General features: G+C 38.5%; 10 protein-coding genes across 13 annotated transcripts; 6 read left to right on the top strand and 4 right to left on the bottom strand.

The window, feature by feature from the left end:
* The first annotated feature begins 4,226 nt into the window (after window positions 1-4,226).
* LOC126599850 (WRKY transcription factor 72A-like) lies at window positions 4,227-7,852 on the top strand. Its single transcript, XM_050266301.1, has 5 exons — window positions 4,227-4,494; window positions 5,627-5,710; window positions 5,824-6,393; window positions 6,519-6,632; window positions 6,752-7,852. The coding sequence occupies exons 1-5, from the start codon at window positions 4,363-4,365 to the stop codon at window positions 7,604-7,606; spliced, it is 1,755 nt and encodes a 584-aa protein (XP_050122258.1). The 5' UTR covers window positions 4,227-4,362; the 3' UTR covers window positions 7,607-7,852.
* A 5,456-nt stretch (window positions 7,853-13,308) lies between these two features.
* On the top strand, window positions 13,309-15,781 carry LOC126599862 (ubiquitin-conjugating enzyme E2 2). Its single transcript, XM_050266315.1, has 6 exons — window positions 13,309-13,511; window positions 14,101-14,242; window positions 14,384-14,409; window positions 14,831-14,920; window positions 15,027-15,115; window positions 15,367-15,781. The coding sequence occupies exons 2-6, from the start codon at window positions 14,118-14,120 to the stop codon at window positions 15,493-15,495; spliced, it is 459 nt and encodes a 152-aa protein (XP_050122272.1). The 5' UTR covers window positions 13,309-13,511; window positions 14,101-14,117; the 3' UTR covers window positions 15,496-15,781.
* A 1,264-nt stretch (window positions 15,782-17,045) lies between these two features.
* LOC126599857 (F-box protein SKIP23-like) lies at window positions 17,046-18,263 on the top strand. Its single transcript, XM_050266311.1, has one exon. It carries the CDS (start codon window positions 17,156-17,158, stop codon window positions 18,179-18,181), a length of 1,026 nt encoding a protein of 341 aa, XP_050122268.1. The 5' UTR covers window positions 17,046-17,155; the 3' UTR covers window positions 18,182-18,263.
* A 64-nt stretch (window positions 18,264-18,327) lies between these two features.
* Window positions 18,328-21,028, bottom strand: LOC126599856 (uncharacterized). Its single transcript, XM_050266310.1, has 6 exons — window positions 20,869-21,028; window positions 20,681-20,783; window positions 19,555-19,903; window positions 18,944-19,418; window positions 18,809-18,858; window positions 18,328-18,695 (listed from the first exon to the last, which is right to left on the bottom strand). Exons 1-6 carry the CDS (start codon window positions 20,903-20,905, stop codon window positions 18,660-18,662), a joined length of 1,050 nt encoding a protein of 349 aa, XP_050122267.1. The 5' UTR covers window positions 20,906-21,028; the 3' UTR covers window positions 18,328-18,659.
* A 2,660-nt stretch (window positions 21,029-23,688) lies between these two features.
* LOC126599849 (protein IQ-DOMAIN 31-like) lies at window positions 23,689-27,894 on the top strand. Of its 3 annotated transcripts, none has more exons than XM_050266298.1 (8): window positions 23,689-23,948; window positions 24,200-24,239; window positions 24,824-24,935; window positions 25,134-25,418; window positions 25,523-25,723; window positions 25,959-26,051; window positions 26,167-27,250; window positions 27,496-27,894. In XM_050266298.1, the coding sequence occupies exons 3-8, from the start codon at window positions 24,852-24,854 to the stop codon at window positions 27,525-27,527; spliced, it is 1,779 nt and encodes a 592-aa protein (XP_050122255.1). In that variant the 5' UTR covers window positions 23,689-23,948; window positions 24,200-24,239; window positions 24,824-24,851; the 3' UTR covers window positions 27,528-27,894. The 3 variants fall into 3 exon arrangements, with proteins under 3 accessions (XP_050122255.1, XP_050122256.1, XP_050122257.1); XM_050266299.1 differs by having other exon boundaries at window positions 23,946-24,045; XM_050266300.1 differs by lacking the exon at window positions 23,689-23,948 and adding an exon at window positions 23,955-24,045 and having other exon boundaries at window positions 25,971-26,051.
* A 10,851-nt stretch (window positions 27,895-38,745) lies between these two features.
* On the top strand, window positions 38,746-44,783 carry LOC126599846 (ABC transporter A family member 7-like). 2 transcript variants are annotated; one of them, XM_050266296.1, is made up of 19 exons: window positions 38,746-39,020; window positions 39,549-39,930; window positions 40,095-40,171; window positions 40,319-40,463; window positions 40,627-40,746; window positions 40,841-40,965; window positions 41,046-41,204; window positions 41,460-41,622; window positions 41,700-41,825; window positions 41,935-42,018; window positions 42,163-42,314; window positions 42,391-42,524; window positions 42,781-42,979; window positions 43,109-43,218; window positions 43,312-43,396; window positions 43,486-43,614; window positions 43,719-43,824; window positions 43,980-44,068; window positions 44,165-44,783. In XM_050266296.1, exons 1-19 carry the CDS (start codon window positions 38,943-38,945, stop codon window positions 44,462-44,464), a joined length of 2,763 nt encoding a protein of 920 aa, XP_050122253.1. In that variant the 5' UTR covers window positions 38,746-38,942; the 3' UTR covers window positions 44,465-44,783. The 2 variants fall into 2 exon arrangements, with proteins under 2 accessions (XP_050122253.1, XP_050122252.1); XM_050266295.1 differs by having other exon boundaries at window positions 42,163-42,524; window positions 42,779-42,979.
* A 1,023-nt stretch (window positions 44,784-45,806) lies between these two features.
* Window positions 45,807-47,706, top strand: LOC126599855 (uncharacterized). Its single transcript, XM_050266309.1, has 5 exons — window positions 45,807-46,104; window positions 46,186-46,235; window positions 46,330-46,453; window positions 46,637-46,735; window positions 46,908-47,706. The coding sequence occupies exons 1-5, from the start codon at window positions 45,936-45,938 to the stop codon at window positions 47,525-47,527; spliced, it is 1,062 nt and encodes a 353-aa protein (XP_050122266.1). The 5' UTR covers window positions 45,807-45,935; the 3' UTR covers window positions 47,528-47,706.
* Window positions 47,707-47,832: 126 nt separating this feature from the next.
* Window positions 47,833-48,713, bottom strand: LOC126599858 (uncharacterized). The gene has a single exon (XM_050266312.1). The coding sequence runs from the start codon at window positions 48,525-48,527 to the stop codon at window positions 47,925-47,927; it is 603 nt and encodes a 200-aa protein (XP_050122269.1). The 5' UTR covers window positions 48,528-48,713; the 3' UTR covers window positions 47,833-47,924.
* Window positions 48,714-49,621: 908 nt separating this feature from the next.
* LOC126599153 (pentatricopeptide repeat-containing protein At1g08070, chloroplastic-like) lies at window positions 49,622-51,331 on the bottom strand. Its single transcript, XM_050265492.1, has one exon. It carries the CDS (start codon window positions 51,329-51,331, stop codon window positions 49,622-49,624), a length of 1,710 nt encoding a protein of 569 aa, XP_050121449.1.
* Window positions 51,332-51,986: 655 nt separating this feature from the next.
* LOC126599859 (vacuolar protein sorting-associated protein 29) lies at window positions 51,987-54,396 on the bottom strand. Its single transcript, XM_050266313.1, has 4 exons — window positions 54,269-54,396; window positions 53,923-54,097; window positions 53,147-53,284; window positions 51,987-52,404 (listed from the first exon to the last, which is right to left on the bottom strand). The coding sequence occupies exons 2-4, from the start codon at window positions 54,052-54,054 to the stop codon at window positions 52,099-52,101; spliced, it is 576 nt and encodes a 191-aa protein (XP_050122270.1). The 5' UTR covers window positions 54,055-54,097; window positions 54,269-54,396; the 3' UTR covers window positions 51,987-52,098.
* Window positions 54,397-69,205: the final 14,809 nt, after the last annotated feature.

Raw genomic sequence — 69,205 nt, forward strand, 5'->3', positions numbered from 1 at the left:
AAAACCTGAGAACTTGAATCTTGAAAATATACCAAATCACAGAGAAGCACCATAAATCTTCAACAATGTCAGCGGAAGAACAAAAAACTTACTGCAGCAATTCATCAAACACCAACGATGCAACTTGATTCTGGACTGCAGCGAACAAGAAGCACAAGATTCTGAGGAAAACCATGAATCTGGCGAAGAAGCACCAACTTCTGAGGAGAACTCCGATTCCGGCGAATCAGCAACAACTTCTAAGGAAACCTCCAGGTCCAGCGAAGTAGCGTCAACTTCTAAGGAAAACACCGATTCCGATGAAAACCCAATGTCAGTGATCGGTTCCAATGAAGTTGAAGGAACCATTTATGGGAATATCTCTGATTCCGGCGAAGCAGCACCAATTTCTGGGGAAATGTCAATGACCGAAGCACCAATTTCTGGGAAAATCTCCGGTTCCGAGCAAGAATATCGGCCAATTTCTCCGAAAATGTCGGATCCATGGAAACAAGAGGAAATACCAAATTGTGATGATTATGTTCCATGGTTGATCGATAACACTGAATTTGTACAGGAACTCGTTGAGGAGCTGATGATTGGAGATCCACCTTTGCTCGATTACTCTAACGAGAGCGCTGCGCTTCCTCCTTCTGGGCAAGTTTCCGATTCCGTTGAAGGAAAGTATGATGATTATGTTCCATCCACAATAACTGAGTAAGAAATTGATTCTGCTTCCGTCTCCGATTCGGGGATCAGAGAAAAGAAGAAAACACCAAAGAACGTAGACGAAAAATTCAAGAAAATCTGAAGAGAAAATAAAACTAGACAAAGAAATCTAAAAGAAAATACGGAACCACCAGAATCAATGGCGTAAGCCTGGTGGCTCTGATACCATGTTAACTACATTGTAGTGTTTGGGAATTGAAAGGAAAATCAAGAAGGAAGATTAAGAGAAATGGATGAACAGAGAGTTTGAGAGAGAGAGAGAGTTTAGAGAGAGAAACAATTGATTGTATTGATACTGAATTAATCTCTTTACAACTATGAGACTACAGTTTATATAGCCACATTCTCAACTGTCTAACTAACTATTTTAGAATGATATATTCAACAAATAAGAGGTAAAATTATACATTATGAGGATCAATTCTAGTAATCTGAACAGATTAAAAGTTACTTAAGTACTTGCTCTAAACTTTTAAACCCTAATATTTTCTCCGGTTCGAGTCGTGGAAACAGTCTCTTCGCAAAGTAAAGGTAAAACTATGTATGATAGATGTTCTTCCCAACCCTTACAAAGCAGAGAGCCTTACTGTGTTGGGGTTGACCTTTGTAATGGTAAAAGAGATATTAAGTTGGAATTCAACTTACACGGAAATGTGCATGTAATTGCATGAACAACTAGGAAGCAAAACTCACCTTTAGTTTTAATTATATATAGATATGAATATACTTCATCATATAAATGGGAAAAGATATTGAACGGCATTACTTACTATTTGATTAATCCCGCGTCTGTATATTAATACTATCTTGTTAACAAGTAATAAGAAGATTTCATGTCTCCAGTCTGATATGGCAATTATCTGACCTGAGATAGCTTGATTTTAAATTCTCTTCTCTTCTCTCACTTTAAGTGTACTTATTCTTATTTAGTTGCATGTATAGTATATATTACAAATCTGTGTTTTTCTATTTCAGAGATTATTTGTATGCTTGCTCTCTATCAATGGAACGATTTAAACTTCTAATTTCTATTCTCGTATTTACATTGAACAAAGATGTAAGGTCCTCAGCGTCCCACTCGGCAGAATAATTTGATTTTGAATTTAGTTTTTTTTTTTTTTTTGAATAAACGATATTATCTACACTAACGGGAAGGGGTGGGCGCAGCCTCACAATAGGCTAGCAATAATGTGGTTCAAATTCCTCTTTGACGATAATCAAACTTAAGACCTCTCACTTACTAGTGAAGAGGAATATTACTAGACCATAGTGTTTAGGATAGTAATCCAATGACTATAGAGTGTGCCACCTGTCAAAGATCAGCTGAGTTAGTTAGGGAATGTTGTTAGAGTTAGTTACAATAACTTGCTGAGTAAGAAATGAATATATTGCAGCTGTATAAAATCATATATTAGCTTAATGAAAAATATAATCTTCTTAGCTAAATCTCTCTCTCTTCTCTCTTCTATCTCTCTCTCTCTCTCTCTAGCATCTGATACACAATGGTTTACGCATAGTACTAAGTGGCTGATTTTAAATTTAGTTAAATACGCAACTACACTCACACATACTAACACAATTCCTTGTCTGTTGGCAACACAGTTTCTCTCAAAACTCAGTTTGACAAATCACACAGGGTAAAACAATTTATAAAGGCGGGTTAAGTTTAACCAATCTAATTGAAACACCAAGGGAACAGCATATGCAACACGGCCCTTGTATGGTAACTAATAAGGTGGTATTGATAATTAAGTACAATTGTTGTGGTATTATTGAGAGTTTCATAACTTAATCAATAACAAATTAGGTTTAAATTTATGTGTGTGTGTGTATTTTTCTTGCGCTTACAAGTGGACTGCTTGCATATTAATATTCAATATTTTATGGAATAATGCTTGCATTCACCCTTAGAAGATGAGTTCATTCATCCACTTATTTATAACATATCTCACCGTAAACTTTCATAATGGGAATGTTCAATCTTCTGATTTCCATTTGAAGATCATCTCTATAAACAAATCATTGAATCATTTAGTAATCTAAATGTATGAAATAAATCAACGGTTTATCATAAATGTTACTTGGTATCTACACCATTCATTTATTTGATACATTGCGATGGTATGATATCCAGTTCGAATGATTTTTGTAGCAAAGATCTTCAAATGAAGATTAAGATATTAAACGGTTCTGATTATAAAATTTATACAGTAAAAATACGTTATTTGTAAGTGGAGAATAGTCCATCCCCTATAGAGGGAATGCACGTAGTATCCTATTTAATTTTGGCAAAATGGGGTTGAAGACCTGCTTCATATTGCTTTGCCAAGTAATTTAATGGGTTTCGACGGATTTGCTATGATATGTAGAAAATGTAGTATATTCTTCGATCGTTCTATTCATTTAATCCCCCGGAAGGGTGGTGAACACTAGCTGGTCCCTTTTTTGTAAAATAATAAAAATAAAAATAAAAAATCCCATAATTTGTCAAAGTTTTGAAACACCAAATTTCCCATTTTATTTACTAATTTGTAGAATTGTTATCCAAATAAAATACTAGCATAATTTGTCAAATGACAATGCACCAAAAGTAATCCTAGTTTTATTTAATCCTTTGAAAATTGTACACAAACATTGACTTATTCAAGGCATAATATCAATCTCTGATCACCTCTAGTCATCCTTCATCATATGACTTTGGAGAGCTACATCTAATTCCAATTCCAACATGAATTAATCACATGGTATTTACGTTAAGGTCAAATGCATAGACAAATGAATCCAAGAAGAAAAATTCTTGAACTGACCATAATACTTGTAATTAACACCCATAGTTGACCTAAATCTTAACTTTTCTCAGTAGATACAAAACCCTAATACCGCACCCCTGAATTAAATCTATAGACAATTAAAGTTTGACCATGAACCGATCTCCATGTGACTTTTGTAACATACGAAACTTCAAAGCCTTCAAACTATTCAAAGTTTTGTCTCTAGCTACTGCTTGGGAGATTAAATTGGTAAATTAAATGACATAAAAGTTGATTATGATTGGATTACTTAAGTGTTGATGTACTTATTGCTTATTGGTGATACGTTATTTAGTTTACAAATTTAGTCTACAAATTCCCTAGCTTACCCTTTGTCTCGTAGCATGTATCTCAAACGTTGATGTTGAATTCTTCTTCTTTGTTTTCTTCCTTTTTAACAAGATTATAATGAAATTGTTTGTAGTATCACTTAGCATTACAGTTTAGTAATATTCATCTCGACTTTTAAGTAAAGAGGTTTTTGGTTTCACTCTCGTATGTGATGAGAAAACAGGAATCAAATTATAACTGACTCGACGTATAGCATAGTCCAAATTTTCGTCTCAGTGTAAATATATCGTTGTAGTGTGTATTTCTTTTGCTGCAATTGGAGAACGGGTGCAGTTGACATTTTGTGTGCCGTGGTCATTTAAGTTATTAGCTTATTTTATAATAGTTATATAAGCTATCTCATCTGATATATGATTTAATAATTTCAAACTTTTAAAGGGTTGAGTCAAATACTGCACGCTGTCTATATAAGCAGAGTAGAGATTGAGGAGGCCCTCAGAATATCGAATTAGCGAAAAGAGGATAGCAAAAGGAGAGAAAACTGAAGAAAACAATGGAGGCTGCTTCCGGAAAGTCTAATAGCCATGGAGGATCAGAAATGGAAGAGGAAAGAATAGTACTTGAATCTAGTAGTATCGCTGATGATCAAGAAGCTGGTTACAAAGAAGACATAATTGTTCTCAAAGTAAGTGAAATTAATAAATAATAATAGTAATAATAATAATATTGCATCTAAAATTTGTTTCTGTTTTCTTTCCATATCTATCAGAAATTCAAGAAATCTTGTATATATATATATATATATGTATGTATGTATGTATATGTATGTATGTATATGTATCTATGTGTGTGTGTGTGTGTGTGTATGGAGATTGAGCTTGTGATTTTGGGAGAATTAATTATGCAATTTTTGAAGGATTACAAGCTATTTTTATCTTGTTCCTACACAAAGAAAAAGATTATGGTATGAGTTTAGATCTATAACAAAGGTTTACATGGCCATTATTTGTTATGGATTTTAACTTTATATATGTTAAGTACCTTTGAACTTGAAGGAAATATTATCCCTTTTTTCTTGAAATCAATTGTTTTTTTTCCAAAGAAATCAATAAAGTTTTTAATGTTAGCATGATTTCTTGTATTATCTTTTTTTTTTCTAGTTCTTTTGAATTTCAAGTAAATAAAACGTGTATAATTAAATATCTCTCGTCATATATATCCATTGGATTTAAATCCATCTCTCACTGATCTGAATTCTCCCCAAGTTTTTGGATTTACATGCTTGCGCAACTTAATTGATTAACTATATTTGAAAGGTAATTAAATCGTGAGCAGATAAATATTTTTCATTATTAGAGGTCCTGAAATTAGGGTACATGCACCATCAATCAACATCCACAATTTTCTTTCATTATTTAATAGTGAAGTATTGGAATGGGCGGTGCATAAACCAGAGCTAATTTGGCCATCTAGCGGTTTGAAGTCAGGGATGTATGACTTATGGATGCCTAGAGTTGCATGCTTTTGTTTGTTTTAAGTATAAAACCTTTGATTCAGTTTAGGAATGATCATGTAATAAGAAGAAAGCAACAATGTTAATAGGGTTAGCCTAGTGGTGGCTAAATTTAGAGTTCGAAACCGCCTTTGATGTAACAAAAAAGAAAAAGAAAAAAGGAAGCAACGGTGTCCGGTTATTATTAACTATTACAATTTAACATGTAACGAACATTGCAGGTTTAATTATTCTTCAATCTTTCAATTGAACTTAAATATCATCAATGAATTTTAATAAACTATGTATGATACTAATTGAACAGATGTCGACCACAAGTAATATAAAGGGGTCCTCGGCGGAACCTGATCATTCAGTGGCATCTACTTCATCAAGCCTAAAGGAACAGGTACTTATGTTCACTTTGTTTATTATCATATATATATATATATATATAAAGAAAATCAATTAAAGGCTAGAGAGAACTAAATTTTCCGAGTTTATTTCTCAAATATTTTATAGGATTATCAGCTTGAATCTGCTAGAGCGGAAATGGGTGAAGTTAGAGAAGAAAACCAAAGGCTGAAGAAGTACTTGGACCGGATAACGGTGGACTACCAGACACTTCAAATGCAGTTCTATGACATTCAACAAAAAGCAAACAAGTCCAAGGACATTGCAATTCCAAGTACTATTAAGAAATATAACCAAGACGAGGAATCCGAGCTTGTGTCACTCAGCCTCGGATCATTTTCTGGAAAACCTAAATGGAATCAAAAGAATGATAAAAACCCTAGCACTAGTCAAGGGAATGTAGAAAATGAGTCAGATGGAGAGAGCTTGTCATTGGGGCTAGACTGCAAATATGAATTAGCAGCTAAATCAAGTGCTACAACTGATCAAGTGCCCTTGGCAAATCCAAGCCCTGGAAGCAGCCTTGAAGAAGTGCCCAAGGAAGAAGCTGGTAAGACTTGGCAACCAAAAAAAGTTCTCAAGACAATAAGATCAAGTGCTATAGAAGATGAAGTTGCGCAACAGAGCCCAGCCAAGAAAGCTAGGGTTTCAGTGAGAGCCAGATGTGACACCCCAACGGTTAGTTTACACACATATTAATGAAATTAAGTAGTTCATATGCATGCAAAAATGGAATTTACTAAAGATTGGTTAATTGTAACCATGAGATTTTATTTACTAAGCATAATTGTACTTGGACGCAGATGAATGATGGATGCCAATGGAGGAAATATGGGCAAAAGATTGCAAAAGGAAATCCATGCCCTCGTGCTTACTACCGTTGCACCATTGCACCTTCGTGTCCAGTAAGAAAACAGGTAAATGCATGCACCTATCTGTGTCGGTGTTTGACACATCACCTGTCACATAATATGATTCACTATATGGTATCTAAAAATATATTGTACGCTAATTTCTTGATTTGTAATTAATTTAGGTACAAAGGTTTGCAGAGGACATATCCATCTTAATCACCACCTATGAAGGAACACACAATCACCCACTTCCGATGTCAGCCACAGCTATGGCTTCCACTACCTCTGCCGCTGCTTCCATGCTATTATCCGGTTCATCATCTTCAAGCTCTGGCAGCCTGAACCCATCAACTACCGCTGCGCACGATCTTCATGGTTACAATTTCTACCTTTCTGATAACTCAAAATCCAGATTCTACACACCCAACTCTTCACTCTCATCTTCTCTCCCAACAATCACCTTAGACCTCACTTCAAACCCTTCATCAACATCCAATTCCTTGTCCCATCTCAACAAATTCTCTTCTTCATCAAGTTCTTCCCGTCAACTTTACCCTTCCACCAGCCACAACTTTGGATCAAATTCTGAGTCCAACACCAACATTTCTTGGAGGACCCCCTTACCTCCATATAATATCAGTAACAAGAATCAAATTGCACCACTAAGTAGTCTTGGAATCAGGCAGCAGCCCCTGCAAAACAGCATGTACCAAAACTACATGCAGAAGAATATTAACCCTAACCCTAATCCCCATCAAGGAGTTCCGCATCAGTTTCGACCAGACTCTATTGCAGCTGCAACCAAGGCAATCACAGCTGACCCTAGTTTCCAATCCGCCTTAGCCGCCGCCCTTACATCAATCATTGGCAACAACAGTACTGTTGGGACAACTGGCATTACTGGAACCCTAGGTCATCTTAAGCAAGCAGATGGTGGAGACAGTAGTATCAGTTTGGCTCAGAAATTCAAATGGAGTGACCACTTTCCAGTAAGTACTACTGCTTTCTCCATTCCTTCAGTCACAGATAGGGAATAACAGTAGCATTGGATGTGCATCAAGCTATTTGAACAAAACAACTCCCAGCGAATTCGCAGCTCGGGAGCTTGATGTTTCTGCCACCTTCATTGCCATTTTCAAGTGCCCCCAAGTGTGCATCTACATGATACTAGAGACCACAAGAGTTTATAGTTTTTTAATTGAATAATAATGTTTAATAATTTGTAAACAGTTAATTAATTTGATTAATCTCAGTTTACTACCCTAAATTTTTTTTATTTTCAACATTTACCACATGAAATTTTTTTCATCCCAATTTAGTACCTAAAATCATATTTCTGGAATACTTTCATACATTCGTTAAGTTTTCCATCAAAACATCTATTATCTGATGACGTGGTACTTATATAGATAATGACTGGGCACGTATCACTATGGGCCCACATGGTAATTAAAAAAAAATAGTTTTTTTCGGGGCTGTCTCCTCACCCCCAACCCTTTCCATCCCTTCTCTTTTCTACACCCAAACCATCTGCACCCACCCACCCTCTTCACCTCCGCTGAGACCTGCGAAGCTGCCGCAGCAGACCACAAGGCGGATGACAACATATCGTTACCTCGCTCCGTCGCCATTTTCTGCTGCTTCTTGGGCGGTGGTCTTGTGGCTTGAATGAACATGCTGATGACGTCGGTGTCGATGGAGATGATGACTTGAAATGGAATTGGAGCTCCTCCAATCCAACAAACGGCAAGCGCCCATTGGGGTTTGACGGCGGCGAAGATGACGAAGAGCATCGAGAGAGGAAGTTGTTTAAGCTTTTGGATTTGTTACGACAAGGTGGAGACGATGATGAATTAATTTTCGTGCGAGCAATTGGGGATTAGGGGTTTTGCAAAGGATGGAGGTGAAGAAGGTGGAGGTGGGTCGGGTATACATGGTTGGGTGGGCGCAGTTGAGAGAAGGGAGAGAGCGGGGGGTGACGTGAGGTAGGAGAGGTGGGTGTGCGGGGAGAGTGGGTGCAGATGGTTTGGGTGCAAAGCAGAGAAGGGATGGAAGGGGTTGGGGTGAGGAGGTAGCCTAGAAAAAAAAATTATAATTACCACGTGGGCCCATAGTAACACGTGGCCTTCATTCATTGTCCATATAGACACTGATAGGATTTTTACTACTCATGTGTTTAAATCTCCTATTTTACTTGCAAGAATCACAAGGTTATTGTAGTATAAACGGATTTCGCAAGGTCATCTCCACAGGAATTATTAAATAATTCGAACTAATCAGATTCCATTTAATTATTGTAAAATAGAAATTGAAGTGATTGATTTTATAACCTAATTAAAATAAAAACGAATTTAATGAATTAAAATAAACAATCTGCAATATTAGGACTAGAGAGAAGAAAACAGTTTTGAGAAAATCAAATTAAGAAAGCACTAGGGTTCCACCATCACCTAGCAATCCTATGAATTTTTACTAATTACTTATGATCTACACATGCCACTTTGAAGGTTATATTTTCCTAATTCATATTCTACTTGGAACCTCCAACATAGAACGTATATCTAACATGCAACCCGTCCGGACGTTCGGATCAAATCTAAACATGAAAGACTCATTATGCTTTATGAAAATCCTTTGAAAAACCATGCAATCCTTAAAACGTGATATTCATCCTAAGAGAAATTACAATTATTAATCACAAGAAGCCAGCGTCAATTTCAGGGAACCTTCCGATCAAAATTGCATCAAATTACTTTTCTAAAGATCCTAATGGTGATCAGGCATTAAGACAATTAGATAGTTTTTATCCCGGTGATTAACAATTCAAAGTACGCATGCAATCAATCATAAGCAATTAAATAAAAACCACATATTCATGCTAAGGCTCAAGGCTTCGCCCTAGCAATAGAAATTAGTTCCGCATATTCATAATTGAAATCATAGAAATATCTATTAAGAAAAGGATTGAAAACACCTTCAAGTAGAAAATCTTCAAAACCCTAGCACTTCTCTCTGTCTCCCCTATTGCATAAAATAAAGCGTAGTCTCAAACTGTAGACGGCTAAGCAATATATTTGCCAAGCCACTCCCTAAAACCCTAGGAAACATAACCCTAAATTAAATAATAAAAAATTCGTCTAAAATCTGAACAGCCACGTTTTGGCCCATAAGCTGCTCCAAAACTGGCCCAATATAGCTGGATTTAATGTTTGGAATATTCTGAACACTTTTCCAGAAGGCCACGAACCTATCCGAGGTCATCTTGGGCTCCAAAAACGCAATTTAAGCCAAAAAACGTCATTTTCCAGCACTGCGCACTGCTTCTTTATTTTATCGCCAGAAAATCACCGCTTGGTGGAAAAATCCCAAATTTTGGTACGATCAAGCTAAGTGACTCACAAACGTCCTTCAACTGGAATTACTCCAAAATTCGTCCATTTGGTCCTGTTTGCTCCAGAGGAAGTCGAAAGTCCTATATTGAAAATACAATTCAAAGTATCAAAATTCTTCCAAAATATTAACCAAAATATATTAAGATTAGGGTAAAATATATAATATAAAATCTACTCATCAGACACCACGTCATCAGTTAACGGATGTTTGGATGGAAAACTTAATGGATATATGAAAGTGTTCCATAAATATGACTATGACTTTAGGTACTAGACTGAGACAAAAAAAAATTCATGTACTAAATGTTGAAAACCAAGAAATTTTAGGGTAGTAAATTGAGATTAACCCTAATTAATTCAAACAAGGTAATTAAATTGAGTTTGAATTTTTGTGTATTAGTCTGTTTTTTTTAAGATACATAGTGGTGATTGTATGACGGTAAATTGTCTTTATTCCTGGACGTGGATATACATGAGAAGGATTGAAAACGGGATTAGCTGACTTAAGCTTTGATATTTTTTTTTAAAAGGGGACAACTTGTGGTAAGCCATGGTTATCCACCCTTTCTGGGGGCTGGGAAGACTCACAGAGGCATTTTCAGCCTCCCTCTGGCCACAAGTCTGGTTTCCAAACCAGCAGCAGATTTTAAACCTGAGACCTCCAGTTTTTAGTTTTAAGGAAGTCTCGTAATCCGCGCTTTACCAATAGGGCACCAGCTCGTGGTTATATTCATTTGCGTGACCAAATACATCTCTATCACTTTGGTGTACGTTTTGTTTGTTTTTTTTTTTTTTTTTTACAAGAATTAGTAGCAATTTTTCATTGAGATGATAACTGTTTGGGTTAATATTTGAATATTGGGTTTGAATGAAGGAATGCCCAAGGATGCCAAATTAAATGAGGACTTGCCCGAAGCCCAGCATCGAGCCCAGAGACAAACTAAAGCCCTCTCAGCCAAGGCATAGGCCATGTGCCTATGACTGAAGTGACAACTGATAGAGACCAGCTCACTACCAACCAAAAAGCACTTTCTAATGGCATAAAGGTGTAAATACATGATGACTCACTGCCCCTAGGAGCCCTTGGGCAAGAGCAAAGCTCTAACAATCGAGCCAAATCGCTTATAAAAGGAAGGAAAGACAATAGAGATAAGGACACTCAACCAATCAAATAAACAACATACAAACTCTGCTCTCAAGCCAAATTTGCATCCAAAAAGCTGAAATCAACCTAGATTCAGTCATTTTAGCAATAGTTCCCTTATAAAAGCTATCTTTTGTCTAGTTTAAAAGCTCTGCTACCTTCCCTAGTGTCATAGTATCGATTCCCTCTTGTAAAACCTGCTTACCATCCATCCCTTTTAGCATACAACCCCTGTAAACTCAAAGAGAAGTGGCTGTAAGAGGTTCAACCTTACCCGACAAGGTGAAATCTTGCTCGAGTCTCTTTGCCTGCACCTTAAATTAATGGATCTGTTGCTTAATGTACTTTTCAGCATGTATTAAAGTTATTTCCATATGTTTTCCACTTAAGAGTCTCATTTGCATCAAGATCTGGTTAACTTAATAAACCTACTTTCATTAAGAACAAACTGGATTTGAGGAAATGGTTTAAAGAGCTCTGAACTCCCTTCGTTTCGAACATACAAGATTATGAACTAAAAATCTTTGTTTACAAGGCAAGAAAAAGAACTTAATACAGACTTAACCCATCTGTGACAATCCTTTGATAACAAGAAGTTTGAGTAACTTGGGCCGCAAGTAATCGCTCAAAGCACATCTATTTCAACATTTGTTACACTGAGATAATAGTGGCATGCCTAGCACTTTGTTAATCTTGATTGTGACCCTCAAGGCCTACACCAAAAACCTCATAAATGCACCTTTCAAACTAACTACTAACTTATATTGCAGCACACCAAGCAACAAGAGCCTGTCAGACAACATCACCAAAAGTGCCATTCACCCCTGGAGAGCTATGCGAGGGGCCATCCACCTTTTGCCTCAAACAATAACAGTTACAAAAATTGTTATATGGATATATTCTTTAGTTACGCTAGATAAAAGCTCTGCGGCGCTTAATGTGAAAGTGGCATAATGAAAACGAGGTGAAAAGAAAAATTGGCGAAAGGTGAAATTAAAACCCAACCAAGCCCCACCGTAAGTTCTTTGCCTGATATGATCTGCATCCATTTTCAGCTAGCTCATGACTTGTAAGGGAGACAATAAAGGAGCAAGAGGAAATGACAACATTTTTAGCTACGCATGGTTGGTGTGTCATGAATACAGTGTGATTATAATTTGTAAAGAGCAAACCATACATTGTATTCCTGGTTCATGAATACAATGTCTTTCTATGAATATCATGCACGTCGGTGAGACTGTTGTTTATGTACAAGTATGATATTTGATAATGAATTGTCAATTAATACTTGTCTTTCCTTAATACGAATGTAATGCACATCGATCGAGGGTTGATAGTTGTGTAAGAATAAGCATCAGTATCAGAATGGAGAATCGGTTATTGGTTTCAAGTTTGGATAGGAAGACTTGATAAGAATGGATTATTAATCCATGTTGTTCTAGGATTAAAAGAACAAGAAACTGAATTTATTATGGAAACGAATTTAGTTTCGTAGGATTGTGTTTTATATATATTGGCCTACGTTCTCACAAATATAACGCTCAATTTTGAACTAAGACCTATTATTAGTTTGAGTCATTTGTTTTTTTAGGGAGAGGATGAAGGTTTGTTGTTCTTTGTTGCTGGTATTGATCATGGCATCATCATGAACTGAAGCATCTATATGTATGTTCTCCATATATAAGGGTTGTGAATTATGGTTTGTGTTATGGTTGTGACTCATATTACATGATGCTGGATTCTATGTTTGTTCTAATAAGTTATTCATATAAATCATGTGTCAGTGTTACCGTTAATGTTACGCTGTTAAAATGTGTCTTATTTTATAATGAACTTTACATGCATTAATGGTTGACAATTGTCCATACACTAGTATCATCATCAAAATTCAAACTCAGAACTTTACGTGCAAGAACAAATGCTCCTCTGACTCGAATGCAAGGTTTGATATTTATAGCCAAATCATATGACAACCCAAAGATGGATTATGATATGAGAATGGTAGCTCTTGAGCCTCTCAGAGAATTAGAAACACCACAAAAATGAAAAAGAAAAAGGGTAGGGAGACAATATTCCTCCTTTCACAATTTGAGGAGAAAAGCTGATAAAGAAAGAGAAGGGCAGCTAGCATGTAGGGACAGTGCTGAGTAGACCGACCCCAACCGCACCACAAAATTCCCAAATTCTTATTCACTTGATATTTGATATAATAAAGCTAATTACAAAACAAAACTCCACCCTCTCTCTCTCTCACAGTAGCTCTGTGTTCCTCTCCCCACCAAACCTAATGGCTTCGGCTTCGATCTGATCAAACCCGCCTCGGAAACCCCTTCTTTGATTACCATCTTCAGCAACCCAATTCGGAGCCTGCTCGGATCGGGACCTCTTGGAGATTCGGAGCTCCAGGTGAGATAATCTTCCTCTAAGTTTCCCCAAATTGTGTTCAATTTCTGTTGTTTTAATTTATTTTCCATTTTACTGTAATATTTGATTGATATTTTAGGCGGGTAGCGCATGTATAAACAGAAAGATTCAATTTTTGCGTTGGATTGGGGTCAAATTGTCTAGCTTTATTGGCTTTTTGGTACCCTGAGTATTTGTAACCTGAATATGAATTTACGGTGTTTTTGTTGGTGTTGAATTAGTGAAGAAAGGATGCTTCTTTTTGTTGTCATGCATATTTATAAACATCTGAATAGCTGCTTAATTGAAGTGAAATTTCCAGTTTTTGAGCTTGATTTCAGGTCTTGAGCTATGAATTTGTCTATACTTAGCTCAGCTGAGCTATCTATGGCGTAATTTAAAGTATTTGTGTTGGTAATTATGTATTTCCGTTGCGCAAATGGAGTTGCCCCAATATCTGTTGTCTGCAATGCGGTGTAGAAAAGTGGTTTTTGATGTTTTGGCAGGCGTTGGAAAACAAGATGAAATTGGTTTCATTCAATGCATAGTTAATCTAAAATACGGTTTTTTAAAATGGGTTGATGATATGTAGGTGGTAGCAAATTAGCGATGTCAACTCCTGCAAGGAAGAGGCTGATGAGAGACTTCAAGAGGCTGCAACAGGACCCGCCTGCAGGGATTAGTGGGGCTCCCCATGATAACAATATAATGCTGTGGAATGCTGTTATATTTGGGTAAGTTGGAAAAATGCAATGCATATAAGAAATCTACTGTTGTTTCCTCTTCTATTATGCAACATTAATATTCATTTTTTCGGTATGTTTAAGTACGGTTGGATAAGCAATTTCTCGTTTCTTGTCTGGTTTGGATTGCAGTCCCGATGATACTCCTTGGGATGGAGGTCAGTTAATCCTTGCACTGAACTTTTGATTATGTTCTTATGGGATATTTTATTCACCATTTTATATTCAGGGTTGGAGACAAACAACCTGTACAGAACCTATGTTATGCTCTAGTTAAATAGCGGGGAATCACTATTTCTGTTTCTTTTGTTTTTAATGAGTTTATGCTTTCATCTCGATGAATTATTTAGTTGCAGTCGGATGTATTATTTATTTCACCAAGTTCTTAAAATTTTTTACTTTCCAATAATAAAAGCTGAAAACTAGAACCGGAATAAAAGATATAACTAATAAATTTCCTCCTTTGTTTGTGTAGTGTGCCGTTTTTCTCATTGACGTGACAATTATATGCATATTTCTGCTAAATAAGCTTAATTATGTTGATATATACATCAAATAACTTTGCTTGGAGCTATGCAGGCACGTTTAAGTTGACTCTTCAGTTTACCGAGGATTATCCGAACAAACCACCAACAGTCCGATTTGTTTCTAGAATGTTTCATCCAAATAGTAAGTTGGAGCACACATATATTTGACATGAGCATTTGCTTTGTGTTAATTGTTAAACATTTCTCCTGTGGTTTCTAAATTCAAATTTTCTTTCAAATTTGGTCAGTTTACGCGGATGGAAGTATTTGTTTGGATATTTTACAGAATCAGTGGAGTCCTATATATGACGTGGCAGCTATCCTCACGTCTATCCAGGTATGTTTGATTGTGTGCATAGCATTGTTGTTTCCTTGGTTATATTTATGAATTCAAAAAGCACGTAGCCAGGTATACATGTGGCAAGAAGCGTCTATATAGCTTATAACTAAAATGAGATCGTCTTTGGGATGTTAAAATTTTGTTTCTGCACCTTAGTGTCTCAAGGAAGGATATAGTAGTACCCTACAAATATAAACAGCGGTGTATACGTTGAGAAGATCCTAACTGTTTGCATATGCTTATTGCAGTCACTACTATGTGATCCGAACCCAAACTCTCCTGCAAATTCAGAAGCTGCTCGCATGTTTAGCGAGAACAAGCGTGAGTACAACCGAAGAGTGAGGGAAATCGTGGAACAGAGTTGGACAGCAGACTAACTCCATCATGGGAGAGCTTGTAGGACAGTCCGAATTTGTTCGAAGGTATCTTATGAGTAGCATTGTTACTCTGAGCATCATTGTGCAAACTTATCAACATTTATCCTGTATTTTCAATGTTTTCTTCCCTAATCATGACGCTTTAGGATTTGCTGTGTCTTTTAAGAACATGTCTTGCTAGTTACCACTGGTGAAGCTCATGTAATATAGTGTTGTGTATCATTTGCATTGGTTTGTTATGAACTTGGGTCGGAATTTGAAATGAAAAAATAGTGGTTTACTGCAATACCAGCAATTATTTTTCTTCGTTGGGTCGGATTGGAACAAGCATTCCAATTCCAATTTAAAGACTTTCGGAATCATCTGTCATGCACGAACATGAAGCGTTAGCGTTGCCTGGCATGATCGTTTATCTTTTAGCTCAAGCAAAGTTTGTCATTTATTTTTATCTGAAGCGTTTGTGAATTTTTTTTTTTTCTGCACCATAGTCTGTGATTTGTGTTATGGATTGGTTTGCAGAAGAGAATATCATGATTCAGAAGAAATTAAGAAGCGACTAAAAGAAAATTAATTTATAAACAGAAGAAAGAAAGAAAAGAAAATTAATCAGCTAGGTTAATTAAGTTTTAACTATATGTTTAGAAAATTTAATTTCTCATATAATCAGTATAAATTAGGGCTCAGTTGACGGGAAGTCCAAGTTTTCTTTGTTTTATTTCTATTTTTTTGAATTAAGTGCATTTTTACACCCTCCACCTTTGGAAAGAGATCCTCTCCGGATTTCTTTCACCAAATCCACCTAATCAATTAGTCCGGATCTTTGAAATTTGATCAAACTGTTAAAAACATGGAGTCCATTTAAAAGTTATAATAACTTTAGCCGTTTGATCAAATTTTAAAGACTCGGATTAAGTGATTAGGTGGATTTGGTGGAAGGAATTCAGAGACCTTTACTCCACCCTTAAGTTTACGTGATTTTAATTGAGGACACAAATTTTCGAATCTTTTACATTGTATTTTGAAATTATAAATATTATACAAAAAACAGTTCAATAGCTAGATTGGACAAAAAAGTTAAAGAGTTTTAAAGATAACGGCTGCGGTCCACCACCAATAGCATCGAATTGTGCCCGCTTAATCTGATGTGTGACAGTGCAATCAATAGATGTAGGGCTTTTATGCAAAAAAAACCCTGATGCAATTAAAAGCGAAACTATTTAATATAAGTTGTGATTTATTTTCTAAAAAGCGAAATTATTTATTCAAATGGAGAAAACCTCTTCTACCCACCCGCTCTAGTGGATTATTGATTGTAAAAATCTTTTTATGTCGGTCTATAATTACAAAGAATATTTAGGACTATATTGTAAAAATCTACGATTCACTATAAAAGTATATTTTGGACTTTCCAAACTTATAGAGTAAGTTCTACTGTTAATATCTGATGAACTTCCCAAACAAGTAATCAAAACTTAATAGAGCGGTCACTTACTCTCCTAGTCCAAGCTATTTGGGAACTCCACTGTGTGTGTGTGTCTATATATATATATATATATATCTTCAGACTCGTTCCATCATTATTCAGAACTTCCATTACGTAGCTTGTACGTAGCTGTGTCATCTCCAGAAATCAAACCCTAATATTCATTCACGACCCAACATGTTGGTCGACCTTGCCCACAATCCTCTCCCTCTCGACTTCCCATGGCTCATGCTGCCCGACCACCACCGTCACCACCACCACGGCGTTCATGACGGCGCTGAAGCTTACGAAAACCAAAACCTGAAGTGTTTCTTCAGCCTTTACACCCACCAAACCCACTGTCTCGTACTGCCCGAGGCTTTCGAAAAGACTGTGTGTGGCTCGTCATCGGGGTGGCTAATCTTGCGCGATGAAACCACGTCGTCTGTCGCCCTCCTCAACCCTCTCAACCGCGCCCAAATCGCTCTCCCACAGCTCTGCTCCTCTCCGTTTTACGATCAAGACCCTTCACGTGTTCTTCACAAAGCTGTGCTATCCGCAGACCCTTCCCGCTATCCGTTTGATTACAAAGTGTTGGCGATTTTCGGAGAGAAGCGAAGGCTCGTATGCTACAAAGCGAGGGACAAGACATGGACAGTGCTACAAGATGCAGGGAATAACTATGAAGACATTATTTTGTTTAAGGGGGAGGAGTTGCTTGCCACTACTGAGATTGGAAAGCTCGTTGTGTGCGATCTTGATGACGATGGCTGTTTTTCGTCGGTCGTTGATGAAATCGCTCCCCCTTTTACCTTCAAAGGAGGCAAAGTTTATCTTGTCGGCATTGGTGGAGAGCTCGTGATGCTGATAAGATTTGTGCAGGACAACCCTCGTTACGGCCATGAGACTTATGACTTCGAGGCTTACAGGTATGATCAGTTTGAAAGCGAATGGGAACCCATCAATGGCTTAGGGGAGTGGACAATTTTCGTGGGGCATAACCACACTTCTGCCATTAAAGCTCAAGATTTCAAGGGGCTAATAAAACCCAACAGCATCTATTTCACTGACGATAGTTTGGACATGGAAGATAGCTTGATGGTTGGCCACGATTTGGGAGTCTTTAGCATGGAAGACAGAAAAGTTGAGCCGCTCGGATGTGATTTGAGTGGATTCATGTATGTTTGGCCGCGTCCGGTCTGGTTTATGCCAAGCATGGCTTGAAACCTGAATTAATTGTACTGTTTTATGCATGATTACACGTTGATAATCAGTAATAAAAGAAGAAGACGCGATTTTGTAACAACTTTTGTTTTTCTGAGCTTCATTTCTTCAGTTTTTTAATTTAATTTTCTTAAAATCGGTTCTAATTTCTTTTGAATCATGACATTCTCATTTGCAATTCAATCCAGAACATAAATCACAGACTATACCTAAGCTAAAAAATATAAGATTATGCCAGAAAATAGTACAGACTTGACCAACAAATACTTTGGTTCAGCACAAGACATCACCTGCAAACTGTATCGCAATAACCAAACAAAGCCCGGTTTTAATCCAACGGCAGACAAATACTACTGTTTAGCTTGTAGACCGAAAAACTTTGAGCCTCCGAAATCTTTACACAGGAAACCCTCACAATGAACAAAATGAATACAAACCCAACAAGAAAATGAGAATGACATCGACATTTTCTGTATGTTTACACTTCAGTCGCAGCTTCCGTCGAGGGGGCATCCTACAGCAGACAGATAAAGATACTGTCAGTGTTAGAGCAAATCAAATCGTAGTGTAACAAACAAGGCTAACTGATTATGCGAAATCGTAGTGAAAAAACAAAATTAAATTCACCTGGTTTTCTTTGTTCTCCTGAAGTCCTTCTGCGGCAGGGTTAATTGAGTCTGCGGCAACGTTGAACCATCAAATAATGCACACCAAAGTAACAAGGAAAGATGATTACACATAGGACACACTCGAAGCACTAACCTTGTTCACAAGCAGTTTGATTCCCCTGCTTCTTCTTCCTGTCCTTTACTTTGTTAGAATCTTGCACGTTTGGCTTCTGGGGTTTCTTCACAGTAGACACGCGAGCTCCATTGTCAGATACAGGTCCTGAATTCGAAGTACTCTTCACCGAAGATGACCTGGTCCTGGCTGCCGGAGTGCTTTTTGAGGCAATCTCCTTCTTGGCTGTGGCCTTCTCTGGAGAAACTTGAGCAGCTTTAATGTTCAATGACTTGGGTTTCAGTTTCCCACTTGCCATTGTAGAAGAGCAGCTCTTGGCATCATCATCAGAAGATCGAGTCCCCTCTTCGAGCACCTGAGAACAGGTTTCGGAGACCTGAGCCTGCTCATTTACTGCAACACTTTTGCTCTCCAGTAATTCCTTCAGAGGGTCTTCAAGGTCACTAAGCTCGTAGCGATCAACATAAGATTTGAGCTCATAACGCAGTTGAAGAGACTGAAAATTTTTAAAAACGACAACAAAGTCAGTTCATCTCACATTGACATATAATTTATAGTGGATAAGAAGTCAAATGTTCAACCCAAAAGCAGGTGAAATGGGAAATTGAAACAATGGGACACACAAGTTGTACCTCACATTCAGCCTCCAAGGCTAGTTTGAAAAACCCGAGTGAAATCAAGTGCTTGCCAGCAGCCTCAGACAGCTTAATCTGCTGCAGCCAGTAAGATGGTGAGGCCAGAACATTAAACTTCTTCCGGCTTGTTGGTCTAGAAACATCAGAAGAAGCAGGGGAGTCACTTCTCACAGACCTCCTTGATCTAGCCTCGGAAATCTGAGTGATGTTGCCACCAAGTTTCGGAGCCGGAGTAGTGGGCGGCTTGGAAGGAATTGAAAACCTTCGGGTCGGCTTGGCAGGCTTGTCTTTGCCAGAGAGATCAAGAACCCCCACACTTTTACTCATATTTGATGCAGGCCTTTCCCTAAAACATAGTTAACATCTCACATAAACCTCAACCAATTATCGGACGTGTGTTTCTAAGCAAAACCAGTCTGCTTATGCAGAAAATACACAACCATGGTGAAAAATCACAAGGGAATTGGGACTAATCTATAGCTTAACAAGTGACTTTTGTAACCCCAAAACCCGAAAAACATAACTCGTAACTCTTTTCTCAAGTGACAAAACCTATCAGCAATTTCGCAGAGATAGACTGCCAAAGATTGCAAAACACAGTATAAACTCAGCAGTACCACCAATTATCGGCAACAAAAGTTTGATTCTGTTTCCCTAAAATCAATTAACATTTGCTAATATACCATCAAAATTTTCAATTTATGTGAATTGGGGACACCTTACATGCCTAAAATTCCCCCCAAAATTTGATTTTTCACCCCCAAATTGATCAATTAAATGACTTTGCTTACTGCTATCCTCGAAAATTGCAAAACACAGTACAAACTCAGCATTGCTCAAGCAGTACCACCAATTCTCCGCAACAAAAGTTTGCTTCTGTTTCCCCTAAAAAATCAATTACCATTTGCTAATATACCATCAAATTGTTCAATTTATGTGAATTAGGACATCTTACATGCCTCCAATTTCCCCCAAAATTTGATTTTTCACCTCCAATTCGATCAATTCGCTTACTGCTATCCTCAAAACATGTACTCGAAACCATCCCCATTACCAGATTCAAAATTACAAGTGGAATCATATAAAACATCAGCCCTATCACATCGCCATCATCAAATCATACCTCTTGGCGGCAGAATTGTTAGGGGAGGGTTCAGCGGCCGCCACCGGCGGCTTCTCCTCCTTCGATTTAGTCCCCGAACGGAGAGCATACCGAAGAAGCTTTCCTGAAACAACCAACACCCACACCCCAATTTCACAACAATTTTCATAAAATCCACAAAACAAACCCCCAAAGATTTTGAATTTTACCAGACTGGGCAGATTGAGCAGATTGGGGCTCCTCCATTCGATCGATTAATCGATTGATTTCTCGAAATTCTTCTTCTTTCCTTCACTTGTGTAAGCAGCAATGAATCAGACACCGGCTTTTATATTCAATTTCCCTTTTTTTTCCTTTTTATTTTTTGAGTTAATTGTTTGGGCGGGAAAACTGTAGGAATACCCACAAGGCAAACTCAAATTCTGCCACACGCGCCTTAACGACGGAATCTCCACTACTCGCGTTCTTATGCGCCCATGTCCTGAACATTCTCCACGTCAGAATATTGTTTGGTCAGCGGACTTCGGAGCGGATGGGATCTACGATCTGATGTGGACGCGTGGACGACTCACGCGTGTGATGATGAAGGTAACGGCCGGCGCCGCACGGGGCCCGTTGATTTTATAATTTTAGGAGATAAAATTCGAAATTTCGAATTTCAAATCGCGAGCCGTTAAAACTGCTTTTGCGGTTGAGAATTTGGAAGAGATAGACGGAGGGCGTTTTTTCAACTTTTTCCTTTTGTCTCCCGGTCAAAAAATAAATAAATAAATGTTGTTTTCCTTGGGTTGATTCGGAGGATCCTGTGATTTTATCCGTTCATTACATCGTACGGTCAGAAATTATTTAAAATTTAAAATTTAAAATTAAATATAAATAGTACCTAATGAATGAAAACTGACCATATAATATACGATGAACAGACATAATCACGAGATCTCATAGATCGTTTTTAGTTTTCCTTGTCTTTTGGGTCGGACTTGCTTTTGGAATGGGCTTGGACATGCATGATGGCGCGAGACTCTCCGGCCCATTGGGCCAAACACGAAATAGGTGTGATCACGCACGAATCCCCTTTGATTGGTCCATCCCCACTTAGACCAACTCCAATGGCTTGCTTAAAAATCAAAATTTAAGTTTCAAACCCCTCAAAGCTTCTCCAATAATTGAGTTAAAAGATGTTTAGAGTTATTTTTGGGCCAAATTTAGCCTAGAAAATGAGTCAAGGATAGTAGCTAGGACCTAAATGTGGGACTCATAAGTTCACAATATTGGCCACTTGCAAAAAGACCAATGACTATTTTTTTATCCGATGTCCCACTTGGTTGGATAATTGATTGATTCAACTGTCTAGATTTAAATCAAATTTATAAATACATTAAATTCGATGAATGAGATCAAATATGAATTTTATGAGCTAAAAATTCAAGCTTTAACCCAATCATAAGAGTTGGTCCTATTGGAAGATCCTACAAGTCTGACAACATGAAGTTTTTACTGAAAAAATTTATCTACATAAAAATTCAATTGTTATTGAAACTTAAAAACAATAAAATATGTGTCAGCATTATTAATGATCATGGATAAGAACATGAAATTGTAACCAATCAGTGATCCTGGTTATTTACTATTTATGTTTGTTGGTTGGATTGACAACTTGGTCATAACCATATACATGATTTGGTAGGGCATTGCCTTTACCATTGTGGTAGCGATGGCATTCAATTTCATGGTTGGGTTGGTGGATGACATGTCCTATACATGTATATCTTGTGGTATGCGATTGTAAATAGTACACCCCAAAGGCCACAAAAAAAAAATTAATATTTCAACAAACCTATTAGATGTAAATGATTTCTATAGTACTATGGTTTAGTGTATTTTTGTACATTTGTAAGCGAATGTTTCATATTCGCTCAGTGTTTAAAATATTTACGAAATTGATACTTAGTATTATGGTTTAGTAGTATTTATCTTTACTTGTAAGTAAAAGGTCTTAGATTCGATTTTTATCCAAAGGCGAATTTGAATCACATTATTGCTAGCTCATTGTAAGGCTAAGCCAATTCTCTACCATTTAATGTAAATAATATCGCTTGTTAAAAAAAAATTTAAAAAAAAAACACTACGAAATTGTTGATATTTTTGTAGAGATATCCGAAAAATAAAAAATCAATATGAAAATAGTGGTTAAAATGCGAACTTCACCTTGTATCGGCGAGATATAGGAAAATCAATGAACATCGACAATATTTACCGTTTTACTACAGAAGTTTTGCTGGAACCCACTGCAGACTTCAAACTTTTGATTTGATTTGATTTTTTATTTTTTGAGAAATTTTCTCTGATTTCGACTAAATCTGAATGAGTTAATATACCAATCCATTGCAAATTTTCATAATTTTCGTCGAAAGCAACTGATATCGATATTTTAGACACTGTATTCGACTTATCTAGATAGCAAGTTTGATATATACTTATGACTGTCTAATTGTGGTCTAAGCCAAATATTTTTCTCTCCAATTATCATTGCATGCTAAATAAAGGAAATGACTTTTGCAGTCTCTTTTCTTGTTTGTACGCCTCTGCTAAAAAGATACACATACGGAAAAAAAACAGCGTGTAAAAATCACCGTCATAAGATTGTTTCAAAGCGAGATATGCCCTTGGTATGGATCTATCTATTAGTTACAACAAACATGTATAAAACAAGGTAGGAGGAAAACAATCGAAGGTGAAAGAGATTTCTGGTCTAATTTTCCCTTCTTTATAGTTTTTATTTTTATTTTTTACTTATATTTTCTCGTTGTTGGTGACCGCAATGAAAAATGGAAAGGGTTGTCTTGCAACAGAGGGGAGAGCAGCAAGTCATCACACTCCTGACTCCGTTTGACCTCCGCCGCCTAATCTAACGGACGCTATTAAATCACGCGCGCAACCGCGCCTCCGATTCGATTTACTTGGAAGGACAAAATCGTCATTTCACCATTCTTGGGAATATATAACGACTCTGGCACCCTTGTTTTCGAAGCAACTGTGTAACTGCACACTCGGGACTGGCAACGCTTCGTCTTTCATTCCTACCCTATAATCCTCTACAACCATCCCCATGGTAATCTTACATTTGTGACTGTCGGATTACAATGCAACTCCAAATCCAACCATCATGCAAAAGCAATCTGAAAATATCCGGTTCAATTGGCCAATCATAAACGATCTCATTTTGTTATCCTGGACCTAACCGCAGTTGATTTTTGTTTTGGTAGTCACCCAATTTTTGAACTACAAGGTACAGAGAGTAGAAAGCAGAGGTTGAAGCTTTTTCGTATTTTTTTATACTTTACACATTTTTTTCTGGGTTTTCTGCACACTCTCTCTCACTCATGGTACATTTTTTTTTTCCTTCCTTGTTCTATCTATTTCTGTGCAAATCTTCAATCTTTTTTGCATTCTGTTGCAGAAAGCTCAAATCTTTTTTTCTGGGTTTTGCTTATTTAGCCTGAAAAATATTGGGTTTCTGTTTTTTTTTTTTTCCTTCAGGAATTGTAGATTTGGGGTTTTGAAGGTCCACATTTGTGAGGTAAGTTTCAGATCTGGTTTAACTCAGCCTTATACAATTAGCAAGTTAATTGAGTTGTAACATCTTGTGGGTTGTTGGAGTTTTTAGTTAGATTTAAGTGAAAGTGGTGTGATTTGCTTAGTGGTGTTGTCTGGAGTTTTTGGTTAATGATAATTGTTGTGGAGATGTTATCTTGATTAATGTAGGTTAATGGAGCTTTAGATTTCCTGTAATCTCAATTGACTTTAAGTGATTGCATTGATGCTGCCATTAATGGATGTTGAGTGTAACGTTTAGTGCATTAGTTGAAGATCTCAATGAGGAATGGGACGTTGGGGATTGTCTTTCTTCAAGGTTTTATTGAATTTCAGTTTGAAGGTTGGGGGTGTCGGTTGAGATCGTAAGCGAAATGTTTTGAGGATCTGTCCGTGTGTTGCTCTTGTGGTGTGTATTTTGATTCATATGGAAGAACTGGGCAGATATTGAAATCATGTTTGGTTTTTGGAAACTGCGAGATTGCGTTGCTTCGTTATTTGTATTCTTTTTGTCGTCGGAGTGAATGACATCAATTCGGTTTGATTTCGTTTACTCAATTTGCAATTCAGGATTTTTCCGGCTCTTGGCCTTCGCGAGATGGGCAAATCACCGGCCAAATGGATCAAAACGGTGCTGTTTGGAAAGAAATCTTCGAAAGCTGGCATTCCTAAAGGAAGAGAGGTAAAACAATTGTTATTGAGCTGACACATTATTCTCAAACGTTTCCTTTAACATTGACATAAGGCATACTTCACCTTAATTTTCATAGGTTGCCCTTTGCATCTAAGCTATCTCTTCAATTTCATAAGTTTCGCTTTATGTAATTAACGTAATAACTTACACAGATTCTATATTTATGTCTTTCGCCGTTGTGTATAGAAAATTACAAATCAGAAAGAGGTGGTGATTGCTGCCAGGGCAACCGGAGCTGATTATTCTTCAGATCCACCTGTGGCTTTTCATGAAACCACCAACACCATAGATAACAACCGAGACTTAGAATTGGAGAACAAGGAAACTCCGAGTGTATTAAGTGATGGAGGTCCAGGAATTCAAAGTACAGAAACACAAGGATCCGCGCCACAAGATGTGGCGCATGATCCTGAGAGAATCAGGCAAGAGCAAGCTGCAACAAAGGCGCAGGCTGCCTTTAGGGGTTATCTAGTAAGTCAGTGAATTAAATTTGTTTGTTTTGTCTAATGCTTATTGTATCAATTTTTTTTAGTTGAGATCGCAAATTACTGAATGAATTGGTATATTATCTGAAGGCACGCCGAGCATTTTGGGCCCTCAAAGGAATAATAAGGTTACAGGCACTTATCCGGGGGCACCTGGTTCGGAGACAAGCTGTTACTACTCTGTTCAGTGTGGCGGGCATTGTCAAGTGTCAGGCACTTGCTCGTGGAAAACGGGTGAGACAGTCTGATGTTGGGCTGGAAGTGCAAAAGATATGCAGTGTGATGCCTCTGGTAAAATGCCTCAAATACTTGGTCGTTTATCAATTACAATTTGTTACTGTCATCTTTGAACAAGGGATGTCACAGTCCCCTTCTTTTCTCCATCCCCAAATAGCTTTGGAACTGCTATTGGATAATATGCGAAGACATCTAGGTTCATTCACCCGCCACGTTGTTGCTAATATCATTAGGCTAGATATTTTTTTAGATTCCTTAGCGCCACTTTTTAATTATATTCCTCATATAGATTGTCTATCAGGAGGGCAAGCTAGTGAATCCTGTTGGAGTTAATACTTCAGTTCAAATGGCAAAGCTGTCAGCAAATGTTTTCATTCTCAAGGTAAGTTCAACATTGTAACAATGGTCTAGATTTGAATCATAATTTGTCATATCGGTTTCTGTGTCCCTATCCGGTTTGTATGAGATGTTCTAACAGTTTGGTTTTCTCTTTTCAGCTTCTTGCTTTCTCACCTACTGTGATGCCTCTGAGTTTGCAATATGAACCCGGGAATCCAAATTCAGTTTCAAACTGGTTGGAACGATGGTCAGCAACCCATTTTTGGAAACCAGTTCCCCAACCAAGGAAAGTTCTAGATTCAAAATCTCAGAGAAAGCACCCGGAGGCTCAAACAGGCAGGGTAAAGCGCAACAGCCGGAGGCTTTCTTCCGCAAATGTTGAAAGTGTCTCAGTGCAAGCAACCTCTGAATTTGAGAAACCCAAGCGTAACCTTAGGAAAGTTCCTAGCCATCCTACAGATGCAGTGCAGGAAAACCCACAAGTTGAGCTTGAAAAGGTTAAGCGTAATTTGAGGAAGGTTCATAGTCCCATTGTAGAGAACTCTGTGCAGGCAGAAAGTGAAGCTGAGGGTATCAAACAGAGTTTGGAAAAGGCATCAAGCACTTTGGTTCCTGATGTTCTTGAAGGCACCGGTAACTCTGTCGGGAAGTTTAAGAAAGAGCTAACCTGGATTTCATCCAGTCGGCCTGATACAGAAATAACTCCTGAACCATCGGCACCAAAAGAGGTATTTAACCTATCATCTATTGATCAAGCTGCAGAAGATCTGAAGCCTTTGACAGATAGCACTAGTAAAGATGTGAATACACCTAGCGCTGAAGCTCCAATTGAGTCGAAGATTTTAACAGAGAGCAATGGTCAGGATGAAAATATCTCATCCTCAAACGGGGTTTTGAGCCACAAGGAAGATTTAACAACCAATGACAACCAGAAATCTATCAGGAAAGTTTCTACTCCAGCAAAACAAGAACGTTCGGAGAATGGGTTGCAAAGCAGTCCAACAGTACCAAGTTATATGGCTGCAACTGAATCTGCAAAGGCAAAGCTGAGAGCACAAGGCTCCCCTAGGTTGGCACAAGACGTGACTGAGAAAAATAACTCTACTCGTCGTCATTCTCTGCCATCAGCAACTAATACCAACATCAGCTCACAATCGCCAAGGATGCATCGACTTGTTCAAACAGGTGGCAAAGGAGGAAACAAAAGTGACAAACCTCGGGCAACTTCAAGAGATGGAATTGGTATGCTTTCGCATCCTTAATAGACTGATTCTTGCTTTCCAATTCTACATTGATCTGGAAGATGGGGCATAATCTTTCAAACCCGTCGATACATATGCATTGATGCATTGCTTTATTGTTCTTCACAAGGAAGTTCATCTTTTTAATTCTCTATTAGAGTTCTCAACGTGCACGATGATTTACCTTATAAAGGGTTGAATTTTGTTTCTAGTACCAATCACCTTGGTTCTTGTTTGACTTTGCAGGAAAGGTAACCCAAACGGAGTGGAGGAGGTGATCTATAAGGTGATTTTCAATATAAAGTGTCAGTCATTCTTCTCAGTTCTTTATTTTACGCATTTTGTGATTCGAAGTGTTGTTAAACTGTAACGTCGTCTGTAGTTTAGAAGGCTGTGGTCATCAGCCAAGAGCCTCTCGTGATTTGTCCGCGTTTGTGATATTTGATGAGTGAATGTACATCATAGGTTTCATGCATTAAGTCTCGGACATGGTTGGTTTATTCAGTCTTACGACGCGATTTCTGGCCATTCGTAACGTGTATTGTATAGAGGATTATCGGTTTATCTGCACCTTTCGTGTATGCTCTGCTCCATGCTGCGAACTTGATCATTTGTAATGCTTGCAAGTGACTGACTGATTCTGTATTTTGTTGTGCCTTTGAGTTTCTTGCACAGCTTGTACACTCAAAAAATGCCAGGGAACACTTGTACACATCCGCGTTTAATTATGGTTGTTGATTCCGTTTGATTTACTAATCTGATGACCATAAATATTGGAGAGTATTTGTGGAGTTAAAAAGGGTGCGTAAAAATCACTTCTTGAGAAATATTGGGGAACTTTTATGTGGTTTTTTACTAACTTCTTTTCGAACGACTCCACTCAAAGTTGTTTGGGAGCATATGCTCCTATCAACTTTACCCGGGACACACAAAAGAAGTACTTTGATCCTATTAGACGGGGGAGGGTGAAGAAGCTAGGACAGAAGGGTAGAGTTCAAGAGAGCAAAATGCGTTTAGGAACGTGGAATATAGGAACCTTAACGGGAAAATCTATGGAAGTAGTGGAAGTTATGGTGAGGAGAAGGATAAATATTATGTGCCTACAAGAAACTAAGTGGGTTGGTAGTAAGGCAAAGGATCTAGAAAACTCAGGGTTTAAACTTTGGTATTCGGGCACAAATAGAACGAGAAACGGTGTTGGCATCATCGTGGACAAGACCTTGGTACAAGATGTTGTAGATGTCAAGAGGGTAGGAGATAGAATCATGGCAATCAAGATTGTAATAGGACAAGAACTTATCAATGTGATTAGTGCGTACGCACCTCAAGTAGGGTTGGATACGAGTTCGAAGGAGAAATTTTGGGAAGATCTTGGAGACTTGGTGCAAGGAATTGCTCAGACGGAGAAGTTATTTATAGGAGGAGATTTAAATGGACACGTGGGCAGGGAGACAGGCAACTATGGAGGTTTTCATGGTGGCCATGGTTTTGGGGAGAGAAACGAGGATGGGGAAGCTATCTTGGATTTTGCAATGGCATATGATCTCTTCTTAGCCAACACCTTCTTTAAGAAGAGAGAAGAACATGTGATCACCTACAAGAGTGGGTCGTCAAAAACACAAATAGATTTTCTTCTAATGAGGAAAGGGGATCGTATAACTTGTAAGGATTGCAAAGTTATACCAGGAGAGAGCGTGGCTAATCAACATCGCTTGTTGGTGATGGATGTACATATCAAAAGAGTAAGACAAAAGAACAAGACTTGGAAGTGCCCAAGGACTAGATGGTGGAATCTAAAAGAAGAAAAACAAGCAATTTTCAAAGAGAAGGTAATCACCCAATGTGTGTGGGATAGAGAGGGGGAAGCTAGCCAAATGTGGGATTCCATGGCTAGTTGTATCCGAAAAGTAGCAAAAGAGGTATTAGGAGAGTCCAAGGGCTTTGCCCCACACCAAAAGGAATCTTGGTGGTGGAATGAGGAGGTACAAACAAAGGTGAAGGCTAAGAAGGAATGTTGTAAAGCCTTATACAAGGAGAGGACCGATGAAAATGGTGAAAGGTATAGAAAAGCGAAGCAAGAGGCGAAGAAAGCTGTCAGAGAAGCTAAGTTAGCGGCTTACGACGATATGTATAAACGACTAGATACCAAAGAAGGAGAGTTGGATATCTATAAACTATCTAGAGCAAGGGAAAAGAAGACAAGAGACCTAAACCAAGTGAGGTGCATCAAGGATGAGGATGGAAAGGTTCTTGCTACAGAGAACGCGGTTAAAGACAGATGGAGAGGTTATTTTCATAATCTTTTCAATGAAGGACATGAAATGAGTGCTTCTTTAGGGGAGTTGAGTAACTCAGAAGAGTGTAGAAACTACTCTTTTTATCGTCGAATCCGGAAGGAAGAAGTGGTTGTAGCTTTGAAGAAGATGAAGCATAAAAAAGCAATAGGCCCAGACGATATACCAATCGAAGTGTGGAAACTTTTGGGAGAGACAGGTATAACATGGCTCACTGACCTTTTCAATAGGATTTTGAAAACGAAGAAGATGCCAAATGAGTGGCGAACGAGCACTTTGGTGCCTATCTACAAGAATAAGGGCGACGTACAAAATTGCATGAACTATAGGGGTATTAAGCTAATGAGTCATACAATGAAGCTCTGGGAGAGAGTCATTGAGCATAGATTGAGGCAAAAGACACGGGTTTCGGACAACCAATTCGGGTTCATGCCAGGGCGCTCAACCATGGAGGCAATCTATCTCTTACGAAGATTGATGGAAAGATATAGAGATGGGAAAAAGGATTTACACATGGTCTTTATAGATTTGGAAAAAGCGTATGATAGGGTCCCAAGAGACATTCTTTGGAGGATTTTAGAGAAGAAAGGAGTACGAGTAGCATATATCCAAGCTATAAAGGATATGTATGAAGGAGCAAAGACTGCCGTAAGAACTCATAAAGGACAAACCGAAAGCTTTCCCATAACTGTAGGATTACATCAAGGCTCATCCTTAAGTCCTTACCTTTTTGCGTTGGTAATGGATGAGTTAACAGGACATATTCAAGATGATATTCCTTGGTGTATGCTTTTCGCAGACGATATAGTGTTGATAGATGAAACTCAGGAAGGGGTAAATGCAAAGCTTAACCTTTGGAGAGAAGTGTTGGAATCTAAAGGTCTTCGCCTAAGCCGATCAAAGACAGAATATATGGAGTGCAAGTTCAGTGCAAATGGAGGCCAAAACGAGTTAGGGGTGAGGATCGGAGATCAAGAAATACCAAAGAGCGACCGTTTTCGTTACCTAGGATCTATCTTGCAAAAGAACGGAGAATTAGATGGAGATCTCAACCATAGAATACAAGCTGGATGGATGAAGTGGAAGAGTGCATCCGGCGTGTTATGTGACCGCCGTATGCCACTGAAGCTCAAGGGAAAATTTTATAGGACGGCAATAAGGCCGGCGATGCTGTATGGCACAGAATGTTGGGCGGTGAAACATCAGCACGTACACAAAATGGGTGTAACGGAGATGAGGATGCTTCGTTGGATGTGTGGGCACACGAGAAAGGATAAGATTAGGAATGAGGATATCCGGGGTAAATTAGGAGTAGCCGAAATTGAAGGAAAGATGAGAGAAAATCGGTTACGGTGGTTTGGACATGTGCAAAGAAGGCCTACTGACGCTCCGATTAGAAGATGCGACTATGGGACAGAGGTTCAGGGCCGAAAGGGTAGAGGAAGACCTAGGAAAACTTTGGAAGAGACTCTAAGAAAAGACTTAGAGTACTTGGATCTAACGAAGGACATGACACAGGATCGAGCACAATGGCGTTCTAAGATTCATATAGCCGATCCCACCCAGTGACTTGGATTTTCCAAGTCTCCAACCGAGAAGTTTTCCTCACTCGGAAAATTAAGGGAACACTACCCCAACCTACATGCTCCACTCAGAAAGCTTCAACATACAAGCTTCAACAAAAGAAAATTCAAAGAACTTAGTGAATAAGGCTTTGGTGTATTTAACACAATACGTTGAAATGAAGGAAAGCTTATTTATTGATATCCCCGATAAGCTACAAATATGTACATATACATGAGTCAAAATAAACACACAAGAGGGAGCCTTCACAAAGGTTGCTTAGGAGAAGTCTCAGCAGTCGGTAGAGCCCCAGAAAGAGAAGGCACCGGAGGGGGATCATTTGGAGCCTCAGTACTGGACAGAACCCTAGAAGGAGGAGGCATCAGAGGTTGATCATTTGGAGCTTCATTACGCGGTACAGCCCCAGAAGACGAAGGCAATAAATGCCTTTGGAACAAACCCACAAATCTCTGATGATCAAGTAAAACCTGACCATCAGTTTCCTTCATCTGGTCAAGCTTCCTCTTCATGTTTGTAGCATAGTCATGTGCGAGCCGGTGCAACTGTTTATTCTCATGCTTGAACCCTCTAATCTCCTGTTTGAGACTCATCACTTCAGCCGCCAATGATTCAACTTGGCGGGTTCGAGCAAATAGGCGTTGGGCCATATTAGACACAGAACCTGCACACTGAACACTGAGAGCCAGCGAATCCTTAACAGCTAACTCATCAGACCGTTTGGAAAGTAGTCTGTTATCTTTGGGAGTGAGAAGGTTCCTGGCCACCACCGCAGCGGTCATATCATTCTTCATCACGGAATCCCCAACGGTAAGAGGACCAGTAGGGGAGACGAAGGATGGGCGCCATATGTTGTCTGGAGAAGGCGGGGCTGCCTCTTCAACAAGGTTCAAGTCAAAACGACGGTCGGAGGGGCCAGACATTTTCAAAGGTGTTGAAGAGAGAAGAGGTCGGACAAATCAAGATCTTAGAAGTGCAAGAATGAAGCTTCTACTGGTGGAGATTCAAGTGTGCTTTGGAACTTAATGCCAGCCCCTATAAAAATCTGCACTCGACGGAGCTTCAGAAATCGAAGAGGCGCCTGCTCAGAAATCGAAGAGGCGTTTGCTTTCTCAAAAGCTGGGCTGCTTAGAGATCACGAGGGTTGATCTCAGAAATCGAAGAGGCGTTTGCTTTCTCAAAAGTTGGGCTGCTCAAAGACCACAAAGGCCGATCTCAGAAATCGAAGAGGCGCTCGCTTTCTCAAAAGCTGGGCTCCCCAGAGACCACGAGGGCCGATCTCAGAAATCGAAGAGGCACCTACTTTTCCAGCCTTGTCAGCACCTGTCACACGCACACTTAGCTTTGCGGAAATTATGGGCATTCTATCGAAGACTTCTGGGGAAGTAGAAAACACATGAATCTTACTGTTCAATCACCCACTTGCCACACGCAACAATAGCTCATGGGTACCACAGAAAACTTTGCCAAAGTTCTCTGCCAAAGTTGAGCACGTGAAGCTTGCAGCTCCCACTACATCGCTCTGACCAAGAAGGGTAAAAGAATAGCAAATAAACAGCACTAACAAAGTTTAAACCCATAAATTTTGAAGGTCTAGCTACCATATTATTACCCACAAGGGTAAAGGAACAGTACCACTGCTGGATAATTGGAAAGTCCCTGTGTGTCAACCTCTGTGCTTCGTGGTAAGGTAGACTAGCAAACATGCCCAACCTTTACTCACATTCGAGAAAACACTCCCAATAAGATTGCTTGCTCCAAAATCGAAGAGGCACCGTCCTCCGAATCTGGAGAGTCAGACTCCCAACATGACTACTTTCTTAAAAATCGAAGAGAAGCTTCGTGGCAAGGTAGACTAGCAAACATGCCCAACCTTTACTCACATTCGAGAAAACACTCCCAACAAGATTGCTTGCTCCAAAATCGAAGAGGCACCGCCCTCCGAATCTCGAGAGCCAGACTCCCAACATGATTACTTTCTCAAAAATCGAAGAGACACTGCTCCCCGAATCTTCGAGAGCCAGACCCCCAGCATGATTGCTTTCTCAAAAATCGATGAGGCATCGTTCTCCGAATCAATCGAAGAGGCGCTCACTTTCTCAAAAGCTGGGCTGCTCAGAGACCACGAGGGCCAATCTCAGAAATCGAAGAGGCACCTACTTTTCTAGCCTTGTCAGCACCTGTCACACGCACACTCAGCTTTGCAGAAATTATGGGCATTCTGTCGAAGACTTCTGGTGAAGTAGAAAGCACATGAATCTTACTGTTCAATCACCCACTTCCCACACGCAACAATAGCTCATGGGTACCACATATAACTTTGCCAAAGTTGAGCACGTGAAGCTTGCAGCTCCCACTACATCGCTCTGACCAAGAAAGGTAAAAGAATAGCAAAGAAACAGCACTAATAAAGTTTAGACACATAAATTTTGAAGGTCTAGCTACCATATTATTACCCACAAGGGTAAAGGAACAGTACCACTGCTGGATAATTGGAAAGTCCCTGTGTGTCAACCTCTGTGCTTCGTGGCAAGGTAGACTAGCAAACATGCCCAACCTTTACTCACATTCGAGAAAACACTCCCAACAAGATTGCTTGCTCCAAAATCGAAGAGGCACCGTCCTCCGAATCTCGAGAGCCAGACTCCCAACATGACTACTTTCTCAAAATCGAAGAGAGGGTAAAGGAACAGTACCATTGCTGGATAATTGGAAAGTCCCTGTGTGTCAACCTTTGTGCTTCGTGGCAAGGTAGACTAGCAAACATGCCCAACCTTTACTCACATTCGAGACAACACTCCCAACAAGATTGCTTGCTCCAAAATCGAAGAGGCACCGCCCTTCGAATCTCGAGAGCCAGACTCCCAACATGATTACTTCCTCAAAAATCGAAGAGACACTGCTCTCCGAATCTCGAGAGTCAGACCCCCAACATGATTGCTTTCTCAAAAATCGAAGAGGCATCGTTCTCCGAATCTCGAGAGCCAGATACCACAGACCACTTTTTCAAAGTGCTCTGACAGAGTTAAAACATGTGAAACTGGCAGCTCCCACTACCGTGCTATGACCAAGCAGGGTAAAGGAATAGCATTACTACTTGTTGTTAGGGAGACTCCTATATATGTCGACCTCCATCCCCAACGGACAGGCAGACCTGCAAAAATGCTCAACCCTTCATCATATCTGAGAGGGCACTCCCAACGAAGCCTTTCGAAATATTCAGCTTTCTTTCCCCCCGATAATACCTCTGCAAACAAGCTATACTAGAGCAAGAATATCTCATATCATCAGGGTTAAAAGCAAGAGTATCCCATATCATGCTTTTTCCCTGTCTTTTCCTTTGGCCTTGTTTTTACCTGCAAGACAAGGAGAAAGAGAGCAATCAGTCAGCACTTGGAATCAAGCTTCCAGCCAGGAACTGACTGCCTGGAACCCCTTACCTGATTACTTACCTGGCATTGCTCTCGAGTACTCATCTTCAACATCTTATGTTTCCAGGGAAGATTCCGCATCTGCTTGAGGAACAGATAGGGCAAGTGCGAAGGATACAAGGAAGCATGTGGAGACAAGCGTAACAGCACACGTGCCGATACATCCATTACTCTGTCAAAAGCAAAAGTATCCCATATCAGCAGGGTGGAACGTACTCTAGATTTGATGGACTTGTTTTGACCCTCAAATTCTTCAGTCGGCCTTATACTCTGGAGGAAACCAGAAAACCCTCCAGCTCAGTTCAAGAATAAGCCTGTGGAAAGTTACTTCTTCAAAAGCAAAAGTATCTCATATCATCTCTTCTCATTTTTCTTCTCTTTATCCTTCATGCTGCTGCAAGATGGGGAGAAGGTGAACAATCAGTCGGAGCTCTGATTGCTTACCTTGTCTGTCACCTCTTTCAGCAGACCCCCTAGCTCGGCGACTTGGGGGACTCCTACTACATGGTTTGTATCGCGCTTGACCAAGCCTGAAACTACAAGTAAGCTTCAAGTGAAATTGATACATTACCTTGTGCTTCTCCATCAGTTAAAGATACCACCCCTGGATGGAGGAAGAGTACTTCCAGAGAAGATGTCACATCTACCTATGAGACAGATAAGGCAAGTCAAGACGACACCACACTCCGATACTTAGAAGTTTCGTGATTACGAGATCATTCTCCCACAATATTTCCTAATGTCATTTGTACTAAATCATTCACTTGTACTCACTAAAGGAGAGCTTGAACCTATGTACTTGTGTAAACCCTTCACAATTAATGAGAACTCTTCTATTCCGTGGACGTAGCCAATCTGGGTGAACCACGTACATCTTGTGTTTGCTTTCCTATCTCTATCCATTTATATACTTATCCACACTAATGACCGGAGCAATCTAGCGAAGATCACAAAAAGCGACCGTTTTCGCTACCTAGGATCTATCTTGCAAGAGAACGGAGAATTAGATGGAGATCTCAACCATAGAATACGAGCTGGATGGATGAAGTGTAAGAATGCATCCGGCGTGTTGTGTGACCGTCGTAAGCCACTGAAGCTCAAGGGAAAATTTTATAGGACGGCAATAAGGCCAGCGATGTTGTATGGCACAGAATGTTGGGCGGTGAAGCATCAACACGTACACAAAATGGGTGTAGCGGAGATGAGGATGCTTCGTGGGATGTGTGGGCACACGAGAAAGGATAAGATTGGGAATGAGGATATCCGAGGTAAAGTAGGAGTAGCCGAAATTGTAGGAAAGATGAGAGAAAATCGGCTCCGGTGATTTGGACATGTGCAAAGAAGGCCGACTGACGCTCCGGTTCGAAGATGTGACTACGGGACAGAGGTTCAGGGCCGAAGGGGTAGAGGAAGACCTAGGAAAACTTTGGAAGAGACTCTAAGAAAAGACTTAGAGTACTTGGATCTAACGGAGGACATGACACAAAACCGAGCGCAATGGCGTTCTAGGATTCATATAGCCGACCCCACTTAGTGGGAAAAGGCTTTGTTGTTGTTGTTGTTGTATTTGTATAATCTAGTTTGAGAAACAAGGGTAATGTCTGCAAAAATGATTTTATACATAAAAATTAAGGGAGTGTTTTGCATTCTTCTTGAATTTAATTTTTTGTTTTAGAAACTAATAAATACTAGTAATTTAGCTACGTTTATCATTTTTATTAATTAAAATTTGAGTCCAATAAAAATACCAAATGGTCCCTAAAGATTTGTTCGTTAACTTGAACCTTAAGGAAGATGGAATATATAAATTAACGCTTCAATTTCTTGGAGCATATTATTATATATGTTCTTAAACAGAGTAGACGAGATTCCTGTTCTAATGATCTGATTTCTAGTTTCTTTGCTGAGCTGTTGAATTAATGTTAGACATACGTGGATTATTGAAATCAAAGGAAGTTAAGGTGTCTTTTTTCGGAAACTAAATTAAGTCGCTTGTTCAGCTAAAAACAGAGGAGTTCCTTCACCACGAAAGGTGCCCCGTGGTCTAAGTAGAATTTATCAATTTCTTTTAATTTGTTTCAAATTCCAATTTTAGTAAAAAAAATTATCCTTATTCCCTCGTTCATACGTATTTCATACATTCAAAAAAAAAAAACATAAAGATTAAACCGAACACATTCATCAGCTTGAAAATCATTGTTGTAGCTCATGTGACAAAATGGAACGTGGCTTCATAGGGCAATTGTCATTGCTTATGGACCCGAACCTGGGTGATCTATCCATGACTAGGATGAAGCTTGGGTGAAACTAAGTGGAGGTTCGACTGAGAGGTCCACTAGAGATCAAAAATTGTTGAAGAAAGAACAAGATGTTTCTTTTGTCTCTTCCAAGCGATTGGGAAATAAAGAAATTGTTAATATATTCAAGATAATTACCGTCTCAAGTCATCATATTTCATCAGATCCGGGATGTGATATGGTTCCGAATGATGAATTGGATATGGACAATTCCAATAAGATTTCATTCTTGAACAAAAATCCATTTTTTAATTTATTTCATCTATTCCATGACCGGAACAAGGGGGATACATGTTACACCTGTTGGAAATTTGAGTAGAAATTTCTTTGTCCCACATTGGCCATTCTCAAAAGATTTTATCACTTTATAAGGCTTTGTCCTTTATAGAAAATGATTGGAGTAATAGGTCTGAAGACTAAAATTGGGCTCACCCTTGGGGTTGGGCTTTGGGGTGTACTAATTAATTGGTAATTAATATATAATTAATATATATTTAATTGTCAAAAGATGGGCCTTGGGACTTGGGACTTGGGGCTCTTGGGCTCTAATAATTAAATTAATTAATTATTTTCGGAATTAATTAATTATTTTTAATTTCGAATTTAAATTAATTAATTATTTATTTTTTCCAATAGACTCATCTTTTCAGATGAAGTCTGAACTGTGAAAACGCAGAAACAAAAACACCCTTTTCAGCAGATGTCTCCCAACAGATGCATCCCTTCCTCATACCTGTTGCGAACAAGTATAATCACATTATATATACATCCATCTGCATGGCATTTAGAACACAGAAAAATCATAAATCTTCTCCTGCAATCATAAACATCCTTTCTGAGAGAACCACATTAATATTCGCCAGAAGTCAATTTTCCGATGCTGGAATTTCTGACTTAGATCGTTGAATCCTGGTGAAGCAGACGTCCGTAGAACTACAAGCACTGAGTAGGGACGAAATTTCTGTTTCAAGGACATTGCGGTACGCAAGCCTCGATTTTCAAGTTATTTGTTTTATATTTTTGTTTCTTGATACTCTGTTAATTTTTATATTTGCATTTATTGTTTATTAGCATATCTATATTTAAATCACAGATTGTTGACTTATATCCAACAACATCACGATTTTGAATTAGAAGAGAGATTTCAAGAAATGGCAAATCTATTCACTCCATCAATAACTGAGCCGAATCTAGTGTATTATAAGGGATTTACCCTTTCTATTGGATTGGATAAAAAACAATTATTGAATGAGGTATTCAACTCCAGGGTACGAGGGTACCCTCGAGTCTTCCCTTGTGTGATCAAACATATGCTTCCTTCCAAAGGGCTGCTCATTTTTCACTTTAAAACAAATTAGTAATACGGAGAGTGGACTCAACCCCTTATTGTTTAACAAAAAAAAATGTTACTAATATTACGGTTTAATAGGTTTAGCAAATCTATTACAACGTAAGTTTAATCACTAATTTATGATTTAGTAATATTTTTTCCGATGAATATGAGATCATATTTTGATTAGCCTGTTAGGTTGCCTAACTCAATTGCCCACCCTATTTTCATTGAGAAAAAAATAACGAACAAAAAGTAATAAAGCATTAAAATTAGGGAACTTTAACGAAAAGCACCCGTTACTGTTCACTTTAACGAAAAACCACATTTTTACACTAAAAAGTCAATCATGGTACTATTCACTTTACCCTTTATTTTGTCCTTATCATTAAAACTCAAAGTTTTCAAACCATTTTCATTAGTTTCCTTTAAAATTATAACAAAAATGAAAGAAATTCAGAGTAATAAACGCGGCAAAGGGCAGGATGGTAATTTGAACGAGGGATAGATCAGCAGCCACATAATGCCGCTTGGCATGTAATAACAAAAAGCCTTTTCCTTCCCAAATTCCAATTGCCCATATCATATCTGCTGCAGCAGCAGCGGAGCAAATTCGCAGCAAATTCTCAGAGCGAAGAAAGTTGCAGCAATGATATGACAAAGTTTTAATCTTTAGAGGGAAATTTGAATTCTGAGGTATTACTGTTTTGGAAGTTGAGAATAACGGTCACATTTCTTGCTTACCAGTGGCCGTAATTCAATGGCGGATACATCCCATGGGCCTGCCAGCTTCTGGACTCAGGCCAATGCTCTGCTCAGAAAGAACCTAACTTTCCAGGTCTCTCTCTCTCTCTCTCTCTCTCTCTCTCTTCTCATCTGGGAATCGTTTTAGTTTGATGTCTGAAAACTGAGGAAAATTGCAGAATAATTTAAAAATTCGAATGCAGAATTCTGGGTTTTCATTCTTTGCCTTTCCCCTTTTGTTTTCTTTTTCATATGAATCTTCCATTTTTGGCACGTATGTTGGAGATTCTCTTACTTTGTCCCACATATTTACTTTCTGGGTTCGTTTTAGTTTTGTAAATTATTGGTTAATTTGTGCCAGATTATTTATTTTTGTTATTGATAAGCTATTTTTCTTGTGTATGAGCAATGGTCAATTGGGTCGTTCTGGTTTTGTGAGTTCTACAAATAATGCTTTGTATAAAATCTGATGACAATTAAAAGCCTAAACTTTGAATGCCGATTCTCCGCTCTAAAACACTCAACCATGGAATCAAAGTTGAAGAAAATTGAGTAGATTTAAAAAACGAGTATTGTTCAACTTGGATTCAGACTGATACCATATATGTGTTCATTTATGCAGAAAAGAAATATCAAACAGAATATTCGGCTAGTTTCATTTCCAATTCTCCTGTGTCTATTGCTTGTTCTCATCCAATATTTGGTCAACAATGAACTGGATAAGCCCGAAAACAGGTGTGGTTGCAGTTGTGTTGATACAAATGGCGATGGCAAGTGTGAGAAAGTTTGTGGACTGGAATACTCAACTTTAACACAAGGGCCCAGTTGCCCGGTTCCCGATCCTCCACAATGGCCTCCATTGCTACAAGTGCCGGCTCCTGACTATCGCGCTGTTATGTCTGATGTTATTCCACATAAAGACTTGCCAAATGTGGCATGTAAGAGGTCAGGATCCTGTCCTGTAACTGTACTGTTCACGGGGACAAATCAATCTCTCGGAGAAGGTATTGTCCTCTGAATCTCTCACAGAAAGTGTGTTTTATCATGTCAATTTTTTTATTTTACTGACTTTTATGACTTAATTAGATCATTAATTGTTGTAATTGGACTGACTTTTCTTTTTTGCTCTAGTATAATAGTGCTGACCGTTTTCTTTGCGTTCTTGTAGTTTTGGCTGGGAGTATGTTCAGAAGTTCTTCTACTCTGAATTCATCTGATCTGGATTATTTAGCCCGTAGTGCTTTAGTAAGTTATCTTTTCTCTAAGCTGCTACTTTTGCCTTCTATATTGAAGTCCTATTTCCTTTTTTTCATCTCAAATATCATACATTACTTTGTCCTTGTAAAAATTTTCAACTTTGCTTATGAAGTCACTTCTTATGAAATGTTTCAGGGATCAGAATCGACGCCTGACTATTCCAACTTCCTTGATCCGGCTTTCATTTCGGGTCTTCCCCTATATAGTGTTCAGAGCCAATGCTCACAAAACTCTACATTTTCTGTTCCAATTAACATATTATCCATCAAGATCCAACAAGGTAAATCATCTATAATATATCTTAGGGAGCTTTAATTCTTTCTGGTGCACATCTGTGCTTCATTCATATGAGTGAACATTGATTGTTGAATTCACTTGAAAGTTTAATTTTTTGTTGCATGCCACCTTAAACCATTGTCTTTGATTTTTTTTCTTAAACCCAGAGGTTAGATGTGTTCAAGGTTTACATTTGTGGCGGGATAGTTCTTCTGAGATAAACAGTGAGCTGTATAAAGGTTACGAAAAGAGCAATTCAGAGAGGAAGATTAATGAAATACTTTCAGGTCATCGACTTTATATATCTGGATGTGTTGATTGATTTAATTAAAGAACAACACTGTTGGCACGAATCTGATGGGTTTTTTTTTTTTCCTTCAGCCTATGACTTCTCTAACTCAAACGGGAACAATTTTAATGTAAGCATATGGTACAATTCAACATTTAAGAATGACATGGGAAGAGGTGCTATTGCTTTGATGCGGCTTCCACGCTCAGTGAATCTGGTATGTACCTATAGCTTCTTTGCTTCTTGAGTTTTCTTCTCTGCTACAGATTACAATAGTGCTAACACTTGTATTCACAGGCATCCAATGCATACCTTCAGTTTGTACAAGGATTTGGTACTGAAATGCTGTTTGAGTTTGTGAAAGAAATGCCCAAGCCTGAAACCAAACTGAGGCTGGATTTTTCTTCTCTTCTTGGTACACTCTTCTTTACGTGGGTCATTCTACAGCTGTTCCCGGTAAGTACAAGAAGCTCCTTTCATCCGTATTAGGACTTTCTCAAATCTAACAGTCCTGTTTGTTGACATGGATTTTGCTTTACATCTTTTGATTTCAAATTCAATGTATTGTGGAAATGATATTTCTCTATACTCTGTTCTAATGTATTTGTAAATGCACCTCCTTTGCTCAAGCTTATCTTGATGCTATTTACAAATTTTGATGTATGAGTATACATACTTATAGTTTCCCTTTCTTACCCTTTTCTGATGTAGGTTGTTTTGACATCGCTGGTATACGAGAGGCAACATAAACTGAGAATCATGATGAAAATGCATGGGCTTGGTGATGGGCCTTATTGGATGATTTCTTATACTTATTTTCTTACGGTATCTTCAATCTACATGCTGTGCTTTGTTATATTTGGCTCGGGTATAGGTAATGATACAACTACTCAACAACTATCTCGGCATGGATTCACTTCGATTCCTTTAACGAAGTTGACTTCATTACAGGGTTAAAATTCTTCTCACTGAATGCCTACAGCATCCAATTTATATTTTACTTCATCTATATAAACCTGCAAATATCGCTGGCTTTTCTAGTAGCTGCAATGTTTTCAGACGTGAAGACTGCTACAGGTTTGATGTTGTTTATTTATATTCATATGGAAAGTAGTGGGTTATTCTCAACTTTGATCTAATAAGATGAGTTTATTGACATGCTTCTCATGTTTTTTGATCATAACAGTTATAGGTTACATATTTGTCTTTGGAACTGGGCTTTTAGGAGGCTTTCTTTTTCAATTTTTTGTTCAAGATACATCATTCCCTAGTAAGTGAAAAAAATTTATGAAAATATCTGTCGCCTTGTTTTGTTTGTTTCTGCAACTATTTCCTGTTGAAAACTTATATCATGCAACATATCTTGTACTTTTCAAAGCTCAGCTCCTTATAAGGTCATTTTGCGTTGTTGTAGGAGGTTGGATCATCGTTCTGGAACTATATCCTGGCTTCTCTTTATATCGTGGGTTATATGAGTTTGCACAATATTCATTTAACGGGAATTACATGGGGACTGATGGGATGCGGTGGGGAGATTTGAGTGATAGCAAGAATGGGATGACAGAGGTATTGATTATCATGGTTGTTGAGTGGTTTGTGGTGCTTCTTTTTGCATATTACGTAGATCAAGCTGTATCATCAGGAACTGGGAAAGGTACTTTATTTTGCTTCCAACGCTTTAGGAAGAAGAAACTGCCATCTCTTAGGATGCGTAGTTTGCAAAGGCAGGGATCTAAAGTTTCTATTGAGATGGAGAAACCTGATGTCTGTCAAGAGGTAACTTTTTCTTGCACTTAAACAATAAATCTTCATTGCTGGTATAGTATATGTGATGCAGTACAATGAATGGTACAAATTGTTCTAATAACTTTTCGGTTTATTTAGGTGGAAAGATAATATTTTGCCTTATTCTTATTGATGCTTATAAGTTGCACTGTTCATGCATGCCTGTCGTTTCTTTATATTTTTTTCATCTTACTAAGTTGAGGCTAGAGTTGTAAGCCTGGATAACGCTAACACCTTATGTCCAGAGGGAGAAGGTTGAAAAATTGCTACTGGATTCAGATACAACTCATTCAGTCATCTGCGACAACCTCAAGAAGGTTTATCCTGGAAGAGATGGAAACCCGGAAAAATTTGCAGTGAGAGGATTGTCTCTTGCGTTGTCTCGAGGGGAGTGCTTTGGTATGCTTGGCCCTAATGGTGCTGGGAAGACCTCTTTTATCAGTATGGTGAGTATACTCTTTTTAAACTTTAACTTACGTACACAAAAATTCCAGTGTCCATCAAAAAAGTGTTCAATGTTATGCTTTCTTTGTTCTTCGAAACTTAAAAAGTTATGTGTATCTATCTTTCTGCAGATGATTGGTCTCACAAAGTCAACATCTGGCACTGCATATGTTCAGGGTCTGGACATCCGGACTCAGATGGATGAAATATACACCAGCATGGGTGTTTGTCCACAGCATGAGTAAGATGGAACTTTTTCCTTATGCTTGTGGCAAAGTTTTCGTATAAAGATTTAAAACCTGATTAATTTCTTGTTTTTCCGGACATTTGTTAGCCTGTTATGGGAAACCCTGACAGGTAGGGAGCATGTGCTATTCTATGGAAGACTTAAGAACCTCAAAGGTTCTGTATTAACGCAAGTAAGTAGATATCTAGTTATATAGACATAGTCACCAAAATTATTATTAGTTTAATTGATTTGTCTCACTTGCCAATTTTGTTGCTGAAGGCAGTGGAAGAATCTTTGAAAAGTGTCAATCTATTTCACGGTGGGGTTGCAGACAAACAAGCTGGAAAGTATAGTGGAGGCATGAAGAGAAGGCTTAGCGTTGCAATTTCACTTATAGGGGATCCCAAAGTACGTCTTTGTGCTCTATCAAAGCTACTTTGGCTTGAAAGTTAGATCTGTTATCTCAAGATGCTGCTCTACTTATTGCATATTCTTTTACAAATTCCTTGTAGGTTGTTTACATGGATGAGCCCAGTACTGGACTTGATCCAGCTTCAAGAAACAACTTATGGACTGCTGTGAAGCGTGCAAAACAAGACCGGGCAATCATCCTAACCAGTACTCTCTCTCCCCCTTCCTCCCCTCCAGTTACTGTATTGCCAATTATAAAATCTATGATGGCTCAGTACTGTATGGAGTAGTGTTCAGTAACCCGCGTAATGACCGGTTTTGCTTCTGTGTTTACTCATAAATCTTATTTGCATATTCTTCAGCACATTCCATGGAAGAGGCGGAGGTTCTGTGTGATCGGTTAGGAATTTTTGTGGATGGTAGCTTGCAGTGCATAGGAAACCCGAAAGAGGTATCTTAACTTAGTGCCATAGCATCTGCATAAGATAGATATCGATTTCTAGACACTTTCTGCATAATATTCTTGTTACTATAATGGTGTACTCAGCTGAAAGCAAGATATGGAGGATCTTATGTGTTCACAATGACAACATCTTCGAATCACGAGCAAGAGGTGGAGAACTTGGTGCTGCGTCTCTCCCCAAGTGCTAACAGGATATACCATCTATCCGGAACCCAGAAGTTTGAGTTGCCAAAACACGAGGTCAGAATTACAGATGTGTTTGAAGCAGTTGAGAACGCAAAGAGCAGGTTCACAGTTTTCGCGTGGGGTCTAGCCGACACCACATTGGAGGATGTCTTCATCAAGGTTGCACTTGGGGCTCAAACCTCCAGTGAATTGACATGATTGTCATATTTTTACTCTGGAAATATTCATTTGGATCTCTTCTGTAGCTTCTGGTACATAAATAAGTAATGAGTTGATTAGTTTGTATCTGTTATACATCGATTCTTTCTCCTTTTGCAGAAGGAGAAAATATATCGTCGTTTCTTCCCTTGTTTTCAGGTAGAAAGCAACGAATTTCGTGTTCCGATTGTTAGTCATTGTTTTGTTCCCGAGCAAAGTTGGGCAGTTCACACTTTTGCAGTGACAAAAGTATGTCGAAATGTATGTCTGGATGGATTGCAGATTTATAAGAACAGAAAGTCTCTCTCCATATTAGCAACTTCTGTCTCCATTTTTTTTAATAAGTTTCTTGCATTCCTTTTGTTTTTGAATTTGGTTGCTTATTCGGGCTTTTAACATCATAATTATACTGATAATTAAGGAAAAAGAAAAAAAAAATCTCCACCATAAAACGGTTGAATTTGGTAAATATATAGGGAAAAAATTTTGAGATTAGATTATGCTATTAGTTTGGATAATTATAAGGATAAAGATGTGATTATATTTCGATTTGTAAGATCTATGGAGCAAATTTCAAAGCAAATTAGGCAAGTATCTTTGACTTTCCAATTTTGACTTCATTTAAAATTTAATATTTTGGAATTTTTTTTATTACTATGAATTACAAAACTTCCATATATAACATATTTGAAATTTATGTTGGGATGTAATTTATCTAATTTTAGATATTCATGTGTGATAAAAGATAATTAGATGTAAGCCCATTCACACTACTAATCATTAGATTCAATCCTTTATATTTTGTTTATCAATTGAGGTTTATTGACTTTTGTTCCACCTAAGCAACTCATTTTATGTGACGATGGATTAGCCTATTTTTAAGCTTGTAACGCTCTTTTTAATTATTTTTAAATGTCTTTTACACCCCTATGCTATTAATCGAACTTATAACAGTTTGAATCTTCAAATGGGATTCTAAATCTAGACGTCCGTTGTCTTCAGATTTGATGCTTATAGGTGAGAGAGTCGGCCGGTTCATATTAGTGGCACATGGTAAAAACTAACAATATTGAACCCACTTACGTAATGAGCGGATTACCGTTGGACTATACCTAATGACACGGTGAAAAATAAGACCGGATAATCCCCTTTAGATAAATTACATCCCAACATAAATTTCAAATATAGTATATTTGGTAGTTTCGTAATTCATATTAATCGAAATTCCAAAATTTGAAATCTCAACTAAAGTTAAATTTGGAATTACAAAGTCAAACATATTTACCTAATTTTCTTGGCAGTTTTATCTACATATATATGATCACATCCTTATCCTTCTAATTACCCAAACAATTAGCATAATCTAATCTCAATTTTCTTCTCTATATATTAGCCAAATTCAACCCCTTTCTTGGTGGAAATTTGTTTTTTTTCTTATTCGGTTTTGTAGAGTGTTTATTTTTCATCCTCAATGGCCAAGATATATTTGTTTTTGTGTTTTCTCTTGCTTCCGTTGGTTTTTGATCGCTCTGAGGCAAATGAAAACGTTGGAATTTATGAACTGAAGAAGGGAGATTTCTCCGTGAAGCTCACTAACTATGGTGCCACTGTGCTCTCCGTTATTCTCCCCGATAAGAACGGTTCGCGAAACCGTGACTTCAAACTGAATATTTTACAATTTTAAATGCGTTCGTTGTGTGATTTCTTTGGTTGTATTTCAGGAAAATTAGACGACATTGTTCTTGGATTCGAATCGCTTAACGAGTACGCGGTTAGTTCATGAATCCGTTGCATCTTCTTCGTGTTACGATGGGATTAAAATCGTTGCCATTGGATGTTAATGGAGTTCTTATAAATATTTGCAGAACGATTCAGTCTACTTTGGAGCCATTGTTGGACGTGTTGCAAACAGAATTGGAGGAGCTCAGTTTGAATTAAATGGCGTCCAATATAAGTTGGTTGCTAATGACGGGAATAACACTCTCCATGGTATACATGTTCACAAATTTTCTTTTGGAAATTTAATTGTCAAGTACATAATCGAGAATGTGAGTTAGGTCAGTTGGTCACGACAATGTGTCCACTACTTTGCGTCTGAGTTTGAATCCTTCTCGCCATAATTTAGAATAATTTCTTAATTTTTGACTCAATTTCCTTGTAATTTTATCTCAGGGGGCCTTAAGGGATTCAGTGATGTTGTGTGGATGGTAAAAAGTCACAAAGAAGATAGTCACATAACATTCACCTATGACAGCTTGGATGGTGAACAAGGTAAAATATAGATTGGACAAGGAGTAATACTTTCAGCATATGTAGCTAAGCTAGTTGGTCGAGGCAGTGTGCCGACGTTAGAATTCTCCTTTTCGTAGATCAAAGCAGTTTAGAATATCGCTTTGTCAAACAAAACGGTAACTACTAGTAACATTTTCTGCTAAAACTGCAGGATTTCCTGGTGATCTTTCTGTGTCGGTAACTTACATGATTATTGACACAAACAAACTCGCTATTAGAATGGAAGCCAAAGCTCATAACAAGGCCACTCCGGTGAACCTAGCACACCACACCTACTGGAATCTCCGCGGCCAAAACAGCGGTGACATCCTCTCGCACACGATCCAGCTTCTTGGGTCCAAGGTTACACCAGTTAATGACCAACTCATCCCCACTGGTGAAATTGCCCCTGTGAAAGGAACACCCTACGACTTCCTTGAGCCCCAAGAAATTGGTAGCAAGATTAGTGGGCTGCCGGATGGATATGACATCAACTATGTGCTTGACCCTTCGAGTCCCAATCATTTGAGGAAGGCAGCAGTGTTGCATGACAGCGTGTCAGGGCGAAAATTGGAACTATGGACCAACAAGCCAGGGCTGCAGTTCTATACAAGCAACATGTTGGACAATGTGCATGGGAAGGGCGGGTTTGTGTACAGAAAGCACGCCGCAGTGTGCTTGGAGACGCAGGGTTTCCCGGATGCTGTGAATCACCCGAATTTCCCTTCGCAGATCGTGAAACCCAGAGAGACCTACTTGCATGTGATGCTTTATAGATTTACAGCTGCTTAGCGAGCTAGCATGTGAGAAATCAAGTAGTTTAAGAGACGTCTTCACAAAAACTGGTCTTAAGTTAATAAATAAGCCCTGCAGAAAGTATGTTATGTTGTTAGACCGTTAATTTTATAATGTTTAATGACTCGGTTGAGTCGAAGATGTGAAATTTGGGTAGCATCCAACAAGGGGAAAGGTACCAACCATGCACCAAATTGTCTGGTACGAAAACTCAGCCAGAAAATTTGACACCAAACTTTCTCAACAACTTGTACTAAAAGAAAAGGATTAAGAAGGAGAACCAAGAAAAGAATATTACGTGTTGCAGCAGTGCAAAATTTTATACGCATCAAGAACGTAATCTGCCGTTTAATAATCTGATAAGAGTTTGATCACATTTTTGTACAAAGAATTTCTAAAAACTAGCTACAAATAATTTATCATGAGGATTGGCAGACATCTCAAACCGGCACAGCGGACAGAGGAGACTCATCTTCAGCCATTTCACTATGCAACTCTCGTGATACTCGTGCGAGCAAGGCATGCGAATCGCTTCAGAACCACACTGCATCTCTTCCAAACATATAACACATTGCTTCCCGCAGCCTTCGATTTTAACTCTCTCCAACTCCTCAATCGATGTACTTTTTGTCCGCACAAACTGCAACATATAATCACCAATTGTAAGATGCACTACCATCCGAATAGTCTTGCGGTTCATGTTCTCAGGATGACTGGCGATTTCACGAGCGCGAGTAGAAATCACCTGGATCATGGACGGCTGAACTTGGTAGGGAACCGATGCCTGCGAAAGCATGTTGGATATCACAGACCAGGATGTTATTCTCTCTGTTAGAATGTGGCATTGCTCCTTGAACTCGTGGAAGCTTGGAGGGTACCTTGAATATTGAACATACATATCGATCAAGAACTCGGGTTTTGTCGGGGAACTGTCATCGGCAAGTTCACTGTCTTCCTGCCATACTTCACAGCTGGTAAAGACTCCGTTGCTTGACATCTTTGAAGAATAACAACAAGAAGTAGAGAAAATTAAAGGGAATAAAGAAAGAAGATATTTAGAGAAGCTTGATGTGGGACTAGTTGATTTGCAAATGCCTGGAATTATTTATATTGTGTGTACTTTTTGGTAATTTGGTTCGGACTTGGCCTGCGAGGCCTTTTGGTATAAGGAAAGGAATGGCTTTGAAACAATGCTATTAGTATCGTTATGACTGTTATGTCCTTGTCATACTTGAATTTGGTTTAACTACTCAAATCTTGTTATACGAGAATTCAAGGAAGACTTGTTCCAACGCCCATTTCTTGCTAATAATGTCATGACAGAAGCACTCTCTCTCCTTTTTTTCTTCTTATTATTCATGATGGACACCTTTATCTATGTAATTTTGAGACACCAAAGAGGAACGGAGGCTCAACCTAGATTTGTCACAACTACCAACCACCTCGAATTAAACCCAAGACCCTCTTCCAGAGTTGTCGGAACTAAAAGAAAGAGAAAGGTGGCTCTTCAATTACCGGGATACATCTTCATTCAAGATTCATGATAGATCAAGGGACTGCATGAAACACTTCTGCTTGTAAGCGCTTATGTTAAAGGTGCGTTTATTTTAAACATGTAGAAAATTTTCACAAAAATTCAAAGAAACAAATAACAAGTGCTTCTCCAGAATTTACTTCTACATCTCAAAAGCGCTTTTAAGAACAGGAATGACTTTGAAGATAGGGCAAAACAGTGCTATTAGTATCGTTATGACTGTTATGTCCTTCTCACACTTCAATTTGCAGGAACTAGTCAAAGTTAGCATTAAATTTGGAATCAAAATATGCATTGTTAAGAATGCTTATGTAGGAATCACTTCTGTTAATAAGCGCTTACATTATAAACATATAGAAATTTTTATTAGAATTTCCTATAAAAAACACTTTTACGACTCAAAGGTGCTTTTAAATTTTTCTGCCAACCCTAGCATCTTTGATCAACTGATTGAGGTTTTAAGTTTGGATTTCATTCCTCAATATTGCTTATATTAAAAAAATGAAATTTGATAAGTCAATGGGGCTTACATGTTACAAATTTTCATGTGCATATTCTTAATAAACCTCAATTGAACTGCTCCCAGGATCCTCTTTTATTACTCCCTTCTCCTTCATCTCCCTTCTTATCTCTTTCACATTATCCCATTCATCCATGGCGGCATACAAATTTGATAGCAGTCCGTAGTCTCTGCTGTTTTTCGGCCCTATCTCACGTAACTGGCTCAAAATCCGTCTTGCTAAACTACCATCTCCTTGGCCTTGACATGCCCCGAGCAGCATTCGCCATATCATCGTATCTGGTTTATCCGGCATGGTCTGAACAAACTCAAATGCCTCACTCACCAATCCAGCTCTACATAGTAGATCAACCATGCAACCGCAGTGCTCCATCCGCGGTTTCATGTGGTAATCGTTTACCATTGAATTGAAACAATTCCGCGCCTCGTCCACCATTCCTGCGTGGCTGCAGGCAGACAATATGTTGAGGAATACAACCCCATCTGGTTTACACCCTTCTCTTTGCATCTGAGAGAACATAGCCAGCGCTTGCTTTCCATCGCTGTGCATCGCTAGTCCGTGTATGATGGTAGTCCAAGACATTAACGATTTCTGTTCCATGCCATCAAAAATTTCACAAGCTTTCTTGATGTTCCCGCATTTGGCATGCATGTCCATCAGTGCATTTAACATGGCAACGCTCCCTGTACTTCTAAACCCGTTTCTCTCGACATAACGGTCAATCCACTCGGCGATCTTGAAGCTTCGAAACTTCGAGGACATTGAAATAACTCCCAAAATGGTAATCTCATCTGGTTTTATTTTCTCAGACTCCATCTGTTCAAACAACCAGAATGCCTCCTTCAGATGATCGTTATCGCTATAACAGTTGATCATAGAAGTCCAAGAAACCACATTTTTCATAGGCATCGTTTGAAATATCCGACGAGCACTTGATAAAACCCCGCATCTTGAATACATACTAATCAAAGCATTGTAAACAAAAACATCATGATTATCGACAAGCTGTCCTCTAATCACATAGCCATGAACTTCCTTCCCTTTCCTTATCGCCTTCAAAAACGAGCAAGCGGAAAGCAAGCTAACGACACTCGACCCATTTAGTCTCAAACCTTCACGGGCCATGGCACTGGCAACTGCAAGTGCCATGTAAGGGAAATTGTGCTGAGAATATGCAGCAACAACCGAATTCCACATGACTAAATCTCTCTGAGGCGTTTCATCAAACACTTGCTGCATACATTCAAGCTCACCGAAAAAACCATACAAATTCACAAGGGAAGTTTGAATTATGATCTCGGAGCCAAAACCCAGTTTCAAAATCTGGTTATGTAACTGCTTCCCTTCAAGAACCAATGGCATCAGGCGGCAGGCCTTGATAGCAAACTGAAGGGTATAACTATCCACCTCCAGACCCTTCCCTCTGACATGGGAATAAACCAAAAGCGCTTCTTTTGGTTGATTCCCCGCCAAGTGACCTCTGATGATGGTGTTCCAGGTGTAGGAATCGAGACCCTTGACTCCGTCGGCGATCGAGCGGGCGGCGGAGTTTGTGGCGGGGAGGGGAATGGAGGCAAGAGATGCAACAAGTTTGCTTGCTACAGAAGGCTTGCGGACGAGGCCTGTGGTGACGATGCGTGCATGGATTTGATGGAGATGGTCTTTGTGTTTGCATTTTTGCAAGAGTGATGTTATTTCATCAAAAGGGTTGCAGTTTGATTTGATGATGGAGGGTTTGGGAGACATATGGATAAATGTGGGGCATTCAAAAATATTGGGGAACCCTTTTAAATAGTTGAGTTTCAAGTTGGTTGGGTTTCAGAAAGTAGCATGCAAAGGGTTTTTGGTACCATTTATTGTCTATTCAGTATCTAATGTCCATCGAACCTGAGATTTGTCACTTATGACTAGACAATATTATTAGTGATCGATTCAATTATGTTTTTTATATTAGACGTTTGTAACGGTTTCGTTTGTGGATTTACCATATTAAAAAACTGGGTTAACTACATTTTGCACTCTCAAGGTTTGAGGTGATTTTTAAACTAGGTCTTGAGGTTTCAATTTTCTCACATTCTCACGTAAGGTTGTGAAACAGTATCAACTTATACCTTTTGGATATTTGTACGTCAAAATATCTATTAAGTTGATGAGTTTATTTGTCAGTGTGGTGAAAATGTAGTTTACATGTCATCGCAATTACGAATTTCATGCTCACCATGTCATCAAATCTAATGAAGCATGACCCATTTTGAAATGACACAAAACATGGAGGGTGTAAAATGTAGGTAGCCTTTTCAGGTTAAAATCTTGTTTATGTACCAGATTCTCATAAACAAGGATGTTTGTATGCCCAAGGAGGTCTAGCATACAAGAAAACAAATTATAAGTTTATCAAATCTTTGTTGGGAAAGCTCACTCACTATAAAACCAGAATTTGCACCATTTGACACAATTACAAACACATAACACATATCCAAAGTCTACAACAAAACAGTACATGAAATTCGAGTTCAATGAGCGGAGTGGGTAGCGGCGGTTGTCTTCTTGAAATCAATCTTGTCAACCTTAACCTCTCCATCGATGAGTTCGTAGACATAAACAACCACACGAAGACCATCAATGTCCATGAGGACAAAGCTCGGGTTGACATCATAGGTGATGCTACTATAAGCGCCGCTGGCAGACCCTGGGTTTATAACGACGCCTCCTTCATGTTTGTACGCTGTGAACTGATGGGTGTGGCCTGTCACAAGGATGTCTACATCCAACTGCCTCTGAAGCATGGCTAGTGAGTCTAGGTCTCCCCATGGAATAACCTACAGAACATCAAATCAAGTTACAACTTCATTATCGTTGGGTGAAATATGAAGATATACAAGGAAAGGAAAAATTGACACAGCTTTCTCTGATGACTTTCAAATTTAAAAAGAATGCGATATGCCAAATGTAAACACCATTGCAGTACTGTATATAATTGCCTCATTCCAAATAACCGCATGAAATACTTATATTCATCACAAGGGCACCAACTGTTTTGGCTACAAAAGGAAAAAGATATGGTAGTTGTACACCTATTTCTCTTCAAAAGAGGTACCAACTCAAAATCTCTCAGGAGCTGAAGTTACATTTTTCTACTCTTGATGGAACTTCTCTAGGTGGAATAAACAGATAAACTAATGCAATTTATTATATCTCTTCGAAATGATCACAGAACACCTTTCAAGTATTACGTATTCTTATTTTTTCCTACTGCAAGAAAGAGTGATATGTTTCATGCTGAAGGCATTGTGAAACATAAATGGGCATATGATGAAGTGACATCGTAAGCTTATATTGTAACAGGAAACGTGTCCTGAGTTTAAGGGACAGGTAAATCAGCATAAGTATTTGATCCAACAACCGGAAAAGACTTGGTGTAGAAGTAATATTAAAAATAACAGTTCATGGAGAAGTAATGTATCATCCGCTTGGTGACAGGTCAAATGCAATGTCTTGAGATATTAAACATACTTGGTTTAATATAGATAAATTAAGTGAAGAGATAAAGGGGAAGCATACCTGGTGGCCATGACACAGCCCTAGCTTGAACTGACCAATGGTTAGTGTTTTGGTCTCTGGGTATTTTGTCTCTTCATCATACTCACCTCGAGTAATATGCAAGTCAGGACAAAGTGTCTTCAAGTAGTCATGAACTTCCTGAAATTTAGTAGCAAATTCTGAGAAGTGGCATAATGTACGACCAAAATAAATGTGACCTTAAGAAATTTAATAATGTACAACCAAAATAGTAGTAGTGCTGCAGAAACTAAAAGTAGATTATTAGCCGTTGCATGAGCCATAACATACTTGGAGACCAAGCAGATACGATGACAAACATATGACATGTTAGAAATAATTGGCAAAGTAATAGATGTTAGAGTAAATGTACAAATCAATGAAATGAAAGTTCTATCCAGAAATCTAGCAATAGCAACAGGGTACACGCAGACATTACCCAATGAAGCAGTCGGTAACAAGAAATTCTTCGCGTTCAAAATAAATATACACATGGGTGGATGCACACTATTTCCTAGTCAGTCGTATCCGATTGACATTGTTTTCTGGTAATCACTCTCAATCCAAGTCTATACAGCAACATGCGCAAAAGTCCGACAATAACCCACATTCAGAATGCCTTTCCTATATGCAAGATATTACTTTCTGGGCAACCAAACAAGAGAAAACACAGCAAAAATAACCCCAAGATCACTTCGAAATGGGAATTAATCAAGACCCAATAGCCAAAATTGAAGAGAATCAATGAGGGATTCATAGAATCCCAGAAAGAAACATACTTTGATACAAAGATTTCCAGTGCAAATGATGTGCTGGATCTTGCCAGGAACAAGCATGGACTTGAACTTTGCAGGCAGATCAGGTGCCCTGTGGGGTATGTGCAAATCCCCCAAGGCCAACACCAACACCATCCTCACTCACTCTCGCCACTAATCAAAACCCACTTCACAAAATCTGCAGAAAACCCCCAAAAATTAAATATAAAATAAAAAACAAAAGGATTTGCATATGAAATCACGAATATTCTTCTTCAGATGAGCTAATTAATCAGTGATTAGCACAAACTAAATACAATTAGATAATTGGGAATAAATTAAATGGGATTTAAGAGAATTGGGATCGTACCTGAGGAATTTTGGTTGATCTTGCAGAAAGCTTATGGCATGGAAATTGTAAAACCTCCTTCGTTGGTGACGTGCTCTCAAATTCTTCTTCTTCCTTTTTTGTCTTTTTCTTGGGTTACTGCCTTTTTTGTCAACGGACGTTCAAAAGGCCACGACGTTGTTTCCAGCCATAGAGCGGGATGCCAGTTGGGCCTAAGATTTGAGCTTTCATCACAAAACCGAAACTCAAGTGCCCAACCCAATGAGCATAGAAATGGCAAAGAAGCCCAACAATACAAGCCCGAGGCCCAAGGCTCCTTGCTTATTTGAAATAAATAATGTTTTTGTTGCAAATTATATATTAGTTAAAGTGTAAATATTAGTTTATTGTCCAACATTGGTGAAGTACATATGTAATACTAATTGTAACTCCTATATATACTCAATTTTAGAGATTAATGAATATATAAGAAATTCTCAAATATTGTTATATATATTTTTGGTATTTACCATGTTTAGTTTGATATGGCATCAGAGCAGTTTGCTCTTGGTGATCTGTGTTCTTTAATTTTGTGCCCACCTTTGTCGTGATTTCCTTCATTGAAAAAAAAAAGAAAAAGTAAATAGCGTCGCTTTGCTGCATGGCGTGAACAGTGGTATGCATTGTGAACAGTGATCCTCTACAGTGCTGTAACAGTGATTGCTACGGTACCATGAATAGTCTACTGCTACAGTGCCATGAACAGTGATTTGCTACGGTGTTCTAGTAAATTGTTTTCATTTCGCTGCGTATCTTTTGTGCATTTATTGTTCGTGATTTAGTTCAATGGCTCAATATAATCATAGTGTTGTTATGCATCTTGGTGGAACAAATAAATGGATAATTGATACTGGGGCCACTGATCATGTGACTGGTGACCCTAGAGTGTTTGATGAGTTATGTGACTATGTTCGTGATCCATATATTACTAGTGCAAATGAAGCACCTTCCCCTATGAAAGGTGAAGAGTGAAGGCACTATCTCTCTTACTCCGACCTTATCATTGGTCCGTGCTTTACTTGTTTCTGATGTTAAGTGCAATTTTTTGTTGGTAGGAAAACTTCTTGATACCTTATATTGTTCTGCTCACTTCTACCCTACTTATTGTTATTTTCAAGACATTCAAATTCAAAAGATAATTGATCGTGGTAAAAGAATAGGGGGTTTGTACATCTTGACTATGGAGGATACTGTTGTTTCCGGTTCAAATAATCATCAAGTTTTAAGTGCTAGAGTGGATGACAGACATCAAATTTGGTTGTGGTATCGACGATTGGGACATCCATCATTCAGTTATATGAAGCATCTATTTCTTTCTTTGTTTCGCACTTGTAGTGATTCAGAGTTCAATTATGAAACATGTGTCATGGCTAAGAGTCATCGTGCGCCTTTTTTCCTGTAAGTGATTCTAAAGCTATTTTGCCATTTGATTTGATACATTCTGATGTGTGGGGTCTGGCGAAAGTTACTTCTAATGGATTCCGTTGGTTTGTTACTTTTATTGATGATGTGCATGTCTACTTTCACCAGCGGAGTAAACTTGAATCATGTGCTCTCTGATGTGTCTTTATTGGGTATGCTAACAATAAAAAAGGCTATAAGTGTTATCATCCTCCGACTCAAAAAACTTATATTACCTACCATGGGTGTCACATTCCACGAGGAATTTGTGAAGCTCTCTTCCGACTCTCCACTTCAAGGGGAGAAATGAGTGAAGTGCAGATTCGAAGATATGGTATGGATGATGTGTTACAGGTAGAGTTGGGAACATAACCTATTATGTTGCGTGATATTGATCAGTCGGCTACAGATAGTGATCGGTCACCTGTCATTCCCGGAACTATTTCTACTGACGATAGATCAGATGTGCTCAGTGAGTTGCCTATTAATATGTCTGACAAATTACCTTTTGATGATCAGTTGCCTGCTCCTGGTATGTCTAACGAGTTGCGTGATAATGGTTCATCTAATGATGATTCTTCTAACAATTTGGTACAAGATGGTGGCATACATGAGGTAAATTCTAACGATTCTTCTACTTATCAGTTGCCTTCACGAGCTAATCGTGGAAAACCTAAAGTACAATATGAGCCTAATATGCATGCCACATTAATAATATATTTTTTATTTAATAATTAATAATATATTTTTTATTTAATAATATATTTAATTTATATTTAATAATATATTTAATTTATATTTAATAATATATTTAATTTATTAAAATAGCAAATTTAAAGCCAAATATCTTATCAATAATTATGTGTCTACTCATCGTTTGTCCAAACCTTATGCATCTTACATATGTCAGCTATCTAGTGTATCAATTCCAACAAAATTGCAAGATGCTTTGTCCAACCCTAAGTGGGTTAAATGCCATGAAAGTTGAGATGGAAGCTTTGGAAAAGAATTCTACTTAGGATTTGGTTCTTTTACCAAACGGGAAGAAAGCTGTTGGATGTAGATGAGTATTCACTATTAAGCACAAATCAGATGGTTTTATTGACCGGTATAAAACTAGATTAGTTGCTAAGGGTTATACTTAAACCTATGGGGTGGACTATCATGAGACTTTTGCTCATGTTGCCAAACTTAATATTGTGCGTGTTCTTCTGTCCTTAGCAGCAAACTAGGATTGGCCTCTGTTGCAGTTTGATGTTAAGAATGATTTCCTTCATGGTGATCTTAAGGAGGAAGTTTATGGATCTCCCACCTATCGGAACATCTCATGGAAAATGTGTTGTATGCAGGTTACGAAATACTTTGTATGGTTTAAAACAATCTTCTAGAGCGTGGTTTAGGAGGTTTACAAGTTCAATGAAGAAGTTTGGGTATATTCAGAGTCATTCAGATCATATTTTGTTTCTAAAGCGAAAAAATGGTAAGCTAACTGCATTGATTATTTATGTTGATGATATGATAGTGACTGGTGATGATCAAAAAGAGATACAACGTCTTCAAAAGTACCTAGCTACTGAATTTAAGATGAAAGAATTGGGTGAATTGAAGTATTTTCTTGGAATCGAGGTTGCACGATCCAAACATGGTATTTTTCTGTCTTAACGAAAGTATGTTCTTGATTTGTTAGTTGAAACAGGTATGTTAGATTGCAAACCTGTTGACACTTCGATTGAGCAGAATCATCGTCTGAGCTTATTTCTAGATCAAGTTCCTACTCATAAGGAACGATATTAGAGGCTTGTGGGGGGATTAATTTATTTGTCTCACACTCGCCCTGACATTGCTTATGCAGTTAGTGTGGTAAGTCAGTTTATGCACTCACCTAGTGAAGCTCATATGGATGCAGTAACTCGTATTTTGAGGTACTTGAAAATGACTTCTGGCAGAGGCTTGGTTTTCTCCAAGAATGGTTATTTGAATGTCGAAGGGTATACAGATGCAGATTGGGCAAGTTTTATCACTGATCGGTGATCTACATCTAGATACTTTACGTTTGTGAGTGGTAATTTAGTTACTTGGAGAAGCAAGAAACAAAAAGTGGTGGCTAGGTTAAGTGCAGAAGTTGAGTTTCGTGGTATGTCTCATGGTGTACGTGAGTTGTTGTGGTTGAAAAAATTGTTGAGAGATCTTGGGTTTAAACCCAAGGGTGCTATGAAACTTCATTGTGATAACAAGGTTGCTATTGAGATTGCTCATAATCCAGTGCAACATGATCGAACAAAACATGTGGAGATTGATCGACATTTCATCAAGGAAAAGTTGGATGCTGGAATTATCATGTTTCCGTTTGTGGGATCTGAAGATCAACTTGCTGATGTTCTTATTAAGGCTGTGTCTAATAGTGTATTTTCCAACTCGCTTGACAAGTTGGGCATGCGTGACATATTTGCATCAACTTGAGGGAGAGTGTTGCAAGTTATATATTTGTTAAAGTGTAAATAGTAGTTTATTGTTCTACATTGGTGAAGTACATATGTAATACCAATTGTAACTCCTATAAATACTCCACTTTGGAGATTAATGAATATATAAGAAATTCTCAAATATTGTCATATATATTTTTGGTATTTACCATGTTTAGTTTGATAGTTATTTTCATATACAACGGCAAATGGGATGATGTTTTTGAGCTATAAAACTGCTGAATCATAATTAGGTATCAAATTCACTATCTGTGTAAGTTCAAACTTCAGACTTTTTATTGATCGAAAAAAGAACTTGAGACCTCGAGGTTGTTTGAGCCAGGGTGTAATTTGGACGGACCAAGTTAATGGTATGACAAACTTGTCTTTGTTTGAGCCAACCAAAGCAGAAGAAACATAGACTACCCTAAACCATAAAAAGGGGTGTGATATCCACACAACCTTTTTTACTTCTCTCACACCCTTTTAATTTTCAGCCGTCGGATCAGATGAATTGAAGAAGATCAAATGACAGAAATTAACAAGGGTGTGGGAGAAGTAAAAAGGGTGTGTGGATAGCACACCCCCATAAAAATAGTGACCAATAAATCAATAAGTTTTGGTCAAACGGTATGAAATCAATTATGAATATATTAATGGAGTTTGTGTGGCCTCACTTTTTTGAAATTTGGCTTTGTGTGATCCTCGTTATCGAATCATTCACCAGTGATCTATTGTGGCAGATTCGAACTAATGTGGCTCTTGTGTGTTGGTTGTGGTGACCGTGTAAGGGATTTATAACTATTGTTTGACATGTTTTGTTCTCTCCGGATCAAAGATTTGGTCACTGCAAAACATGCACCCAGTTGGCACCCTTCTTGTAACCATATTGTATTTGTGTTTTCTATTAATGAATTATTGTTATCGCTTCGGTTAAAAAAATGTATTTCAATATAATTAAAAGTATATTACACAAATAAGTTTACTAACGTTTCCTTATTGATTCTTACACAGAGCAAAAGTTATAATTGTGTTCTATGTTATAGGTCAAGAAAGAGCTGCCCATACCCTTGTACGAATTTGACTAAAACCGAAAAGGGATTCCATATCTACGACCCTTTATATAAACCTAGCGTAGCCCGTCGACGTAGAATATTTACTTTCTAAGCGTTTAGAGTTTAGCCGCAACTTCTACATATAAATGACGATGACGATGACGATGAAGATGACAATGACGAATAATAATTGTATAGAGTTTGTGACGGTTGTAAATGACAACTTTCAACCCTTGATCGGAATTAAAAAGAAAAACTTCGCATTCATGGTTTCATCTCATGCAAGAAAAGCATATACATGTATAATCTTTCAACCAACACATATGATAGATAGCTCGTTTGGAAGTGGTTTTAAAATGATTGAAAGCGTTTTTTAGAAAAAAATATTTTTGGTTCTAATAACGCTTGAGTTCTTACTAAGAATTGGTTCAAAAAACGCCTTAAGTAATTTTAAAAACACTTCCAAGCAAGCTCAGAATGATTAGAATCATACTATAAGATCATATTTCAGAGCACATCATGCATGAGAATTGCGTGGTGATGGATATATATCATAGTTAATGTAACATGTAGGGTTTAGCGTTCAAATTGCACAATCACCACGGTTCATGCATCCTTACTAATTTTAGCCTCTCCAAGTACGAAAGGAAAACCAAGCTATCATACATACGTGAAACACCTGAGCCAAAGCTCATGTGTAACAACTGGCCATATGCAAACTAATATTCCACCATGTTGTACAATGAATATTTAGTACGTTGTGACTTATTTGGGACTTAACCTGAGTCACCGGCGTGATTAACGAACCATCAACATCTATATTAATAAAGTATATTTACAAGCTATCGTACTACAACAACCAGCCAATGTTTGATTAATTTCTTTTATCATCGTGGTACTGTCACATAGTATTGTTGTTTCATTTATATTCTAAAGTCACGTAATATTATTGTTTCGTTTATATTTTTAAGTATGTATATTTCTTCATAACTGAAAACACACTCTATGTCCATCAATTATCATATCATTACTTATATTATAACACATAAATTAATAATATTAGTAACCACTTTAGAGAGATTATTAACTTGTAGATGAGTGAGTAAAATACTGACACACTCAAATGGCATGAAAGAAATCATTTAATGTTATATATGTCATTAACCTTATGTGGTTGGTCTAGTGGAAAGCAAGTAAAGGTTTGGAACCTTTAACTTGAGTTTGAACTTTCACCGATACATTTCTTTGGGTAATCAACTTTGCTTTTGTGTATCCTTTGACCTAAGAGCCAAAAGTACGTTCATGTCTCATGTAGTGTCACGGCTGTATAAGGAAGGGATTAGTTTATCATAAATGTGTGGTGAGATACCTCTTATATATATATTTTTATACCATATTTAGGGCATCGTATTTAGATCTTGTATAAATACTTGAAGGACTTAAATGTAATTATGTAATAAAGGAAGGGGCAAATATGTAATTAGGGGAGGAGCCCTTATTCTATAAAAAGGCCTCCTCACCCTCTCAAACCTTAGGCCTCTCCTATCTAGGGCAAAGCTCTCACACTCTCTCCCTCACAAATACTCTTAGATAAATACAATCAGTGTGGATGTAGCCCAAACCTTGGGGTGAACCATGATACATCTTGTGTTATTTACATTACTTGCAGATTCACGGTCGGATTTACGTTGTTCCAAGACCTCCGGTTTTGTGCATCAACATTTGGCGCCGTCTGTGGGAAACGACACGAAAAGCTATGTCGGTTCTCTCTCAATTTTTCACATCCGCCATGAATCTGCAAAACCCAAGAGCCCAAAACCTCACTTCTGGATTTTTTCCAGAAAACCCTCCATCTCTTTCTCTATTTATTGGTGTTGTACTCCAAAAGAAAGGAAGAAACCAAATCTCTCTCTTTCTCCTCTCTCAGTCCCTCCTCCCCTGCTACTCCATTGAAAACGACGTCGCATGCCTCGAGGGCGTCAAGTCATCGGTCATCGATCTAGAAGGGCGGCTGAGCCAATGGGACCTTGTCAACAGGTCGGTGGCCTCCATCTGCAAGCTGGTTAGCATTACCTACTGGAACGAGAAAGAGAATCACCTCATCAGCCTCCAGCTCCCTTCAATGAAGCTCGCCGGCAAATTCCCGGAATCTCTCAAGTTCTGCCACAACCTCTAGAGCTTGGATCTCTCCGGTAACTCTCTCTCCGGTTCGATTCCTCCCCAAATATGCAACTGATTTCCTTACCTCATAACCCTAGATCTTTCTGGCAACCCTCTCTTCGGTTCGATCTCGTCGGAGACCGAGAAACCTAAACAACTCAAAAACAAAAAAAACCAAAAAATCAGATGCTGAAAAGAAAAATTAGAGCAAAAACCAGCCCCAGCTGCTGGTACTTGCTAAAACAGATACCAAATCCCAGAACCCAACTTTATCTGCACCTTATAGACCATGATTTTCGGGTAAATACTTGAAAATTCAAAGCCAACCGATTGCCTTTTGGGTTTTGCTTCAATCAGTGGCCATTGATAAAACATTTGTCTTCTCTTCTCAAATGGACCAGGGAAATATCCTCCAAAATGCCACAATCTGATGGGAACGTTCTTCAGTTTGAGGATGAGTACTTAGTTAAGACAGTTTTGGAAGGAAATGATATTGGAGTTATTCCTTACAAAATCCGCATCTCAGAGGATGGGGAGCTCTTTGTTGTGGACTTCGTTAATAGCAACGCACTCTCAGACTCTTAGTCTCGACCTAGCAGATCTTGATGTTGAAGCAGGCGTGGGTAAACTCAACCCGTCCGGCCAATAACACTTCTGTCAGGTGCAGCCGTGCAAGTCCAGAGAGATAGGAGAAGCTTCTCTGCCCAAGCCTGAGTTTTCAGTACGTGTCAGGCGCTGCAGCGGCGGCCGAAATTGCCACCAAAAACATGTAGAGGCCGGAATTGCCACGGGAAACACGTAGAGGACGTCAGGCGTGTCAGTCGCTGCACATCAAGTATGAGCTGGGCGGTCTTCTGGGTCACGACACTTTCGCCAAGGTCTACCACGCCCGACACATCGGTCGGCCTTCTTCCTTATGCTTCTGATTGTCCCGAGGTTCCTGCACGAGCTGCGGCTGCTGCTGCTGTTGCTCGTGCTATTGCTAGTCCCGAGGTTCTCCGTCGTGTACATGGTGGTCAGGTCGGGTTGTATGACGGTCAGTTCATGGATGGATACCCTAGCGATGAGGATCGAGAAGCAATCTTCCAAGCATACATTAAAGCGTAAAATGAGGACCCATAGCAAGGAAGGAGCAGTCACAGCCATGTGAAATCATTTGTCAAGAAAAGCAAAAGATGACCTTGCAAAGCAATATGGGTGGACAGAGAAGAAGCAGGGAGATCAAGAAAAGGAAAAGGAAAAGAGAAAAGAAGAAAAGTAAAAATTTTCCGATAATTACAATTCATTTTGTCTGCTAGGTGAAGAGACAGAGATAGTGGTGGAAAAGCAAAAGCAAAACAGAAAACAAAAGAAAAAGAGAAAGCAAAAGCAAGGAATAAACACCCCACCAGAATGATGTAATTTATTTTCCTTATCGTTCGGAAACATTTGTATAAATCCCATCAGAAGGTAATATGTATAAACCCCATTAGAGGGTAAAAAAAACAACATAAAAAAAACAAAAAAAGGCCCAAAATAATGGGCTACAAGCCCAAAACAATGGGCTACAAGCCCAAAATAAATGGGCCGCAATGTCATGTGAAGGGCGAAGACCCATATGCCCAAAAGAGCAAAACCCTTTATTAACACCAACCAGGTGACCAAAAGTACGCCCAATACTCGACAATTATTCGGCAACCTACTGCTATTACCACCAACCAGGTGATGAAATTATAACCTGTACTCTCCTTCATGCCACCAACCAGGTGATCAAAAGTACGCCCAGTACTCCGAATTGTACATGAGCATTACTCATTTCATTCATACATAAACATTCATGAGCATCACTCATGACAATCATACATAAACATTCATGACCATCATTCATGTCAACATTCATGAGCATCACTCATGTTAACATTCATGAGCATTACTCATGACAACATCCATGAGCATCACTCATGTCAATCAACATAAACATTCATGGGCATCACTCATGTCAAACAGCTTCAAAAGCTTCATTTACAGAGCTCTAGCTTCAAAACTTCACTTGCAAAAGCTTCACCCACAAAGCTTCAGTGCAGGGTATACAAATACCGCCTCCGAACAACCGCCATTTTGGCCCATACATGGATTCAATTTGAAGTCTCCAGCCAACAGACTCTATTGACCGAAGACTTGGGGGACTACATTATGTACCATATATTGGGCCTCAACTGGGCCTCATGAAAAATACTTAGGGGACTTAGACCATTACTTATGTACTGAGGAGCGAGCCCTTATTCTATAAAAGGGACTCCCTCACCTTCATTAGAGAGCACCCATTATTCATGTACTGAGGAGCGAGCCCTTAGTCTATAAAATGGACTCCCTCACTTTCATTAGAGATCATCCATTATTCATGTACCAAGAAGCGAGCCCTTATTTTATAAAAGGGACTCCCTCACTATCATTAAAGAGCAATGCCGCCAGCTAAGCAACCAGCTCGCCGCGAGCATCACTCCTAACCCATCACTTATGTATTGAGGATCGAGCCCTTATTCTATAAAAGGGACTCCCTCACCACCATTAGAGAGCATCGCCGCCTACTGAGCAACCGCTTCGCCGTGAGCATCAACTCTAGCCCATCATTTATGTATTGAGGAACGAGCCCTTATTCTATAAAAATGACTCCCTCACATCATTAGAGAACATCAACTCTAGCTCATCATTTATGTATTGAGGAACGAGCCCTTATTCTATAAAAGGGACTCTCTCACTATCATTAGAGAGCATCAACTCTAGCACACCATTCATGTATTGAGGAGTGAGCCCTTATTCTATAAAAGGGACTTCCTCACCTTCAAACGCCGCAAGCCGAGCCAACCAAGGCAACATAAGCCACAAGCCGAGCAGCCTCGCAGCGTGTGCTACTTCTAGTTGAGCGTCATTTCAGATTGAGAACTGCCTCATATCGAGCATCAGTTCAAGACATCATCTAGTTACTTCGGCCTACACATGGACTGAATTTCAAGTCTCCAGCCAAAAGACTCTCTTGACTGAAGACTTAGGGGACTACTGTTTATACCATATTTAGGGCCTCATATTTAGACCTCGTATAAATACTTGAGGGACTTAAATGTAATTATGTAATAAAGGAAGGGGCAAATATGTAATTAGGGGAGGAGCCCTTATTCTATAAAAGAGCTTCCTCACCCTCACAAACCCTAGGCCTCTCCTATCTAGGGCAAAGATCTCACACTCTCTCCCTCATAAATACTCTCAGATAAATACAATCAGTGTGGACGTAGCCCAAACCTTGGGGTGAACCACGATACATCTTATGTTATTTACATTACTTGCAGATTCACGGTCGGATTTACGTTGTTCCAAGACCTCCGGTTTTGTGCATCAACAATATTAATATATAATTGCCGTCATCATGACCTCCAAGCTTGTGGATACGTGTTGGTTGAAGAAAGTTGAGGTTCCACCATTAAACCAATTGGCAATATGGAGAGTAACCCAACTTATAAGCCCATGCAAGGCCCTTCCTTCCATCAATGTGGGATTCACTCTCAACACACTCTCTCATGTGTGGCAAATTTCCAAGCCTAATACATGGACAACACAACGGGGTGACGTGAAGCACATGTGGCCGTTTGACTTTACACGTGTGATAACCTGACTCTGATGCCATGAAGAAAGTTGAGGTTCCATCATAAAACCAATTGGCAATACAGGGAGTAGCCCAACTTACTTATAAACCCATGCAATGCCCCCCTCCCATCAATGTGGAATTCACTCTCAACATTGGCCACGTCATTATTTGTTGTGCTTTGGCTCATCAAACTACCAAGACCAATCAAGTTTAGGTTTCCAATTGGTGTTGAGAAAGGAGAAAAGGAATGTGCACAGATTTCTCAGTAAGTCCAATCAATTTAGGGTTAAGAAATAAGTTAGCTTTTTCTATCCTAAAAGGATATAGGAATCCTATACTTGTAAGACATGTAACCTAGTCTATGTATTATAAGGCTTGTTCAGAGGTGTTTATTCATATGAACAACATAGACAATACAAGGATAGAGAGCCAAGAGAGAGAGAGATAGATCTAAAGCAAGGTTTTGTGGATTTAGTGTAAGGGTTTTCAATAAGTTCTTGTAACCAAGTTGTTATTCTCCATAATGCTGGTGATTTCTCTAGAGAATCACGCAAGGAGTAGCAAAGTTCGCCAAACCTCACCATATTCTTTGTGTTTGTGTGTGGCGTTTTACTTTATTGTTCATAAATTATTTCGCATAATCACATAACATTATCATATTAGTTTGCATAACACTGGATACTATTAATGTAAAAGATCAAACTAAGGGGATTAAAATTTACATTATCACCCACACAAATTCAATAATGTAGCTCTCTCATTCTCTCTATCCCCCCCCCCCCCCTCTCTCTCTCTCTCTCTAACCTAGCTACTTAGTTATTTTGGTTCCATGATGTATAAACAAGTTCTGGATATTGGATCAGTCATGAATGGCCTGAATAAAATATATACATATATATATATGTATGTATGTATGTATGTATGTATGTTGTGCATTACCAGTACTATATCGTTAGTAGAAGAAAAAGTCAAATGTTGCTTGCTTATTCTCTTGCAGCTTTTTTTGCTTGTTTTCATGAGTGGATGGCCAGAAGTTGCACCCATACCATGTTCCAATTAAAAAAAAAAGGACTTAATTTACCATCCAATTTGCCTACGTATATATAGCTGCATAACATTTTCTATAAACTGGAAGGGTTCAGACTGGAAAAATGATTTTCAATTTTTTTCATGCACATTTATGTTTAATTATAATTTTGAATTAGATAAAGTAAAGGAGAATCAAATGACATAAATAAATAAAATAAGCAAAAAAGAGCAAAATAGTATGCAAAAATTATTTTCCTTCAGAATATATTCAAACGATTTAGTTTATGTTTCTATTAATTAATTAGTTTGATTTTTTTTTCTTCATTTTAAAAATGGGGACGACTGGTGGCAAGTCACAGTTATCCACCTATTTATTAACTACATTGTAAAAGATGGAGAATTTGTACAAAGGAAGATGAAGATGATAGAGAGAAAAACCAGAAAGATTGTATTGATTAAAATGGAGAAAATGTATACAAAGAACTTAAGGAAATGATAACTATACAATCCCTTATATAGTCATATAACCTAATTACAATAATACCCTTCTAACTATACTAACCAATCTTATCCTTATGACAACCTACCAACACATTTCAACTAACTATATTCTTCATTACTAAGTAACCATGTCATCACTAATGACTATGGTTAATACTCCCCCCTCAAACTGAACTTGGTGTAGCCAAGTGAAGGTTGAATGAGCTAGAACGCTGAAACGGATTTGGAACTGCAAGACCAAGATGTCTGCAAGGGCTGTTGTCGTTCATCAATGCTGCCATGTTGGCTATTTCGCATTTATTGGTGGTGGTTCTGTGATGGCACAGGATGTTCCAAAATACATGATGGTGGCAGGAGAAAGAGCTGTGCTTCGTGGTCTTGGTCTGAACATACCCAACAAATGTTCGACAGTGAACTGAGAAGCCATAGTTGACACTGCCAAGAGACGAAATCTACCAAGGAGAATGACACTCCCAAGAAACTAAACTACCACGGAGAATGACACTCCAAGAAACTAAATCTACCAAGGAGAATGACACTCCAAGAAACCAAATCAGCCAAGGAGAATGACACTCCAAAGCACAACACAAATCTCACACTTCTACTAAAAATACCAAATAAGGAGACTGACACTCCATGAACACAAATCATACTGCAACTTAGGAGACTGACACTCCATGAACACAAATCATACTGCAACTGAGGAGAATGAAACTCCAAATCATACTGCAACTTAGGAGAATGAAACTCCAAGATTCATAGAAAGAATGACACTTTCTGCTTTAAATTGACAAGAAAAACTAATACTTGCAGAGATCAACACATCAAGACCACAACTTCACTTCAATTAAACCTTGAAAGTACATCAAAGACCACAGCTTCAAGAAATAAGCAACAAACAAAACCAGTGAACGAATTCACCTGATTTACCAAAATTGCACCACCAAATCTCCAAACAACCATACAGCGTCGTTTCAGATCACCAAACACGCAATCTTCAAGCAGCACCCAAACCAGCGAAAGTCTTCACCAGATCATCAGAATCGTAGAAACTCCCACACGATGTTTGATGCAGAAAGAATAACACTGTCTTGTAAAGATTGACACTTTCTTGACTAAAAACTTCGTATTTCAACACATCACCATATCCAATACAATATATGCAGATGAACACAAACACCCAAATCAACACATATATCCCAGATCAATCAGAAATATCCCACTTCAACATCTTGAGAGTTTAGCAACCCAGAAATCAAAAAATTGACTATAATCTTCGAATTAAAGCCCAGAAGAATCCAACACTCTAATTTCGCACCTCTGCAACAACCCTTGAAGATGATAACAGCGGAAAAAACCAAATTTCCAGATCACCGATCTCCTTGCGGCATTTAGTTTCATTCAGACATTTTCACAAACACCATATATGCATAAAGAAGATGACAGATACAAGAAACAACCTGACAAAGTCCAAGATCCCACTGTCCAATCAGCAACACAGAAGAGAAATTCCCAGACGAAAAGCATAAATAATCACCACCGAATCGAGATTTGCATAGCAGAAAGAAGAAGAATCTCGGCACCATAATCTTTTGACGATCCAGATTTTGACCGACACTCTGTTCATAGCCCAAATCTCTCACAAATCCCTAATTTCATATCCCCAATTTCTGAAACTATGTAGATCTTCATGAAAACCCAGGCGAATTATTCACCATATACTGACAACCATAGCTTCTTTCTGGTAGAGATTACGCAGAAACATGGGTGATAAAGGATCACTATTTTGGTTTCTTTTTCTTTCTATCTGTTTATTGCATTCCGCGCAGAAAATCTAGTAGGAACAGAGTTGGATAATACAATCCCATGACTGAATAATCCGAGATTTGGAGAGAGAAAGAATGGTTGACCAGCAAGACTGAGAACTTGAATCTTGAAAACCCAGCTGTACGAAAACTCGCTTCTTCAAACCAAGAAGCTCCGGGAAACCCAGCGGTGGTTGTGCCGTTGGCGGAGGGCGGTGGGGATGAAGATCCACAAAACGGATCTGGAATGAGAATCCGAGTCGGTGTCGAAGAACCCTTCGTCGATTCCGAAAATGAAGAACCCATCGTCAAGTGATCTTATTGAGGCACTCGTTCACGGCCACCAGCGGCTGAAGATAAGAATATGGGTTGGTGGGTTTTGCTGTGTAGATGGTGACGAAGCTTCCCCGGCCGATTTCGTTACCGCGAATCCACTCCATGAATATAGGGAATAAAGAACCATCGAGCAGCCAAAGACCCCAGAAGAAAACCCATTTAAGAAAACCCAGAAGAAAAATCCAGAGACCAAACAAAAGATAAGAACTATGAATACGCGGAAATGAAAGAAAGTAATGAAGAAAGATAGAAGCGGAAATCAACCACCAAGATCCATGGCGTGAGCCTTGGTGGCTCTGATACCATATTAACTACATTGTAAAAGATGGAGAATTTGTACAAAGGAAGATGAAGATGATAGAGAGAAAAACCAGAAAGATTGTATTGATTAAAATGGAGAAAATGTATACAAAGAACTTAAGGAAATGATAACTATACAATCCCTTATATAGCCATATAACCTAATTACAATAATACCCTTCTAACTATACTAACCAATCTTATCCTTATGACAACCTACCAACACATTTCAACTAACTATATTCTTCATT

The sequence above is a fragment of the Malus sylvestris genome, chromosome 14 (assembly GCF_916048215.2).
Source record: "Malus sylvestris chromosome 14, drMalSylv7.2, whole genome shotgun sequence".
NCBI lineage: Eukaryota > Viridiplantae > Streptophyta > Magnoliopsida > Rosales > Rosaceae > Malus > Malus sylvestris.

Coding starts and splice junctions, on each gene's coding strand:
- LOC126599846 (XM_050266295.1), top strand. CDS start 38,943: ATGGCGGATACATCCCATGGGCCTGCCAGCTTCTGGACTCAGGCCAAT. Junction 40,172..40,318: donor ATTTAGCCCGTAGTGCTTTA/GTAAGTTATCTT, acceptor GAAATGTTTCAG/GGATCAGAATCGACGCCTGA. Junction 42,980..43,108: donor AGACCTCTTTTATCAGTATG/GTGAGTATACTC, acceptor ATCTTTCTGCAG/ATGATTGGTCTCACAAAGTC.
- LOC126599859 (XM_050266313.1), bottom strand. CDS start 54,054: ATGGTGTTGGTGTTGGCCTTGGGGGATTTGCACATACCCCACAGGGCA. Junction 53,285..53,922: donor CTGGAAATCTTTGTATCAAA/GTATGTTTCTTT, acceptor ACTAAATTTCAG/GAAGTTCATGACTACTTGAA. Junction 52,405..53,146: donor GGCTGTGTCATGGCCACCAG/GTATGCTTCCCC, acceptor GATGTTCTGTAG/GTTATTCCATGGGGAGACCT.
- LOC126599849 (XM_050266298.1), top strand. CDS start 24,852: ATGGGCAAATCACCGGCCAAATGGATCAAAACGGTGCTGTTTGGAAAG. Junction 26,052..26,166: donor CAAATGTTTTCATTCTCAAG/GTAAGTTCAACA, acceptor TTCTCTTTTCAG/CTTCTTGCTTTCTCACCTAC. Junction 27,251..27,495: donor AACTTCAAGAGATGGAATTG/GTATGCTTTCGC, acceptor TTGACTTTGCAG/GAAAGGTAACCCAAACGGAG.
- LOC126599855 (XM_050266309.1), top strand. CDS start 45,936: ATGGCCAAGATATATTTGTTTTTGTGTTTTCTCTTGCTTCCGTTGGTT. Junction 46,236..46,329: donor AATCGCTTAACGAGTACGCG/GTTAGTTCATGA, acceptor AAATATTTGCAG/AACGATTCAGTCTACTTTGG. Junction 46,454..46,636: donor CGGGAATAACACTCTCCATG/GTATACATGTTC, acceptor ATTTTATCTCAG/GGGGCCTTAAGGGATTCAGT.
- LOC126599862 (XM_050266315.1), top strand. CDS start 14,118: ATGTCAACTCCTGCAAGGAAGAGGCTGATGAGAGACTTCAAGAGGCTG. Junction 14,243..14,383: donor TGGAATGCTGTTATATTTGG/GTAAGTTGGAAA, acceptor TTTGGATTGCAG/TCCCGATGATACTCCTTGGG. Junction 15,116..15,366: donor CTATCCTCACGTCTATCCAG/GTATGTTTGATT, acceptor TGCTTATTGCAG/TCACTACTATGTGATCCGAA.
- LOC126599857 (XM_050266311.1), top strand. CDS start 17,156: ATGTTGGTCGACCTTGCCCACAATCCTCTCCCTCTCGACTTCCCATGG.
- LOC126599850 (XM_050266301.1), top strand. CDS start 4,363: ATGGAGGCTGCTTCCGGAAAGTCTAATAGCCATGGAGGATCAGAAATG. Junction 5,711..5,823: donor CATCAAGCCTAAAGGAACAG/GTACTTATGTTC, acceptor AATATTTTATAG/GATTATCAGCTTGAATCTGC. Junction 6,394..6,518: donor CCAGATGTGACACCCCAACG/GTTAGTTTACAC, acceptor ACTTGGACGCAG/ATGAATGATGGATGCCAATG.
- LOC126599858 (XM_050266312.1), bottom strand. CDS start 48,527: ATGTCAAGCAACGGAGTCTTTACCAGCTGTGAAGTATGGCAGGAAGAC.
- LOC126599856 (XM_050266310.1), bottom strand. CDS start 20,905: ATGGAGGAGCCCCAATCTGCTCAATCTGCCCAGTCTG. Junction 19,904..20,680: donor AACAATTCTGCCGCCAAGAG/GTATGATTTGAT, acceptor ACTATGTTTTAG/GGAAAGGCCTGCATCAAATA. Junction 19,419..19,554: donor CCTTGGAGGCTGAATGTGAG/GTACAACTTGTG, acceptor AAAAATTTTCAG/TCTCTTCAACTGCGTTATGA.
- LOC126599153 (XM_050265492.1), bottom strand. CDS start 51,331: ATGTCTCCCAAACCCTCCATCATCAAATCAAACTGCAACCCTTTTGAT.